At 35.9% G+C, this 72,089-nt stretch overlaps 3 protein-coding genes across 6 annotated transcripts; all 3 read right to left on the reverse strand.

The window, feature by feature from the left end:
• Positions 1–4,740: 4,740 nt before the first annotated feature.
• Positions 4,741–13,070, reverse strand: LOC122047500 (very-long-chain aldehyde decarbonylase GL1-11). 2 transcript variants are annotated; one of them, XM_042608843.1, is made up of 8 exons: positions 12,876–13,011; positions 9,421–9,620; positions 6,657–6,794; positions 6,189–6,334; positions 5,853–5,972; positions 5,575–5,787; positions 5,408–5,488; positions 4,741–5,043 (listed from the first exon to the last, which is right to left on the reverse strand). In XM_042608843.1, the coding sequence occupies exons 4-8, from the start codon at positions 6,251–6,253 to the stop codon at positions 4,977–4,979; spliced, it is 546 nt and encodes a 181-aa protein (XP_042464777.1). In that variant the 5' UTR covers positions 6,254–6,334; positions 6,657–6,794; positions 9,421–9,620; positions 12,876–13,011; the 3' UTR covers positions 4,741–4,976. The 2 variants fall into 2 exon arrangements, with proteins under 2 accessions (XP_042464777.1, XP_042464776.1); XM_042608842.1 differs by lacking the exon at positions 9,421–9,620 and having other exon boundaries at positions 12,876–13,070.
• A 5,259-nt stretch (positions 13,071–18,329) lies between these two features.
• On the reverse strand, positions 18,330–30,704 carry LOC122047501 (transcription initiation factor TFIID subunit 12b-like). The gene is made up of 9 exons (XM_042608844.1): positions 29,904–30,704; positions 27,853–28,053; positions 25,820–26,371; positions 22,854–22,928; positions 21,378–21,456; positions 20,964–21,028; positions 19,120–19,152; positions 18,796–19,032; positions 18,330–18,723 (listed from the first exon to the last, which is right to left on the reverse strand). Exons 1-8 carry the CDS (start codon positions 30,543–30,545, stop codon positions 18,853–18,855), a joined length of 1,827 nt encoding a protein of 608 aa, XP_042464778.1. The 5' UTR covers positions 30,546–30,704; the 3' UTR covers positions 18,330–18,723; positions 18,796–18,852.
• Positions 30,705–32,835: 2,131 nt separating this feature from the next.
• LOC122047502 (transcription factor bHLH115-like) lies at positions 32,836–36,330 on the reverse strand. 3 transcript variants are annotated; one of them, XM_042608847.1, is made up of 6 exons: positions 36,060–36,196; positions 35,466–35,563; positions 35,089–35,157; positions 34,524–34,601; positions 34,272–34,434; positions 32,836–33,393 (listed from the first exon to the last, which is right to left on the reverse strand). In XM_042608847.1, exons 2-6 carry the CDS (start codon positions 35,516–35,518, stop codon positions 33,133–33,135), a joined length of 624 nt encoding a protein of 207 aa, XP_042464781.1. In that variant the 5' UTR covers positions 35,519–35,563; positions 36,060–36,196; the 3' UTR covers positions 32,836–33,132. The 3 variants fall into 3 exon arrangements, with proteins under 3 accessions (XP_042464781.1, XP_042464780.1, XP_042464782.1); XM_042608846.1 differs by lacking the exon at positions 35,466–35,563 and having other exon boundaries at positions 36,060–36,330; XM_042608848.1 differs by lacking the exon at positions 36,060–36,196 and having other exon boundaries at positions 35,486–35,563.
• Positions 36,331–72,089: the final 35,759 nt, after the last annotated feature.

Consider the following 72,089-nt stretch of genomic DNA (forward strand, 5'->3'; position numbering starts at 1 on the left):
ACTTCTGGAATCAAACATTTATCCAAAAAAAAAGTTGTTTCCCGATACTGTCATTTTCTAAAAATTAGCTTATTTTCCAGCTTGTATGAACAACAACTACAAGTACAAAATCCATCAATTTGTGCAAGTGAGATAGCTGAAAAGTTAGAGACGGAATTTGCATTATGGTTTCAAATCTATGTAAGTTAGAGGATAGTTTTAATTTCTTACATCCATATTAAATTATCATAGGCTTATTTTATATTCTACTATTGTTATAGGTGTCTGATCGAAGAATATCAAATGTGCAAGATTCCAGGATAATCAATCTTGCATTAGGACCTCTCCGTAAGATAGTAGTCTACTCTAGCTACTATGTTAATGGTTTTAAATTTCACGTAACACAACAGGATTCATGCAGACTAACTTTCAATTCGGGTGTTTGTGTGAAAGGATCTATCAACAACAATAATTCTGAGTTTGATTATTATGGGAGACTTGAAGAAATCATAGAAGTTGAATATCCTGCTTTACCCATCAAAAGATGTGTGTTATTTAAATGTTCTTGGTATGATCCGACTCCAAGAACAGGTACCAGAATACATCCAAACTACAATTTAGTTGAGGTAAATGCAAACAAAAGCTTCAACAAGTATGAACCTTTCATTTTTGTGATACAAGCGGGGCAGGTTTTCTATCTTGAATATCCCACAAAGAGGAGAAGAGCTAGTGAATGGTTAGCAGTTTACCGAACAAAGCCACGCTCTACTATAGAAATGCCCAACTCTATCGTGTACCAAAACCACGATGCATTTCAAAATGATACAGTAGAGATATATTCAGTAGATTCTCAGATTCAATCAACATCTCAATTACTTGTAGATGTTAATGTACCTTATGAGGAGATAGATGATGGAGAAATATCCAGCAGTGAGGAGCTTATTGAACATACAGAGTCTAGTGAGGAAGATCTCCAAAATGTTAATGATTAAAATTGTTATATATCCAGATTAAGCATTGTTCAGTTAAATTTTAGATCTAAATATTCATAGTTATATCACTTCTCTTACTCTATTAGTCATTATTATTTGTTTGATTAAACCTAGTGTGCATGCGTATGTGTTATAATGTAATTTTGCAGATATAGACATGTCTGATGCTGGTGGCCAGATTGTTCTACGGATTATCGGGGGTTGGTAAGTATTGGTGTTATTAGTCTTATTCGCTGCATCTATTTTTTTAACATATTTGGTTTATTTTATTTGTTAAATGCAGTTTTACCCCAGATGGTCATAGAGTAGCTGCATACATTACCTCGAAATTTAAAGAGCGATTTAGTCCCGCTGGTACTACATGGAAGCGGGTAGACCCAGATATGAAGCAATTTTATTACGATGAGTTTTTGGTAAGCCAATTTAATTATCATGATTTTGTTATGTTTTTTATAATAATTTGTGAATGTATTATTGCAGAAAAGATATACTTGGGAGACAGCACGAGGCAGAATTTTATGCTACCTGGAACGCAGCTTGTGCCAAACTATACAAAGACATGCTATATAAAGCAAGACAAAAGGGAATAAAACCATCCTATGTACCTGAGAACATTTGGGATGCATGGCGAGCCATTTGGGCTGCAGACAGATGGCAGGAAAATGCAATGAAAGCTCGAGCCAATAAAAAGAGTGAGCTGGCTGGCCCTAGTACTGGAGCAACAAAACATATCGCTGGATCCCGATCGATCGTCGAGCATGCCTTAGACTTGGTTAGTTTCCAATTTTAAAATTCTATAAGAGTTTTGTACCTAGACTATATCAATGGAATTATTTACATTCTTTAATATTCAGGAACATGATCTACAGTGACCTCCTACTTGTTGGGAGATATTTACCAAGACACACAAGTCAAAAGATGGCAACTTTATAGATCGTCGATCATCGGCATTAGACGTAAGATTCTACACTTGAATATATATAACTATTAACAATGATTATCTATCATTTTAGTAAATATCTGACAATACTTTTTTTTAATGTAAATAGGAAGAAATTGCTGCTAGGGTTGCACAGGCGTCTCAGCCTAGTTTAGAGGGAGGTGAGGAGCAGACTTTATCCACTGACCAGATAAATGAAATTTATTATGATGTGGTTGGTGGAAGGAAAAAGACCTCCACCCTATATGGTCTTGGGGCTCAGGCGAGAGTTGTATATGATCAAGCGATGGCTCCTAGGGCCAGGGGTCGTCCCAGCACATCATCGAGTGCATCCGAATCATCTGCTAGAGTAGACGTCTTAGAACAGGAAAACGCAGATTTGAAGACTCGACTCTCGACCTTGGAGGCTGAATTTCGAGTAGAGCGGCAATCCCGATTGGATCTTGAGAAAATTGGGCGGGATATGCAGGCCTTCTTGGATCAAATGAGTGCAACGCCGCATCGTTTTGTCTCTCGGGAGACTCAAGACCCTAATAATCCTCCTGATCCATAGATTGTGATAGGTATCTTGATGTTTAACTTTTTAAGTTTTTTTTCACTAATGAAACTATGTCTAACATTGTATTATATCTTTTCAGGAACGTTGATGCCTATACAACACCATCATCATATAACCAAACTAGCTTTCAGGTATGTAAAATAAATTCATAATATTAAATTTAATATGTTACTCATAATTGTGAATTAGTTTATTCTTTGTTTTATTAGTAATCTATCGTATTAACATTTTTGCAGGATTGATTACTACTTGCTAGCTTAGGATTGGATTTTCTTTGCTAGATGATGTTGTATTGTGATTTTCAATTTCAGATGTTGTAGTACTATACAATCAGGTGTTTATGGTTGGAGATGTTTGGATATTTATCTATGTTTTGTGATTGGATGTTTAGTTTAAATTTTGTGCTTGGATTATTGTTTTGTGCTTGGATAAAGTTTTTTGTATGAATGTATTGTTATTTGGTGAGTTTTGTGTTGTTTGTATGTGATGGTTTAGATTATTATAAAATGTAAACAATGATAACTATAGGAACATAAATGTGCTGCTGAAATCTCCAGGTATTAGAGACGGAATTTTAAAATTCCGTCTCTAATTTCACCATGGAAAATACTGTTATAACGATATCTAGCGACGGAACTTTAATTTTCCGTCGCTGATTGTCCTGAAATTGTTTGAAATGTCGATGCCTTGTGACGGAATATTTAAGTTCCGTCTCTAATTAGAGACGGAATATTTACGTTCCGTCTCTAATTAGAGACGGAACATTTAAATTCCGTCTCTAATTAGAGACGGAATTTAAACGTTCCGTCTCTAATTAGAGACATAATTTTAATCAAATCAGAGAGAGGATTTTATTGTTAGCGACTGATGATTAAATTCCCGTCTCTAATATTTTAGAGACGGAATATATATTCCGTCTCTAATTAGATACTGAATTTATATTCCGTCTCTAAATATAGCCAGCGACACAATTTGTATCGACGCAATGATTCCGTCGCTAATCAGTCGCTAAACTAGTTTAGCGACGGAATAGCGACGAAATTTTCCGTCTCTAATGCTGAATTTTTTTGTAGTGGTCTGTGTGTCTATATATATATATATATATATATATATATATATATATATATATATATATATATATATATATATATATATATATTAATCCTTTTATTCTTGTTGAGTCGGATGATGAAAAATTATCATAGGGGATGTATCTATAAGAATTCATAATCCTAATAATAAGAAACTTGATTTGAACATGCTCCAACTATCTTTTATATATATATATATATTTTTTTAATAGTAATCCTGAGTACTATTGACTATGTCTAATTAAACTTGGATTAAGAATAAAAACGTGAAGATGCTCAATTTCACGTAGCAAAACATTCAACAAATTGTCTAAAATAATGGTGAGCGATCAGACAAACTTCTACCATCAATATACTTATTTCTTTTGAATAGGTATTTAATATATTAAATTTTGCATCCTAAGACTTTCGGTCAACATTCGTTCAATCCACGAAATGTAATGAAAATTAACTGTTATGTTATTTTTAATACTAAATAAATGATTCAGTATGTTCTCGTATTTGGAAGAAAATAGAGAACATGACTGTGTTCTACATCATCGTAAAATAATTTTAAAATATAAAGAAAAATTTTAACAAACAGTTAAACCCAGTGTATTATATAGAATTGAACATTAAGTTACTTAAATACTTAAACAAAATATAAGAGTTGTAGAAATAAAAATATTAAGATAAATATATATACATAAAGGATGGCCAAATAAAAACTAAAAACATTAAAGAGAAAATTAAAATTATAAAAAATTATGAGAGATACGATTAAAATGGTACAAATATATACTTAAATAATAAACAAATACTAGATTAATAATAATAAAATAAAATAAAATTTATTTAAATATAAATCATAAAATCATAAAAAATAAAATCATAAAGATTCAAATAACCAAACTCACTTACTTAATAGGACAAGACTTGTTGTTACGGGTATAATTGTATGTTCTAATATTTGAAATAAATGAAAGCGATTTTATTCAATACAAATCAAATGAACAAGATAGTTGTCCTTAACGTTTATCCCAGTTGCAAGTTCATCTTGCCTGTCCTTGTTAAGAATCTGTTGGCTCCCAAACAAACAATTTAAGCATGAGCATATCAAATAGAATTTGTCCACTGCTAATATTCTAAAATGTAACTCGGCGATTTACAGGTAAAAAAAAATGCATCGACAACATTCCAAAGTTCAACAAGCACCAATCCAGTGTAAAGCGTAAAGGTGTCACAACCAATTCTAATCAGCTCAGCAAATTCAAGCGACAAAAAGAAGAATCACTGTAGGCAAGGCATTCAATCTTAAAGATTTGTTTTCGTCAAATACTCTAGTGCTTATTACAATGTGAAGATGTCTGTGTACCTTCCAGATTTCAGGTGATGCCTACCAGACAGACTTGGGTTGTTCGAATATACTACCGTACTCAGTATTTCCTTCCTTCTTCCTCGAGAGCCTTCATCTTCCGATAGTCTCTATCGGTACCAAACAACCTACAAAGGAAAAAAAAATTACAACAAAATGAATATTTTACTAGTGATGCAAGTGCACAAATTATTGCAACAGATAAAAAGATGTTATTTTCACTCAAGTTTCTAAACGATATGTTCATGGTCCTATCCAATTGTGACCACATTAATCAAGGAAAAAAGAAAAGATGATTGCATCAGTTAAGATGCCCCATCAAATCAAAAAAAAAATGGATGAAATCAGTAACCAATATTATACTACTTGATAACAAACAAAGTATGTTAATTTGTTCAGTTATTTTACTAGAGGAAGTTTTGACTGAAGCTGTTTGATTTGCTGCTTTATCCAATTCATCAAACATTGTGTACGAGAGGAAGCTGTACCCACCAGTCCATGTAAACGAAAGTAGACGCATAATTGCCTGACTTTGTATAAAGCACACGGTGATGATAGTCATGGAATTCAGCACTGCAAAAGAACAATCAATAGATACGGATTAGCAAAGCATAGCATCCAAGAATTTCTCACAAGCATGCTGACATCATGCTGCTCACCCTCCATACAAGGGCAAGAAATTTGAAGGGCTCCATGGAAAATCGTATCCACTGTGTGCCTCAACAGTTTCGATGACTCTCACTATCATCCATAACCACAGTGTGAAGAGGTGAGGGCCAGTTAAGGCTGGTCCCAGGATTGTGGCAAAGCCAAGGAATAAGATTTCGGCGGGATGAGCATACTCGGATGTCAGCCCAAAAGGTGTAGCATGCCTGCAAAGACGATACGTGTTAGACAGGCCGCTCAAGCAAATCTTAGCTGAAGACATTTGACTTACTCGTGATGCACACTGTGGACGTGCTTATATAGCCATTTGGTGTGCAGTATTCTGTGCCCCCAGTAGAACACAAAATCCTCCAAGATGAAGTAGAAAATAATTTGAGAGACAATAACACTCCTACAAGGAAATTAAGTATGACGAAAAGCTTTTCAGAATGAAAGCACAGAAGTGAACCGACATATATGGAGTCAATTAAGGGCCCAGTTCAAAAGATTTTTAAGCATAATACATAACAAAATTTCAAGAATATGCTGAGTTTTCATTCACAGTGATATTAAGACTCAATTGTATTTATGTAGCCTTGTAAATTTGTAATGGGAAGATGCAATTTACCAGTGTGGCAATGGAAGACTACTTCTTAGACCCATGAGTCTGAAAGTAGGATAGGAAAGGAGCATAACAGGTAAGTTGACGCATAAATGGTATAAAATTAGGCGCAAAATGCATCTCCTTTGTGCTTCTGGAGTGTTGACCTTTTTCTGAGAAGTAATAGTAGAGCCAATTAATATGTAAAATCAAGCAGGAATATCAGTAATAAATAATAAAAAACAAAGACTAATTTTTTCAAACTCATCTAATAACCTAAATATATTAGTGTCCAGGCAAAGAGTATCTTTATGAACAAAACGTTTGGCAGTTGCATATACCTCAATGCCATTTATATGATACAAATTTTATATCATAAAATAATGTCAGAATAAACAAAAGAATTAAATGAGGCTCATGCTTAAAGGTATCTAACTATCCATTAACATTAAATGAACTCTATGATGCACATTGTAGCAGTTCAAGATGACAAACCTGAATTTTGTATTTGCTGAAAATCCCTGACCTTTCAAAATATATAGATGGAAGACCAGACAAGAAGAAGACGCTTTCATGAATTAAGAAGGATCCAATAGTTGCCAACTGGAACTCACTGAAATGTGTAATAAGATACTGCATACCACCAAGCAAACTTATAAGGTAAAAATTGTACAATTGGAGAATAATAGTTTTCAATACTAGAATGAATCTAATAGAAGCTCTTTTATTTTTATCAGCAAATAAAGGAAATGGGATTTACATTAGAAAGGTAAAACCTTCTTGGTCATAATAAAAAGAGAGCACCCTATTAAGAAAGGTATGTAACTAACAGGTTAAATCAGGAAATGTATCCACCTAGAAATGTCAAGTGACGACATTGAACATGAACCAAACCTAAACCACATGAAGACCGACAATGCAAATTCCAAGTCATATTCTTAAAAGTTGATATGAATCATTTAATAATTAATATTATCTGTTGAATTTAGAAGGTATGCAATCCTATATAAGCATCATAGCAACTACTGAAAACCTGTTGTAGAGATCATTATTGTAGCAAAAAGTGATTACGTTCACCCTAGGTGCTCCTATGAAGGAAGGTAAATCACAAGGTCAGTTTATAGCTGACCACCAAGTTATCTAGGAGGTGGGAGGGGTTTTTTCCCCTAGAGTATGCACCTATATGATGTAGCACATCGGTCAAATGACACATACAAATCTCACAGTTTTTCAAAGTGAATGATCCGTGCTAGAGAGCAAAAGCTTGGACGCATATTGATGGCAAGGAGTGAGTATATAGGCTGGCAAGAGGAGGCACCGGCAGTGAATCTGGCTGGCCAAAGAAGGTGATTGAACAGTGGATGTAGCAGAAGGAGATGGTTGTGGTGAACATGATGCACACAAGAAGCAAGAACGATATTGGGGGAGAGAGGGAATCTAGCTATGGCGAACAAGTATACTAGGAGGAGGTGGTAGGAAGCAGGATGTTGAGGATGAGAAAGGGACAAAACATCAATCGGAGGAGGTATAGAACCAAACTATGTTAAGGTGTTAACACTGATACCACTTGATGTAGCACGGCAAATGAACAACAAACTCTCACAAAGAAAATGCAAATGGAAAATCAATATTGACTAGAAGATGACAATTACAAGGACTCTGAAATTTTTCAATATACTCAACTCTAAACTAAATGGAGAAATAAATAACCCAAATTAGAAAAACACGCTAGACTCTAAAATTAAATTCATAAAATACAACAATCCCTAGATTACCAAATGATAAAATTAAATTTAAAATTTATTTGCAGATATCAGATAGTTCTCCAGTTCATTTCTCCAACTTTATTTCCTTTTTTGGTTATTCATTTTTTTCTGTGTTGTATTAGAGGATGGTTTGTGGTTGAGGCAGTGATAATGATAAGACCTTATTTTAACTAGATTTAGATTATAAGCTTGAAAATCATTCAGTATAACCACTCCTATGATCAAATAATGCTGATACTAAAGTTCTATAGTAACAAAATCAATTAAGCTTAATGAAAAAGTAATGAACAGAAATTTTAAAAATTTCAACTGGAATGCAAATAAAGCACCTCCAGCTAAAATACATGTGACAGCACACGATACCAATAAATCACTTAATCAATAGTCGAACACTACACTGTAAAACATATAACAAATACACAAATCTCACTATATTGCAACAAAATTGATTATATTGCTGTTGATCCAGTATTCCCTTGAGAAAAAACTAGGAAATTTGTTTCAACATAGAGTGTAAAATTAATCTACAATACCATAATGTCATTATGCACCAGTAGGGCTATAATATGCTTGTTGTTAGTTCGATAAAGCTTATTTATGTTCGTTTAATAATAAAAAAACAAGTTTGAATACTGGTGAGCTTGGTTTGTTAACATTCATGAACAAGGTTCATGAACAATTTATGAATAAACTTATTCATTAACTTGTGTAATTTTAATTATAAATTTATTTCTTAATTTTTTCATTCAAATTCATAAAATATAGTATAGAATCTTAAATTATCGATAAGATGTTAAACAAAAGAAAATAATATAAGTTTCATGTATTAGATAAACATTTTACATTACCTTGAGGTCAACAATGCTATTAGTTGAGCTTAATAAAAAGCTTGTGTTCAGCTCGAGCTCAATAAGATTTTTAATAAATAATCTTGAACAAGCTCAATAAAAAAATAACTAAGCTTACACAGATAAGTTTGGTCAGCTCATTAATACCCCTATGCACATGTTTATGAATACAGTAGCATCTCATTATCCTTATACAATGAAGAGGGAAGTCAAAATAGAAAATTAAAATGGGCATCCTAAAACAATCCAGTGATCAATATTGCTCCTACATCTTACATATTTAATCAACACTAGTTCCTGTAAAATTAGCATTATCTCTCGATGGTCTGAATTTTGATCCCTTCATACTAATTTGCATTGAGAATACGAACTAAAAATCTAAATGGCAGATCTAGTGTTTCAAAAGTGACAATCCAAAATAATGTACAAATTACTCATTTTCTTGAGGAATTGCACGAATTCTGGTACCATTTGCATATCAATTTCTAGGATGAGATACTTCACTATCACTGATTGCTAAGAATACAACTCCTTATTTGCACAGGGCCGAAGGAAGAAACATAAATGACATGAAGAAGAAAAGACAAATGAAAACTAGGGGGAAAAAACTGAAAAAAGACAAACAAATATGAGACATTGACAGACTTATGTTGTTCGACCGAACTGTTCCATCCATGGCCATACTGAGAAAATTGCACTTTCTATTTGAAACTGATTTGCCTTCTACAGGAGACTGGGTTGTCCAATGACCAAATCATGCAGCGAGATCAATTTTGTACGGCCACAAACCCCATTCAAATAAGGCTTTTGATGCAACATCAAAATCAAATCATCAAACATTCCACCTACCAGGGAGGAAATTGATGAAGCGAAAGGGATATATATTTTGAAGAGAAAATAAACGTGACCTAGAGGAAAATCTCCCATAAAAAGAATTCTCGCCAAGAGAATTAAAAGAGAAATTGTATTATTTCCAAAAACTTCTTCAAAACTTGAGTAACCCCTCTTTTATAGATTGACAATAAGACATCTTTTATAAAATAATGACTCAATTTATCCCAATCAAGGCTCTAATTGACTTTAAAAAAAAAAAACTAACATCCTTTAAAAATTCTTCTACTATTTTTTTAAAAATATAACAAATTACAAAATATATCAACTAAGTAAAATTTCAACTTGGCAATAATATATTAAATAGGTTTTAAAATGTTATCTATATTATTATAGGCATAACATCAACATCAAACCGTCAAACCACATAGGAACTTGAAACAAAGTTGATTAAGTGAAGACAATAACAACCTCCCAAGAGAAAAAATTCACACAGAGAAGTTAAATTAGAAATTGTACTAATTCGAACATGATTAAAGTATAAGACTATGGGCCTCGTTTATACACTCAACTCGATAGTAAATGTGAAAATAAATATTTTAAATTAAAGAAAATATACTTATCTTAATAAGTATTATAACATTCCCTATTTATTACAAAATAGAAATGCTAATTACCAAATGACAAAAATCACATCTCCAATTTATTATAAACGCGCCAATGATAAATATTTTTCAATTTCTTTTTATCACAAATGTGTCAATCTAGAATCTATCTTTAATTTACTTTCAAAATTTTCTTTTTTGAATTATTTATTTCCTTGTGTGCATTATTCTACCCCACTGAGGAGAGCTCAATATTAAACAAGTTGTTGCTTCTTTTTTATGGATCTCATTTCTAAGCATAGAGAATAATTACTTCACTAACTCTGTTTAGTATCCTTCTTCATTGTTTGTGTTAGTCAGACAACACTTCTAATGAGAAAGAGACCGATATACTTTTTTGTCTTTTTGCATTTCAACTTTATGAAATTTCTTTTTGGTTGTCCTTTCCAACAAATAAAGAAACAAATGAGTTTGGTATACGACAAGAATGATATGCATGCCTTCGGTGAAATCATGTCACATCAAGGCAGTAATGATGAGGATGATTCACAAAACCTATGACAAAATTAATATACATATACGGATGCTCGAATTTCTCCAAAAATTAGATTATCCTCCAATTTAAAAATTGAACTTATATTTCAATAAGTTAGAAAGTTAAATAGCAATCACTAGGCTTAGGCTTAGGCTCTAATATCAATTGACATAGCACCAAAATCAAATCATTGACCCACCTAGGAACTTAGAATGAAATTGATAAAGTGAAGAAGATAACAACATCACTCAAAGAAAATATTATCATACATTAAAGTCAAATTAAAAATTATATCAATTCAAAATATTAATTAGTGGACTTAGACTCCTATAAATTGGACTTGATAACAAATACAAAAATATATTTTTTAAGAAAAAAATATCTATTAATCTTAATATGGATTATAATTGTAGCATATTTATTACTAAAATATAAAATATTAATTGACAGTATATTATCAAATGATAAAAAAAACTGATGCAAACACGCCAAACTCAAATGTTTTGTTTTTAGTTTCTTTCCCTTTCTCATGGATGCACCAAACCTCGAATAAATATTTAATTTATTTTCTTTAATTGTTTTTCTTTCTATTGCATTATTGGGCCACTTGTTAAGGATTCAAGAGCATTGTTTATAGGGTTTAGGGCATCCCAGCAAGGTCACAACCCCATAAACTTGGTGAGTTCATTGACGAGTGGGCTGTAAATGAACTGAATATTCATGAACAAGCTTGGTGTTTGATTTGATAAGAATTTGTTTATGTTCATTTAATACACACAAGATCAATTAAATAAACAAAGCTTGAATTGAGAGTTTGATAATAACTAAACGAATCAAGCTCAAGTCAAGCTTGAACCAAGCTCAAGCTCATAAAAAATAAACTAAACCAAGATTGAACAATAAGTTCAATGGCTTGATTCATTTTAGGCTTGGCTTGGTTTGGTTACCTTATCAAACAAGCTTGAACACTCCAAAGTTTGACTCGGTTTGACTAGTTTATAGTTCTAGACGAGCCCGATCCTCTTGCATGATGCGTTAGTTAGGATTCACTTGATACTATCCCCAATAGGCATATTCAAATAACTCCTTTAAAATATTATCCTTTAGAATAGGCTATTAGATTTGTTATTAATTTCTACTTTTATAATATTAGAATTTAGAATGGATCGATAGATTTATTATTATTTACCCTTTCAAAATATTAAAATAGGGCATTAGATTTATTAGTAATTTTATATTGACAAGGCATTATTGTATAACTTATATAGAGAGACATTATGTAATCTTTTGATAAATAATAAAGTAATGTGATTAATTAATCAAATCAGTTTGATTATCAGAGGTTTATCCTCTCAAAGCGATCATCTCATCCTCTTACATTCATGCTTTTCTTTGTTGCCCTACGAGATAGGAACCCGTGTTATATCTTAGGAAAAACATAGAAAAGAATGGAAGAAAAGGGATGAGATGATCACTTCGAGGGGAACAACCTCCAATAATGATCACTTCGAGGGGATCAACCTCTAGTCATCAAAGTAATTTGATTAATTGATTGAATCAGTTTATTGTTTGTCTCAAAAGACTACATAATATCCCTATATATAAGTATACAATAATGTCTTGTCAATATAAAAATTATTAATAAATCTAATTATCTATTCTAATATTTTGAAATGGTAGATAATAATAAATCTAATGACCTATTTTAAATTATAATATTTAAAAGGGAAAAATAATAATAAGAAATCTAATAGTCTATTTTAAAAAACAATATTTTGAAAGGAAAACAAATTGGGAGATCCAAACATTTTGGACCACAGATCGAAGAAACCCCAAACAAACAACAAAAACGCAATCGGTCATAAAACAAGTACCGCGTACAACTAGCGTATACAAGTCTTCACCGACTCAACCTATGACGCTGGAGAACAAACAATATCGACTCAAAGGGAGCCCTCCATAACATCGAGCGTAGAAACCAAAGAAGAACCGAAGCCATAAACCAACGCTAATGCGAGAAAATTAAACAAACGACCCTTTAGGGCATTTCCAAGGAAACCCTCACCAGCACCGATCTCCATTGTTAAATAACCGATAGATTCAATGCACATCGATAGCGAAATCCATACCAGCCAGCACGATTCGAGGAGAGACGCCATGAAGGATCGGAGCGGAGCGGAGCAGATCACCGACGCGAGAGATCGACGGACCGGGGGATTCCGCTCCGAATCCGATCGGCGGAACGTGCGAAGGCGAAACTCAAAAAGAGAGTCGAGGCAACAGACTAAAAACAAACCCCAGCCTGTCACTCCCGCCTCCTGTTTGGCCCTTTTCCTCTCGTAAGATTCCTCATATAATTCACACAAGATATTCTCACTCCTTTGCCTACCCTTCATATTACTTGCTCATACGTCATACGTCGGGGGCCCAAAGAACCTACGCGACCTATATCCATGACGGCGACGCGGGTGTGGAGACGCGGAACGCGAGTCACATCGCGTAGGTGCGAAACGTGTAGGCTTCTATTACAATGTGCGGTTGAGACTTGAGAGACGCGATTGTTGATAAAACTGTCGAGGTAAGGGGTCGCTATTTGGGCAAAACAAAAGAGCCGAGTGGTAGAAACATGGGTGGTTGTCTATTTTGTGACGATGATGCTTGACAGTGACTAATAAATGAAGCCAGCCAGGCCGCTAAATACATAAAATTGTGATCGTGTGTTGCTAGGCTTTTAGCGGACATGCTTCTTAAGCTTTCTCCATTAACCTTAGAAATTAGAATACTCTTCTTCGGATGGTCAGTAGTTAGTGTATTGTCAATTCCATTAACATTAAAATCAAAGTTTATTATTTTTTTTTTAAATTTATATTATTAATGATTACGCATGAATTTTGAATTTTAGGCGTTAGGTTGAAGTTGAAAATTAAGGGGACGGATTTTGACAAATTGTCCTAAATAATTATTATTATACTATTTTTATTTTTTATTTAATGCGCTAAAAATAAAATAGTAATTTAAGTGATCGAAAATATTTTTAAAATGTGTTAAAAGTAGGGGAAAACCTTCGGTAAAAAATTGAAAGGAAGAAATCAAAACCAAACTAATTAAAATTTTTATCCAAATTGAATCAATATAAAATTAATTAATTCGATTAATTATTTTTTAAAATAATCTATTGATATTAAACATATATTTCACTATCCAATTTAATAATCAACACTTGCAAGAAGTAATAGTTGTCTTATTCATGTAGTTGGCGTGTCATAAGATGATAGATTATAAATTGATTCTATAATTTACTTCCTTTCGTATTAGTTGTTTTATTCATGTAGTTGGGTGTCACGAGGTGATAGATTATAAATTGATTCTATAATTTACTTCCTTTCGTATTAGTTGTCTTATTCATGTAGTTGGCGTGTCATGAGATGATAGATTATAAATTGATTCTATAATTTACTTCCAAAACCTTTTGTATGTACATATAATCTATAATCAATATATTAGTTGACTTAACTATAGTAGTTAATTATTCTTTGTGGCAAAAGACGAATACGCTCGCCCTCAGCGCCCCCGCCAACTCATCCGAGGGGACCAGTAATTAACTATTCATGATGATATAATAGTGATATCGATTTAATTTAATAGATTTAATTGAATTTAAAGTTTTTAAAATTTAAATTGAATCGAATAAACAAAAAATAAGCTAATTTTTTATAATAAAAAACTAAATTTTTTTAATTAACCTAACCCTAATTGGTTCAATAAGTTATTTGGATTTAATTGAAATTTTTACTAATTATAATTTTATTATCTATCAAATAAGGTCTTGAAAATAATATCATTATTTACTTTTAAATGTTAAATTTTTATTTTTGAAGGAGGGTTGTAGAAATTTAACGAATTTATATAAACATTATTTATTACCTCTCCACACTCCTATTAACAATTTTTATTTGAATATTCAATTAATTTTTATTAAAATTTAATTAACAAAATATAATTATATCATTTTGTAAAAAATATTAAAATATATAATATTATTGATTTTTTATACTCAGGGTTATGTTTACTTTAAAAGATGGAAATGAGAAAGAAAGGAATTGAGGGTGGAAAAATAAATTCAAGATAAAAAAAATGATAATCCTAGTAAATCGGAAAGTGCACATGCGGCCAGCCCAAAAGTCCAGCATCCTTTGACTATGCCCTCCATTTGGAGGAAAAAATCCTGTAAATATGTCGTAGTTGGGGTTCAAACCGTGAATGTCTGGAAGACAACCTGAATATCATACCGTGGCACCATAACCATGACCCCGAGAACCAGTATGAGATAAAAAAGAATAAGAGTGAGGGGGACAGAGAAAAAAAAAAAAAAGAGAAGGGTGGGACCAAAGTTACCTCTTATCGTGAGCGACCTCGTTGTCGGGCAAAGGTCACTTGCACTCACGCGGTCGACCGAAGGTCCCTTGCAATCGCCCTCGCGGAGCTACCACCAGCCCAGCAAAGCGACCTCGGAGGTCACTCATGCTCGCCCTCGTGAGGCCGAGTTCACTAGCATAAGCGACCTTCGAGCACGAGCAACCTCTAAATCCACTCGTGCTTGTTGGACCGCCTCCTTCTTGCTGCGTGTAGCGCCCTCACAAGGTTGCCAATAGGAAGAGGACATCGCACGAGGTCATCAATCACGATTACACCAATCGCGACTGCCATGAATACTTGTGCATATTGAAACATTGAATGAAAAAAATTACTTGTCTGATTTAAACATAAATAAAAAAAAACCGTAAATAGATTTATACCTTTGTTTGTCCATCAGGTAAAAAAAACGTAACTCCTATTTTTAGGAGTAAATCATTTCTAAAAATATTATGTCCATGATGAATCAGTCATGATCGATCCTAAATTTAGATAAAGATAGATAATTATATTAGGTTATCAGCCAGTGTTAAAACTATAATAAATGTTCAAGAAATGAATCCATTAAACTATTGTGTTAATGTTAGGTTGTTCCCTATAAGGAACACGTTGCAAGATCTGAATGTAAGGTCTCGGTAAGAATCGCTACATCTCCAGAACTCGAGTATAGTATTAAATATGCAAGAGTTCACGTTGCAAAATTTGACTGTAATGTATCGACAGAACCGCTACATCTCCCTAAGAACTTGGGTGTAGTGTTAAATGGGCAAGAATTCTCACACCATACATTGGATGAGAACAAATATAATAAGAAAACTAATAGTCTACCATTTGAAACATAGAACATAGGAACTCTCAATAATAAATCAATAGAGATAATAAATACGATGATTAGAAGGAGAATTAATATTTTTTTTTGTGTATAAGAGACAAAATGAGTATGCGAGAAGGTAAGATAATAGAGAACTTAGATTTTAAGTTATCGTACACAGAAAAGAATAAAGCAAGAAATGGAGTAAGTATTATTGTAGATAGTTCGTTAAATTATAAAGTTATATAAGTAGTTAGAAAAAGGAATCGAATTATAGCCCTTAAAATAATAGTGGTGAAAGAAACTATGAACATAATTAGCATATATGCATCGCAAATAGGATTAGATGAATCTACCAAATCAAAGTTTTGGAACGACTTAGATAAAATACTACATAATATTCCACTGAATGAAATAATTTTATTAGAAGATGATCTAAATGGGCATGTCGAAGTGAAACATGAGGAATATGAGAAGGTATATAAGGGTTATTGGTTTGGAACAAGAAATGAAAAAGGGAAAATTATATTAGACTTTGTGATAGCATATAACCTTATATTAATTAATAAATTTTTTAAGAAAAGAGAAAACACTTGGTCACATTCAAAAGTGGGAATAATATATTATAAATTAATTTTCTTATGATTAAAAAAAAGATAGAAAGATTTATAAAGATTGCAAGATCATCCCTAGAGCAAGTTTAACTACCTACATAAGTTAGTAATTGAATATACGCTTCAAGTATAATATCAATAGAAAGAAAATATGTACGACTTCTAAAATTAAGTAGTGAAAGTTAAAGGATGAGAAGCAAAATATATTTAAGGAGAATGTTGGAGTACAAATATTAAGTGAAATATATGGTAACTCTAATATGACATGAGATAAAATGATATCCAAATTGAAAATAGTAGCTAAAAGTATACTCGATGAGTCAAAGGGACATGCACCACTAAATAAGGAATCTTTGTGGTTAAATGAAAAAGTATAAGAAAAAGTGAAAGAAAAACGAATAGCTTATAAGAAATTATATATTTGTAAGAACGAGAAATTTTTTTAAAAATATATAATAGCCAAGAAAAAAATTTAAAAAGTAGTGAATGAAGCAAAGAATGAAACTTTGAAATGATTATATCAAAAATTGGATATAAAATAAAGGAAAATAGATATTTATAAAATAACTAAAGTTAGAGAAAGAAAGACGAGTTTTTATCCAAATAAAATGTATTAAAAATGAATGTAATATGGTACTAATAAACGATGGAGAAATAAAATAGCAGTGGAAGAAGTATTTCTATCAACTTTTTAATGAAGGTTTAGGTGACCACCTTAACTTAGGTAATTTGAGTAAGTCAAATGAATGTAGAAATTTAAATTTTTATCATAGAATTCAAACTTTAAAAGTAGAACAAGCTTTAAATGGAATGCACAAAGGAAAAATCGTTAGGCCAGATGATATTCCGATAGATATATGAAAGTGCCTAGGGAAATAAGATATTGAATAACTTACAAAATTATTTAACATGATATTTAAAGTGAAAAAAATATTTGATCAATGTAGGATAAGTACCCTAGTTCCCTTATATACGAATAAAGAAGACGTACAAAATTGTACAAACTATAAGCGTATTAAACTAATGAATTATACCATGAAATTTTAGAAAAAAATAATAAAAAAATTAAAGAAAGAGACCAAGGCGATTGAAAATCAATTTGGATCCATGCCTGAAAGGTCGATAATAGAAGTTATACATTTTCTTAGACAACTAATTAAAAAATATCAAGAAAAAAAATAAGATCTGCACATGATATTCATTAACTTAGAAAAATACTTAATATAATCTTAAAAGAAATTATATGAATAATTCTATAAAAGAAAATTGTTAATGTAGCGTATATAGAACTAATTAAGGATACATGCCAAAATATAACAACCAAAGTAAAGACTTCAAGCGAGAGTAATTAAAGTATTTCCAATAAAAATAAGATTACATCAAAGATCAGCTCTAAGTCTTTATCTTTTTATATTAATTATAAATAAACACACTACACACATTCAAGATACAATACCATAATGCATATTATTTATAGATGATATTATTTTAGTAAATGAAATACGTGAAGAAGTAAATTCTAAATTAGAATTAATAAAAAATAGTAGAAAGGAAAAGTTTTAAGTTTAGTAAAATAAAAATAGAGTATATAGAATTTAATTTTAGAAATATTTGACATAATAAGATAAATTATTAATGTTCCCGTTGATCTTTTATATCACAATTTACAGTGTTCATTGACTGTTTTTGTTTTGATATTTTGAGTAAAAGGAATTACTCAAAGACTTTGTAGATCTGTTTTCAAATCAGAAGGAAAAAAAATGTCACTGAATTGACACCATAAATTTCGATACAAAAGATCAAAACATCAACAGGTACATGTGCTTTCCTTCCTGAAGAATGAAGATCCACTACAATCCCTTAATTTATTTATGAACAAATGTGATTCCACTTAGCAAGCTCAGCCCAAGAATTCCTCCCTGTTCCAAATAATGATTCAATTGCTCCCTAATTAAGCCTACAAATGAAAAGAAAACAAATCCTAGAAGCTAATTATCAGATGCCTCTACTATTTAAGGTCTTGCACTAGTTGCATATTTCTTAGAATTGTGGCTGGCTTCCATTCCATGAATCGCTGGATATTACTCGGTAGAAAATCTTGGCATCACCTTTTCAATTGGAATAAATGTACAATCCAAACTATAAACATGAAAAATCCATGAGTAGAAATGTCGGTTAAATATTGAGGTAAACGGAAGTATAAATACTCACAATCAAGTTAATTGTGGGCGGAGGGAAGACTGTAAGTTTACTGATTCTGATGTGCAACTAAAATCTCTGCTGTTTGTGTACAATTTGTGAGCCAGCCACAGGAAGAGATAACTGCTCTGCGACGGACGAAGGATTTATTGGATGATCACTCCCAGAATTGTTTACCAGTTGCTTATTTGTGACTTTAGAACCACCTACATCTCCTTCCGATAGATGTGTTTCTGCTGACTCTCGTATCTGATGAAATTTTGAGAGTTTTTTAGTGCCTAGTGCATTTTCATGTCACCGCTAGAAATAAATGAAAAACTACACAACAATAATTACCACCCGTCGCCTCTTGTGGATATCCAAAGATAACTACAATTCAAAAGAAATAATATCAGACACCTGAAATCATCAAAGTGGGCTGAAGAAGATTAAACAATCAGATATCAGCAAATATATCACTATGAACTATGTTCCTGCAAGACGTTGTAGGTTTTACAGAAATGAATGGATATAAGAAACTTACAACTGGAACTGCAAGTAGGGTAAATAAAAATAAAAAAAGGCATCAAGCATAAGTGAAAGGAATTTGTATCAGTCTTCGAAGTAGATTTTATGATGATTCTCTATATCCAACTGAACTTAATTTTTCATCATTAGAAAACAATATCAACGACTACAACCATGGCCATTCTCTCTAAATCCGAAATCACACACCAACCAATAAAACATGGTTTAACTTTGTTCACTAAAAAGGTTAAGCTCTAGCCACTAACAGTAACAGTAGGCTTTCAAGCATTATGAAACCACTCCGGATCTTGTGATTTAGGACCATTGAGCATTCACATCAACCAACGCTGTCAAAGTAATAAGTTAAAATCAAAGCACTACGTCGAACATTTGGTCAGCAATTTGCCTATCAACATCAAGAAAACTCATATGCATGAGTTAATGCCCATATATATATATAACCTACCAGCTACATAACTTGCAGAAACTATGACTTAAGCATATGGCTAGATGGCCAACCAAGTGGCCAATCTATAAACCACTACTAATGAGGAAAGGAAAGCTGTACTAAACTAACTAAAAATATATTAGGATTATAGGGCTATACAGATTTAGATCTCGGTAAAACAAATCAAATTGATGTATTATTGAAATGATTTGAATTGTTTCAAAGATCCAAAGGGCATTTTGTCACAATGGGCTTTTCATCAACTGATGTAAGGATCAATTATTCCACCCATGGTTTACAATTTAGAGCATGGGCGTAATTTACCATTCCATCTACTGCCGCAGGAACCTCATGACACAACGGATACCAAAGGTCGTTGCTAATGAGGCTTTCCTGAGCAACATTATTTTTTTTATTATTTTTATTTTTTTTAGGATTCCACAATCTAGGATTTCACTGGAGGATCCCGTGAGATTTACATGAGGACCCCACAATGGTTCTGCAAGAACCTAGCAAGGTTCTGCAAGGCCTCTAAGCTTCCACGAGCTGGAGGTCATCAATAAGGCATTCCTGCAAGCTACGGTTTCCATTGGAGGCTTTGTGATCTCCTTTTCTTCCCACAATTCCTCCTACCAGTCAGAACCATTCGACAACATCTCAGTGCACCATCTTCACCGCCAACACATCTCATTCTGGCTGGGAACTGAAACCCGATATGAAATGAGATTTTGAGCCTTGGTTCTACCATATTTTATCTTTAAGAGGAAAATAATAAGATAACTCTAAGCACTCTGATTCATTGTTCACATTATAATCTAGTAGCATACCAAAGTGTTCCAAAGAAGCATTACATTGACTTACATCTGATTTCGGTCCATTACCGGAACAATCAAATATGGAACTTCATACACCTTAAGTCAAGGGGGTAAAAAGATACATCCTGAGAGAATTGATTTACAGTATATGAACATAAACAGTACTGTATGAAAGTTTAAAAGTGAATATCAATTCAAACATTCCTCCGATAGGTACATGGAATAGCCTTTTGACAACTTCGAAGTCTGTTTGATAAAAATATTAGTTTTCTGATCTTGGAATTTCATTTTACTCATTGGATTGTATTAGATAAAGTAAAGACAGAAACTTACAAAGTATATTCAGTATTTATCGATTGACTTATCACAGATCAAATACCAGAAAATGGATGAGTAAGAGCAACACTTACTGATGTTCTTGGGTATTTCCTTTCCTCCCTTGAATAACCTGGAACACTCAAGTTCCAATTTTTTTCTGCAAAAGAGCTACCATAAGTCATGTCAAACAAATAAAAGCCAGCATTATTGAAATGCAATTCAAATTATGAATGAGAACAGAAGATGCATCTTCACCTTCCCTTTGATTGAATATTAGATTTTATAAATATCCAAGATTGATATTCTTTTCATTGATTATTTCACAGGTCATACTTGCTAAGCACAGAAAATGAAAAAGAGCATTTTAATGACATAGGTATATTTTACGAATAAGCGTCAAAAGGAGCAGTCGGTGGGATATAGAAATTGCAAGTTGGGATTTCTTTAAAATTCATTGTGTAATATGAAAATAATTTTATCTTTGGAGGCCTTGCTAAGTTGCAAACCTAGGTGAAGCAGTACATCCTTAGTGTCCAAGGTGGAAGATTTGCGATGTTTCGCCAGACTGCAAGCAAATGTAGTAACCTGCATTTCAGTAGTCGTTGCATCAATGTGATTGAAGACAAGAACATCACTTGATGACTGACAAAACATTTAATACATATTTACAGGGAAAAAAAAGGTATAACCTTCTAGATACTGAACCACAGAGCTGACAGTCAGTATCAAAATTCAACAAGCATGCAGAATAATCAATAAAGGGAAACAATGGTGTATGCTAATGACTAAGGAGTAGTTTTTTGAGTAATTTATGAATGTGCAACTGATTCAGCTACATAAAAGCTTCAATATTTGTACAGCATAAGCTTCTCCTAGTGATGAAAAACAGAATAAAACCAGAAATGCCTTCTATGACATAGCAAGACAAACTTCAATATGTATACAAGAGGATATCTTGATGGCTACTTTCATCTGTCATTAGAGCCATACCTCCATATTGCAGCCACCAAAACATTTTAGCTTTAGATACTTGGTATAACATGTCTGTCACGTACATCTAACCACAACTATTTGATGATAGGTCATTGATTAGTGATTACTAGTACACATCACATGATGTATACAATATTCTTTATAGTATTCACTATTCACATACCAAGTTTTTCAGGATACAAATAACATATAAACCTTATAGGGGTGTTTAGAATGCCTAGAAGGTGACAGTAAATTCCTTTGAACAAAAATATTTGTAGAAATTGGGCCCTCTTGTTGTCACCTGATTTAACATCCTCACATAAACTAGGGCTTGTCTCAAATTCTTCAAAACTTACACAACTAATACTCAAAATTTATTACATTTTGCATTATATTCCCGTACACCACATGTGCAAAGAAACTTTCACTGGAACGACTTAAATTCTTGGTTCATATGATATTGGCCAAAATAAAACAATCAACCCTTTGTTTAAAATACAAAAACATTTGAAGAGGTTGATTTTTTTAATGCCAAATTTTTAATGCATTTCTTACTAAATACAGAAAAACCTTGGGTTTGACGAGGTAAACATTGTGTATAACAGAAGCTTCTTTAGTAAAACCAGCCAGATATGACATCGTAAATATAAAAAGATACCTTAAAACTGAGTTAACGGATAAATGTTGCCCAAAGAAGACAACTTGTGAATAGTCAAAGTGATTCCACTATTAAATATGCATGATAGATAAAATGCAGTGGTGTTAATTGGAGTCCCAAACCACACATGTTTTAGTTTACAAAAAAATCACAAAATATATATATATATATATATATGCAAGCATCCATTAACTCATCAAATAAAAACATCTAAACCAATCTCACCTTTTAGCCTAGACAAGTTAAAGTATAAGAACGAAGTTACACCCTATACAGAATTCATCACCTCATATGCTACCATCTAGTGTTGGGAAACTTTAACGAAACAAGAACCTTGCATGTTACCTACCGAGTCAATGAAGTCATCAGCTATTTGCAAGAGGAGGTCCTCAACTTCAGGATCCAGTTTACCATGAGGATCTACCTGCACTGTCAACAAATTTAGAACATAGAAACTAAAGGAGAAACAAGGTGTGAAATAAAGAATTTGATCATAACACTAGATGCAATTTTACAAATGCAATTTTAAGGTACAACCCTTAGCAATAAGGATGCAATTTAAAGAAGGTTAAATGCAAAAGAGAAGGACACCAGTTAATGTAATAATTATAACATATTCCATTCAGACACCTCAACAAAGTTTATAGCTGCATGATCATTTAAATTTCTACCAGTAGTGTAAATATGTTCACAAATAAAAGCATATTGTGGCACACTTAAAATTTCATCAGAAAGTACATCAAAAATTCAAAATCTACTCAAATTACAAACATAACAGCATTATGCCTCTGTCTATTTAATTGCTTGCTGCTAGTCTAGTAAATTGCACAATGGAAAAAAAATCAAATTACTGGAATAAACAGAGTGCTTATAATTTTTCCTTGAGAAGTTCGCAACCAGACTCCACACTTCATATTTTAATTAATTCTATGATGGAATCCTCAGCCATCTAACTGTTGTTCCTTTTTTCAAGCGAAGGATACATATATAGAATCATTTCAATATTTTTGTAGTAATTTACATTATCATGGCCATTCTAATAAATTATTGATACCCACTACTAAACAACACAGGTAATCTCTCACATGCCATCCTGCCAAATAGAACCTTAACATGCTAAACTGTAGGCACGCTTTGAAGCATGCCGAGTTGAATTCAAATGAATTCGACTAAAGATGATTGTGAGTCATGATGCTTGTCATAATTGTGTAGCTTGTATCTCAAAAACTTTAATTTGACTATCCAATTGTTATAATCTTATTATAAAAAGTAAATAACTAAAGTGGAAAGAGATTTTAAGAGTAAAAGTTATTTGGATTATGGCATGGTATGGTATAACAAAATTTTAATCCAATTGACTATATAATTTTTCTAGTCGTATTTTAAGAAGTAAAAAAGTTAGGTGGAAGAATAAAATGTGAATGCAATCTTGCCCCAAGTGGTTTGTGCTTGAATTTTATATTTTGATATTTTCAGCAAATGGTTTAACTTAGGTTTTCCTTCATTACTAATGTGTGCATGGGTTTGCAGGGATTTGACAAGATACATACTAATCTCGCAAAGTTTGTAACTTGACGATTTGTTGGCTTGATGCGACTAAGTTGGTTTGGCACAAAAGCTCAAAGCTCCACTAGACTTCAATGAAGGATGGTATGGGATGTCCAAGAGATTGTAATAAAAGGGCATGGAGTCGTTCAACAATTTTGATGGCTACAGCAAGAAGTGAACAACTTAGATGACCTAGCAAAGGTGGCATGTGAAACAAACTGAGGGCTGGTGCATCCGAAGGATTAAGATCCTGACAAGAGGTGTGCTTTTGGGCAACATAAAGATGTGACAAAGTGAAGACCTAAACAAAGTAAGTTGTGAGAGATTGTTTGAATTGTAATCTAGGAATTCATTTTTTTGGTTCAGTTGTCTTGGTGGTCCTAGTCTATATCCAAGCTTGATCCAGAGCTTTGGATGGCTTACAAGGCGTAAGGCAAGCTATTGGGATCCTTGAGCAATTTGGGTCAACTAAAGTCAATTCTTATTGCAATTGAGTCAGCTAAAATCTAAATTCAATCAACTCAAAAGTTCGTTGGAGGGATAAGTTTGCTGAAGCAACCCATCAATAAGATTAGAATAATTTAAGTTGACTAATTTAGATTTGGGTGGATTGAAACGTTGTTGAGTCGACTATGGGTGGCATCCATTGACGTATAAACTTGCATTTTTATTGAGTTGAGACCAGAGGTAGTTGAGTCAACTCAAAAAGATTTACAAGGATTGGATGTAGTTTGAGTTAACTGAAAATTAGTATTAGCCGTTAGCCAATAAGATTTTCTTATTGAGATTCTAGTTGAGTCAACACAAATTGGCTAGAAGTTATCCAAATGAGTTGTCTTATCCTTTATTAAATGCTCCCTTGCTACTATAAATAAAGGGAAGAGGACCTCAAATACACAACACCTACATAACACATATAAAATCCTAAGTGCTTATTCCAAGGCTTCAAATGATCTCTTCTTTCTATATTCACTATTGTATTATTGTAAAGAAGATACTTTCTTTATGAGATTTCTCCGCTATGATAAAAGAGTTTCCTATTAGTGGAATCATGGGTTTGATCCACTTAACAAATCGTTAAGTCGTGGAGTAAGACCTAGGTTCAAACTATGTAAATGTCTTTGTTAGTGTTGTGTCACTTTGAATTTGTTACTGTTAATATTATTCCACTCTGCTTTCTCTAACTTGAACAAATACACAAGTAGGAAAAGAACCACTCACTAATTATTTGGACTTGCACAAGTACAATAGAAAGAGAAAAGGAATTTCAAAATTCACCCTCCCCCTAGCACTTTGATCCACATCATTAATCCTCAACATAAAATTCAACAAACACAATATGGCAGATTAAAATATGACAACAAATGTACACTCATTTGATATATTGAAGTGTGTCAAATGAGTGTAAAATGCTAGCACAATATGGTGCATTAAAATTTTACTTTAATTAATTATCTAATTATTCGAAACTCATTTTTAAAAGCAAATAAAATAAGTAGAAGAGAATTAAATGAATAAATCTCATCTGAACTCATCTTAGCGTGATCAGTTGCATACTGAAGTGTGCCAAGTGTCAGCACTGCATGCATTGAAATTGTGCATTTTGGTTAGGGACAGGACACCAGCCTCAAACATTACTTTAAACCTTGGTAACCATATTTGTAGATCTTAAACCCATAAACATAAGGCTTTAAATACAGATTTCCAAAGCAAAAGATAAAACCAAAATAATATGCCTAGCGAGATAGAGATTGGGAAACTGTGTACCTGCATAACTAGATCATGTATCTTTCGCTTTCCAAGAAGTTGATTAGTTGCTTCTGTTCCTTGACTAGAATTTCCACCTGTCACTCCAGAAGCAGGTGCCTCTTCTTGTGATCCGCTCAAAGATAAAGGATTTTGGACTGCATGACCAGCAAGTCTTGGAGATTGCAATTGCTGTTGTTGCTGTAACTGTTGAATTTGTTGAAGCTGCTGCTGGTGTAGCAAATGCTGTTGCTGACCTCCTAGCTGCGGTTGTGGCTGCTGTTGCATCAGTTGAGAGATCTGCTGTTGTGTCAGGGCCATGGGCTTCTGGTGGTGCTGTGATGAAGCTAGTTGTTGTGGCAAGAATGATTGTTGCTGCCTTTGTTGCTGAAGATGATACGAAGGAGAAACTGGAGAAGGCAATGATGGTTGTAGATGTTTCAACCACTGCTGCTGCTGCTGAGAAAGAGTTGTTTGAACCATTGTTGATTGTCCATTTTGCATCAAACCAGACACCTGGGAGTTGAGTGCAGCAGCTGAAGGTGTCCTAGGTAAGCTTTGACCAGGTAGCTTCTGCTAGATAACTCAAGTGTTACACAGTTTCTCAACTATACTAAGTAGCATGAGAACACAAAACAATTGCCAGTACCTTGTGAAAAATAAACTAACAGAATAATCATGGTGCTACTAAAATGGTAAAAAGAAAAGCAACCCGGTGCACGAAGCTCCCGCCATGCAGGGTCCCGGGGAAAGATCCAATGTACGCAGCCTTACCCTGCTTTTTGCAAGAGGCTGTTTTCAGGATTCGAACCCGTGACCTTTTGGTCACATGGCAACAACTTTACCGTTACGCCAAGGCTCCCCTTCTTAAAAAAAAGGCAGCCCGATGCACGAAGCTCCCATCATGCGGATCTATTGTACACAACCTTACCTTGCTTTTTGCAAGAGGCTGTTTCCAGGATTCGAACCCTTGACCTTTTGATCACAAAACAACAACTTTACCATTGCTCCTAAAATGGTATATGGATAAAAGTAACAAAAGACAGTAGACCTTAATCAAAGATGTTGCAGTTTGTTGTTGTTGTTGTTGTTGCTGAATTATACAAAAAAAAAAAAAGTAGCATCTAAAAATAGAAATGATTATTGGTAATAGCAAATTATTGGGACAAGAAAGTTACAACGTACGCATCACAGAAGGATGAAAGAAACAAAATTGTCTTAAAAAAATCCTATATAATTGTCTTGACCAAATCATCAAAAACAAACAACGAGAAAGAAGAATACAATATCCAGCTAGTTGTAGTACAGTAGCAAATCATATTCTCTGCATCAAATGATTGCTTGTTAACCATATCATCCAGGAAAAGCACTGGTTTCACCAATTAGCCTAATAGTCAAATTTAACTGAAATTGATAGAGAGATTGAAGTCGATGGGAATTGGCTGAATTTGGACAATTTTAATTGTTCTGCTAGGCTTCATGAAAAGGAATAGAAGTAATGGCAACAAGAAATTCATAATAAGATGGTATTATATTATCTTTTTGATACATTTCAATCATCATATTTGTACTAGCTACCTCCTTTTTGTGATAAATGTAATCCAGCACAGCATGAGACAAAAAGGTAGAGAAAAGATAATTCAAAGGAAGAAATTTACCATGACATCGTCATTACACATAAACCTAATATGCTGTCCCATAATTAATGTGTCAAAGATCAATATTATCTTATAATTAATTCCTTCTTGATATTTGACTAGAATGCTTCTCAACAATAGGATGAATTCTTATCATGCATATCAATAGCCAATAATGAGCAATTCATAAAATGCTCAACGATTACATCAAAATACTGTGTTTATTCATGTCATTGTAGCATTTCAAATCCAGCCTCTATCCTTCCGGATTTGATATTAAGCATCTAGGTTTGGAGGCATTTTTGTAATCAGCAAAGGAGCCCATAAAATAAGGCAGAATACACATCCTACATGATTCCTTTACAAAAATAGATGCTACAGGAAAAGTGTGAGAGCACAGAATATATAGATGCAAACCTGAGGTGATGTAAGGGCTATTTGTTGCTGTAGTTGTTGCTGTCTCATCTGCCCATGCGCAATGCGTTGGCCATATGCTCTTAGTTGTGGGTTCATGCTAAGGTTACTGATCATACCCATATTCTGCATTCCTTGCAAGGCTTGGGCAGAAGTATTTCCTGGATTGAACTGACCAGTTTGAAGTAAGCTTTTCTGCCTTGGCTATTAATAGAAAATAAAAAGGGATATATGAGTTAAAAGGAATAACCAGGAAGTGAACAAAACTAAAAGCAAGAACTAGGAAGTTCAAGTTTAGTTCAAATACTCGATTGAACACCGAAAGATTCTTATTTGCCACATAATAAAACTTCTATAGTTCAGGCTCTTATCTTTATGAAACAGGAAAGACAAATTCTCATTTAAAATACAGTTCCACATATTTAATTCAATTATCTTAAAACATGGACTATGAGATAAAATAATTTTACCTTTTTCAGTAGGAAAATTTTATTCAAGATTTTAAATAAAATCACGCTCAAGCAGCTGCATTACTACAGCCTACGCGAATTTGGAAGGAAACAGCATAGCATATTGGAAATGTGGTTTCCTTCAGTTGTAAGCATGAATAAACAGTTATAAAAAATACTTAATTGGTTCATTTGAACTGTTAGACTGGACCAAATTCACTAAAAATCCAAATAAACTATGTGTTAATTTGAAACATTTGCTTTGCAAGTGTAAACACTTTCAATATTAATCATATGCATATTGATTATATATATCATATGTTATACATTGCTAATTATCATTGATTTATATCTTATGCAAGGTTTCAAATCTTGAGTTGTGTCGGAGGTTGATCTCCAACTGAAACAATATAATTTTAGTACCATGCTGTGCTGTGCGGGTACAAAATTTCAATAATTATTTAATTGAATTATTAATAATAACATTATTAAATTTTTATTAAACTTAATTATTTGCTAAATAATCAATTAGATTGCTAATATATGATTATTTTCTATTTATATTTGTTGATTAATTCAATCATCTAATCCTTGCAACGAATTAAGCTTTAGTTTTAGTCACTTGTAGACACTATGCTTCATATATAATTTATATTTATAATGTATTAAGTTTTGCAAGTAAAATGTTAGAATGAGCAACAAGAAAATAAGACCTTCCTTGATCCACTGTAACCTAACGCATGCTTTGCTTTTGAATTCTACAATATTAAAGCAATTTCATATTTGAAGGCCCAATTGTAGATGTAATTTTGTTTTAAATGAACGTATATTTTGTTTGGAGAGGCTTTTCATATGTCAAAGGGCTCTAGGTTCGTTGGGGATCCGACTAACTCAAGCCTAACACGTGATATTAATGACACTTACAAGATTTAAACAAAAGACTTATGACACCCATAAGTTCACCACTTATCTTAAAGCTTGAGCAGTTACGAAAGGACCAATTTAGACAATTATATTTTTAACCAAAAACAAATATTTTCCACATAAGTCTCACATGACTTTAGCCACTACCTATTTCATTGTCAATTTTCAATAGTGTTTGCGAATCATAAGCTTGTGAATACAAAAATGCTAGATTGGCAGGTAAACAAGGAGATAAGCCCGGCCAGATATTGCAAGGCATGACGGCTAATTTCTCTTTGGAGGAATTAAAGTACAGCTAAATACTAGAGCAATTGTGTCTTGGCTAAAGTTAATTTGTACCCTGTAACACAATTGCAATGACAAGGAATTTTGGTGGGACAGAGCATTAAGCTGAACAGAAGTGCTTCTAAACAGATCATAACTGAGAGTTCAAGTTCTAATGTAACAGCCAATAGTGTCCTATGTTGCCCCTGGTAATTCAATAAAATAACTGTTGATTTTAGCTGAATAAAAAAAAAATCAATGATATGATATTAGTCAGAGCATGATGCAGCAAGGTTTCCTTATCTTTATGGAGCAGTAAAAGAATGAATAAGGAGCAAATAATCTAGGACTTATGAATACTTCAATTGTTTCCCAAGAAAACAGGAATGTGAAACAAAGAAAGAGTTGTTGCATAACCTGAGTGAGCATCTGAGACTGCATATTGAAATGCTGAGTAGTCTGCCCAGGTAGCATCGGTAGCTGAGCCGCTTGTGTAATAATCCCTGATCGACCCATCCCTCCAGCAGTAGCGGCGGCAGCCAGCTGCTGCTGCTGGATCTGGGCGCCACCAAGATTCATCTGCCCGCCGTACATCCCTGCATGCTGCCGCATCGCGCCAGCGGCCGCAGAGGCTCCGAACTGCTGCTGGATCTGGCTCAGCCGCGGCATCGATCCGGACCGCTGGAGGCTCTGCTGCATCTGGAAGCTCATATTTGGCTGCTGAGCTTGCTGCTTCTGCTGCTGCTTCTGCTGCTGCTGGCTCTGGATCTGCGCCTGAGACTGGGGTTGCTGCGACGGCGACGATGGCGACGGCTGCTGTTGCTGTGATTGGATGATCTGCTGCTTGGAAGCGTAATCTAGGGCAGCGGCGGGGCTGAGAGCATGGGACTGAGACAATTGGGGGGAGTTGATCTGGGATAGGTCACCGACGCCCATGGATGGGGAAGGGGGAATATGCGGGGACGGCATGTTAGGGTTGCAGTTGGCCGGCGCGATTTCGGCATCGCCGCCGCTAGCCGGAACCTTGCTAGGCGAAGCGGACGCAGAATTCTCCGCCATGCCAATCGCCTGCTCTCTCTCTCTCTCTCTCTCTCCCCAGCGGCGCCGAATCGAGCGATCGAGGACTCGACAAGAAGGAGATCGAGTGTTCGCTGTCAAAGACAATGATTAAAGAAATTTATAAGGTGTTCTTAATAGACCAATCACGCTCGTTCAAGAACAAAATATTGCAAAACAAATTGTAGTAATAAAAAAAATAAAATTGCACTGAAATATTTTTTATTCGATGTAATCATTAAATAATATTAAATATGTTCGATCGGCTTCTGTACTTAAAATCATTTCATACTCAATTTAAACAAAAAACGTATAATTTATAGAACATTTTATCAAAATATAATATAATGTTTATCAAAATATTTTTTAAAAAAAATATTTAAACTCCATCGAAATCATTTTAACTTTGTTAAAATCACTTAAAAAAATTTTATAGCAGTCAATAATTAATTACTACAATGCTATAATAATTAATATAATACTGTAACAATGTTATAGAAATTATCTAGGTAGCTGCTAAAATTATATAGCAGCTAATAAAATGCTGTAACAGCTACTAAATAATTATTATAAAAAAATAAAATAATTTTAATCAAGTTAAAATAATTTTAATAAAATTTAAATATTTTTACTAAATTAGTTAAAAATATTTTGATATAATAGTATGATATATGAATAATAATTTTGATTATAATGAACTATTACTTTTTTTTTTTAGGTTATAGTAATTACAGGATAATTGTTATACATTGTAATAATTAATCGTAAATATTATAAATATATATATATATTTATTTATTTATTTATTTATTTATTTATTTATAATTACAGCGATAAAGGGAGCCCATCAAGTATAAGTTAAAAATGGGAATAACAGCTGATGTGGAGATTAAAGTCAAAGCGATCAAATGAAGGAAACCACCGACTTACCAAAGTCTAACGAGTGGCAACGTGATGAGTGGGCATGAATGATCCAATCACTCGAAGATTTATCTAAGCAGATCCCTCATTCGGGCAGGACGACTATAAAGAGGACATCAGATGTTTACAACTGTGACCAAGTGAATGCTAGTCTGACCTGACAATATGTCCGACCGAGCAAGGGACGACCTACTGAGTCGAACTATCACCGAGAAGAGCAGTCTTGAGCAACCAGGTAGGAAATCCTAGCCGAGCGTCTTCCTCGCTCAGTCAAACAGTGAGACCACTTCTATATCTCATCATATTCTTCTGGGAGTCAGTGCCGCTGACAAGGAGCATGGTTAACAGACAAATTGTACGATAAAAAACTTCTACCATGTACTGTTAAAGAATGGTGTCAGAAACACTTTTTGACATGTCTTTGCATAGAATAGTTAGGAAAATGTGCATGTATCTTGAGAAGCATGCGCGTCTGCTACTGAAGGACTATATAAAAGGGAGTTCATGCACTAGTCGAGCTAGGTATTTTTTGTGTGCTTGAGCTCCTGTTGTTGCTATAGTTCTTTTTACTATTCTGATAAAATATATATATATATATATATATATATATATATATATATATATATATATATTTTGATGATTTTTGGTCAAAAGAATTAAACTTTTGAAATGCTTCTAATAATTTTTTATTGATAGAAATTTAAAAATAACATTTTTTTTAAAAATTTATATCATTAAAAAGAGCACCCTTTTTAACGAATTAAAAAAGTATCTTATTTATAATTTTCTAACTCATAAATTCATGTATATCAGCTTACAATTTCAAGATAAAAGTTGATTTGATCCAATCAGTTGAAGGTAATATATATATATATATATATATATATATTTGGTCAAAAGAATTAAACTTTTGAAATGCTTCTAATAATTTTTTATTGATAGAAATTTAAAAATAACATTTTTTAAAAAATTTATATCATTAAAAAGAGCACCCTTTTTAAAGAATTAAAATAGTATCTTATTTATAAATTTCTAACTCATAAATTCATGTATATCATCTTACAATTTCAAGATAAAAGTTGATTTGATCCAATCAGTTGAAGGTAAAATTATTTTAATTAAAAAGAAAAATTATTGATATGATATTATTTCTTCTGATAACCTGTCAATATTTTTAAAAATTAACAACATTCTGTAGGATACTAACCAGCTACACTAAATGTGTTGGAATGGGGATGTCCAACTTCCTAGAACTATGAGAAAATAAATGGCCAAAAGAAATCACTCACAATATATACTGGAATCTTGCTGATTAACTGATCATACTAATAACACAGACAAAATCACACATACCTATTTTGACTTACAATGGTGGAACAAAATGATGGCGTGTTATCTTAAAATTCAAAAAACAAGGCTGGAATTCTCAACCCTGATAAACATTCTTTGCTACAACATAACAAGGTCACAATCAAAATTCTCGCAGAACAGGTAATTGCTAACAGCTTTAAACAAAAAAAAAAATGTGGAACCGCCACATCAACGGCCCCCCTAGAGCCGGTCCCACGGATATGGAGGGAGGTGCTAACAGCTTTAAACAAGTAGATGTTATCGAATGACACAAGCGATATGAGAAAATTAGAGAATGCAACATTGTTGGAGGAAATGACTATGCAGCAGGTGGCCTTAGCACATGATCTAGAGAAGTATCCATGGCTGCAGTGGGTATCCATTGCCACATTCCCGTCGGTATATGGTTTGGGTATGGGATTGTTTTGCTTAAAGCTGGGGGCGAAGCTGGTTGAAGTGTCGTGGCAGCAGGTTTAGTGAAGAACTGGGTTGTGGTGCTACTGCCTTTAAGCATCTGTTCGATACGCTCCTTCTCAGACTTCAGCCTCATTTTCTCATTCCGAAGTTCTAATTTCTCGCCCTGCACAGCATGCAGACCAAGTGATCTAGTGAATTTTCATTCAATTGATTAAAGCATGATCATGGCAGATGATAGCTAGACAAATTCCACAAACACCTTATACACAATATATTCACAAGCACCTAGAATGTAGAAAATCTTGAATTCTTCAATACCAGTTGTTGAGAGAAAAACCCTTTCTCAAGCCAAAAGTCATGTAAAGAAATCCAAGGCCTTATACAAATTGAGAAAATAATAAGATTCATGTGGTTCACCACGATGTCTGGTTACATCCGTGGGAGGAAGAAGAATCAACTACTAAACAATTCAGAATAGTACAGGTTAGAGGCAAAACTTCCCCAATAACAATGCTTGAAAGAGACCTGAATATAAAAGCATCCAACCCAACAATACTGGAAACCAAAAGGATGGGAACAAGCAAATACCACAACTCCTTCCAGAACCACAAGGAGACGTCAAGAGTAGCCTCCACTCTTCATTCTCTCTTTAAGAACTCTTGCAAATGAGAATGCTAAGTCAAAAGAATCACTAAGAAAGTCTTCTAGACATCTTAGGGAGGGTTGTTTTCTCACCCCTACACACGAGATACATATTTCTGCATGTACTCTCACTTAACATATGAGAAATGGGTTCTATCATATAACCCATGTGATAGATCAACTTTTGACACCAGAAGGCCATCTGTTATTTCTTCAAGGACTCCTAAATGATGAAAAACTTAATTCATGGTGATTTTGGATCACCATCCCAACAAAGGTGATGATAATAGTCATATTACAATTAAGAAAAACACAATAATAACTTTTGCTGGTTTTTACTCATTTGAGTTAGAACAAAATTACTCTAACAGGAGATTAGTGAATCAATTCATTTCTCACCTTAACACTTTTTATAGAATTCTGGAGTGCTTCATTTGACTCCTTAAGCCTCTTTGCTTCATGACGTAATTGTTTTATAAAATGAGCAGCATCACTCAAAATGACAAATTTATCTGTTATAGGAGGCTTTCCTGGATTCATGATAGAGCACAACTCTGTGAACCTGAGCAGATGCATCATTGGTCAGAGTTGGGGTTTCCAACATAAGAATAATCACAATCATAGATGTTTTTAGGTGCGTCTTATACATGCCTATCATTAAGTTTATCTCTTCGTATTTTCTCACGGCGAGCTTTTGATCCTGGTGCAGCACATGACTCCTTATGGTTTCTGTAGAATGACAATAGGAGGAGCCTTTTGATCAGAGTGTGTTGTAGTAGAAGTGAAGAAGCATGGTAATTTGTGTTATTGTTACCTAGAAACAAAAGATTACCACATCAATAGAAATTAGGTTTTCTTTTCAATTGTTACAGTTCATATCAATCACATGTTTCATTTATTACACTATTGCATGTATTAAATATTATAGGCACGGAATAACTAAATGGAAAAAGGAAATAACTGAAGATGCATACATGGGTTTTCATATTCTTTCCATGTACGTGGACCACACTGAAGATTAGTTCATAGAAAGAGCAAGAGAAGTTGGGCAATAACGAGTATAAATTGATATTTTGAATTTTTTTAAGCAACTTTATAGGAGACAGCACAAAAACATTTAACATCATTCCAAAGAATTTTGTCTGAAGTTTGAATTCCAGTGAAACACTAATGTGCTCTTGTGCATAAGAACATAGACACAGAAATCAACTTGTACCGTTTCTTAAGGGAACCAATGTTTGAGCTTTTGTCCTCCTCGAGCATCGCATCAAAATCAATCATTGAACTGAACATTACAAGCTAAATTAGAAATGTTCACCAATTTGAGATATACATGTGCAAGAATTAAGTGCAAATTAATCACAGAGAAAGAGAAGTGGCCTTTCATATCAATTCATTTCCTGCTTCTTCTGAAGATAATTCAATTAATAAATTAAAATCCTAGAAGCCAAGCGAGGTCAAGGTGACAAGCTCATTAAACATTGTAGTCTCCATCTCTCTGTAAGAACCTGATATTCACTATGTTTGATACAAAATAATTGATCTAAATCTGATGCAATTGTTCCTAGGGATAGCAAAAAAATCTGCTCCTACCTGAACCTGCAACGACTCACCCAACTTATCAACGGGGTAGGGCAAAACTTCATAAACAATAAGTCTTAGCTTCTTTCTTTTAATTTTAGCCAAGAGACCTGCAGAGATGCACTTACAAGAATGATCATAATGCATGAGTATCTTTTGGAAATCTGTGGAACATGAAAAATATGGACACAATCCTAATTGTCTCAATACATGTTTTAAAATGCTTGTAAGGAACGAATTAAAAGTGATTGTTTGAAGATATATAAAAAAGTGATTTGGTTGGTCTTGAGGAGTTTGTGTGTGGTTTTGAATGACATTAATCTATTATTCTTGTAAATGAATGTATTGAATCTGTCTATATTTGCTTTAGATTCTGATTATCTTAAAAATAGTAAAGCAAATGTTCTTACTTTTAAATAATCAATATGATGATCAGGCAGAGCGAACAGGGCAGGGCAAGGGTAAACTCAGGTAACAAATGGGTCAACGTAGAGGGAACAATCCAACAAACATAAGCACAATCCAGCATACTCAAGCTACAATCTGGAGGACTTGATCGGACTAAAAAAGTTTAACTAAAGAACACAAAGAGAAAAGAAAAATCACCTCGAAGCAGAGGAATCATCGATGATCCGAGCGCCCCAGACGAAACCAGGCTCACGGACGTCCTCGACAATACCTCCGTAGTCTATAAGCCATCCGCCTCCACTGCTGCGCACCTTCGGCCCAACCATCCCACTCCTTCAAAAATCCCCCCAAAACTCCCAAAATTAGCCAACAATCAGCAGAGGCCTCCTCGCTCTCGATTTCTCCGCCTTCGCCGTCTGCGATTTATCTCAGCCCGCAGTCCGGCGAAGAGAAGACTAGGCTGACAGCTTCACATGCACTTTCGGTCAAGTATACTAATCCTGATCCAGCAGAAAAACACAAGGATTTTAGTTAAGATACGCGCCATTGCGGCGTAAGAAGGGTGGTTTAATTCTACTCCTGCGGCGAATTTGAACCGGTGGATTAGATTAGCACTTAATTAGTTAATGCAATTAAGCAACGTACCAAGACACTTCCTAATTATTATGATTATCTCGTTAAAAGGATTAGATTAAGAAAGATTAGGGCGATTAATTAAATGACGGACTGGTGTGTTATTAATGATAATTAACCTGAATTGGATCAATTAATGGCGAATAGGACAGAGGAGAAGAGAATAAGGAGACTTTTTTTTTAATGAATTAAAATATAGTCATTTCGTGGCCATTAAATGAGATCATTTATTTAATTTGAAGAATCTTTAGTGATGATTTTAATGATTCATTCAGAAGTTTTTTTTAATAGTTAAACCCCTCATCCTACTTTAAAATTTATAAAAGGATATTTTTATTTTCTAAACTATGAATTTGAGTTTATTAGATGTTGATCCATGAGTTTTTAGTTATAAATTATGAATTAGAGTTTGATATTTATATATTTTTATAATTCATGTGTCTAGGCTATTAATTTTTTTTGAGATAGATATTTTCTTCTGATTTACCTATAGGAGAAATCTAAAATATAACTTCTGATCCCCTAATTTATTCTCTTAAATACTTTATCACTGCACAACACTTAGTAGGGGTCTATTTATTATTTTTGAGACTATAGAGCTCAAATCTTACATTCTTTTCAGAAAGTTCAAAGACTGCTTCGAAATTGTGGTTTGAAAGATGATCAGGTAATTGATAAGTCATTTGGTTTTTAATACAGAGATTAAAGTCGAGCCCCTAAGTCGGATGAAAATTAAGAAGGTCGGATAATAGGATAGTCAGAGTCAAAGAAAGGTCAACCTATGAAGCTAGCACAGCTGATTACTTCGGTCGAGATATAGTGGACTAAACCGGCAAGCCAACCGGACTGAGGAGTCAATCGAACGTTGATTCACACGACATTGATGAAGCTTTGAGCCAAGTCAGTACTTCGTAGAGCCAGTCTTTTTCTTGGTTCAAAAATAGCACAATTAGCTAGTCGGCAATGTGATCTAGCCGATCAAACCAGGCATTCGATCGGACCCACTGGATACTCAATCTGTCCGAGCTCTTTGGCCCAATGAAGAGGTCAAGCGAAGGTCGAGTCTCTAGCTATAGTTCTCTAATCCGACCAGGTGGTATTTACGAGTGATGGTCGATCAGGACACTTGGAGGCTTGATCAAATCATCAGCTAAACACATAGTGGACCCCTCGAGCCAACGACCTCATATCACCTTTTTGGCATTTTGTGCCACAGAGGATAAAGTATATTCTGACTGCAACCTGTACATTCGAAGTTTCCTCTCTAACAAATGCAGAGACTGCAGGTCCATTTTTGGAAAAAGATGTTAGAGCATCTTTATGATTTGTACTTTTTTAAAAATGTTTTGAGATTGGTGCATAAATAGTGAGACTATAAAAAGGAGTTTCCATCTACAGGCGAAGGTACACGATGCTACACCATTCTACATATTCATTCACTCAACTTAACTCAACCCGATCACTGACTTGAACATCGGAGGGACAACGCCGAAGACTTCTTCTATGGCCCGACAACTAACAATCTTTTCGAGATGCAGGAGCGCTTTAGAGGCATCTTGCGATAGCGAGGATTCTTCATTTGGTCAATATTAAAGCCACCATTCCTAGCCAGCCATCTTCTCTGCTTTCACACATAATCATATTTAGCGTCGTCTGTGAGAACTTCACCTACATTCAAACTACGAAGATGAATGAGGTTGGACGACTCACCACCACAACCTTATCACAAGAGGATTAGAGTTATTGATAGTCGCCCAAGCGGCTCAAATGGTGCAACGCCAACAAGCGACTGAGTGCCCTTTACCAAACCTTGCTATATCAGCGATTGGCCAGCCGGTCAAACGTGGAGCTCGAGCGAAAGGCCCGACCGTGTGCCAATTAGTTAACCCTCTCCCAACCGCCTTCCCACAAGCACCCGTGCCACCGACCAGCATGTTGCTCATGCCTCCATCGCCTATTGCATATCACCGGGCATTATTCCAAATGGCCCTTGATGACATGGGCTGAGCAGATAGACCTCAGGGATCATCTTCTGAAAACGCACGCATCCGAGACCATCATAAAGGCAAGGCGCCAATGAACAGTAGCTCTCCTGAGCGAGCGAGCATATCGTTCTCCCAAGAGATCTTGAAAGATAAATTGTTGGCCCATTTCCCACCATTGTTGATTGGGGAATATGGAGGGGTGGCCAATCCCGAGGACTACTTACTCAAATTAGAAAACGCGATTATCCTCCACCAGTACATGGGCGGGGTCAAGTGTCGTGTGTTTCTCACCACTCTCTCCGGCTCGGTGCATAGATAGTTAAACCGACTCCTGACCGAGTCCATATGTTGCTTCAATGACTTTCACAAAGCCTTTTCGCATCACTTTGCCATTAGTCGTCGTTATCACGAGACGACAATGAGCGTGTTCTCTCTCAAGCAAGGGCCCAAAGACTCTGAGATCTTACATTAAGAAATTCAATCAATTGGTCATGGGCGTCCCCTCGGTCACTTCGGAGATTTTAGTAAGTGTTTTCTCCCAAGAGCTTGCATATGGTGAATTCTTTTGATCCCTCATTAAGAAGCCTTTGAGAGACTTCGATCATCTACTTGGATGAGCCACCAAGTACATAAACGTAGAAAAAGCTCAATCCACTTGAAAAAAAAAAGAAGAAGTTGCTCCTTTCGCAACTTCTTCTACTCCCGAGCGTCGAGTGCCCGCTCCCCTTTTGCCACCTAAAGGGCCTTGATTGGGCCCCTGTCACAACACTGTGAGTCAAGGTCGCATGCAATCCAACATGTAGAAGCTGAGAGGACATGTTTCCCCGAGTCCCAAAAATGGACTCCTATGTTTTGCACTTACCATCGCTCAAGAACGCGCAATATAGAAGATTGTTACCACTATAATCAAGAGATACATTGACCGTCTAATCATAGGTTTTGACAGTGATCCTCTTTGCCCAACCATCAATGTCATCATTGACTGGACAAACCTTCAAGCCGGAGTCCCACAAGGGCCGAGCGGAATCATCAATGATCCCAACCAAGAAATAATCGAGCATCGACTTAGGCTTTTGCATAATAGGTTCCGCGCCAACCACCCGAGAGGAAGAAAATTATAACAATGCCACTTGGGGCGATATTGGGATGATAGCCGGTGGTTCAACCAATGGTGATTCTAATCGGGCCAGAAAATCATATGCAAGTCGATTGGAGATCCACATGATCAGGTGTAGCCAAGAGAAAGCGCAAGAACCAGAGATCAGTTTTTGTTCCAAAGATTTGGAGGGGGTGGAGATATCCTCTGATGATATATTAATTATTAAAGTTGTAATCACCAATTATAATCTTCATTGTATTTTTGTTGACACGAGCAACTCGGTTAACATCATTTTCAAGAAGCGTTCGAGCAACTATAAATAAATAAAAGTGAGCTCTAATCAATGACTACACCTCTGTACGGGGTTCACTCGCAATGAGGTGTAGCCGATCGGACAAGTCCGCTTAGCTATCTCTCTTGGGGAAGATCCACTCATAAGGCTCCGACGATTGAACTTCCTAGTTGTGGGCGCTCCATCAGCTTATAATGTGATTCTTGATCGATCGACGCTAAGCGAGTTCCAAGCTGTCGTCTCCATGTTCTGCCAGAAGATCAAATTCCCAATGGATGACTCTGTTAGCGAGGTGAAAGGAAATCAATTAGTTGCGCGTAATGCTACGTGGATATCATAAAGACCGAAGCTCATGTCGCTCTAAAAATATAACGAGTGGAAGTTAATGTTATTAAGGAAACTCCTCTAACCTTGGTATATGAAGAAAAAGAAGAAGTGAAGACTCATCTGTGCTGGCTAGAGGCCACCACTTATATTGCAACTGATCTAAGCCCCGCGAACAAAGCAAAGTTAATCGCTTGCTTGAATCACACTAATGACGTCTTCACGTGGACTCCTCACAAGCTCATAGACATCTTGCCTACAATAATGGAGCATGCCCTGTAGCCCGACTGGATGATTGGTCTGTTAAACAAAGAAAAAAAATCAGAACAGAATAGAATCAGATCATCCAAGCGGAGGTGGACAAATTATTCAAGGCTGGACATATTCGTGAAGTGTAGTTTCTGAGTTGGCTAGTGAATGTGGTACTAGTGTCTAAGCCCGAGAAGAAGTGGTGAGTATGTGTTGATTTCAGATATTTGAACAAGGCGTGTCCAAAGGACTACTACCCTCTGCCACACATTGATCATGTGGTAAACTTGACTACTGGTTGTGAGTTAACATGCATGTTGGATGCATATCAAGGTTACCATCAAGTCCCTCGGCAAAGGAATATCAAGAAAATTTTAACTTTATCACTATAGAGGGAACATACTATTATAACATCATGTCATTAGGATTGAAGAATGCAAAAGTTGTTGGTTAGTCCTAGGAAAATCATACCGATTCCACTGTATAAAAATTTTGTACAAGTGTTAAACTTTCCTTAAATAACCTATTGTGTTCTTTAGAAGTTAAATTAGGAATCACAGACGGAACTTAACATCATTGATTCCAAATTTAACTTATCTGTTCTTAATGGTTTAGACTTGGATCGCAAGCGGAACTTAACACTATTGATCCAAATCCACCTACGTTATAAATTCAATTAAATATTAATTTTCAAAATTGACTTCCAGGACTGCATGGCAAGACACATGACCTTCTTGGGTATGGGAACATCCACCACAGCCTAGACAAAGCCTTTTAAGGAAAGCTAATATTTAATTTCCTTATATAACTCTAGGTTTAACAAAAAAAACAATCGAATCACAAATTCAAAAAACAAAGAAAAACACAAACACGAATTACTAATTCGAAAAACTAGATCTAATGTCTCTTGTGTTTGGAATTCATACAAAAAAAATAACTAGCATGATGCGGAAAACAATTGCTAATTATACCTTTTCTTTGCAAGCTAATGACCTCGAGATCTTCTATCGTATTCCTTGTCTCGCCTTGGACGTCGTGTGGACGACGATCCTCCAAGATGAACACCACCCAAAGCCTTCTTCTCCTTCTTCTAATTTTCGGCCACCACCACCACAAAAGAAAAGAGAGCAAAGGGAAAGGGAAAAGAGAGAGGGTGGGCCACACCAAGAGAACCACCAAGTAAGAGAATAAAAGTTGTGTCTCATGAGGCCTCCTCACCCCTTCTTTTATATTACTTGCCCAAGGCAAATAAGGGAAGAATTTTTACAAAAATTAAAATCTTCCTTTTGTTTTTCCTTTTCCTTTTTTATTTTTCCTTTTCTTTCCTCTTGATTGAATCAATCACCAAATATTTGGATGATGATTTTATTTTTATTTTTATTTGGCCGACCCCCTTTCTTGGGCACCAAGCAAAGGTAGCCGGCCCCCTTCAAGAGGAAGGAAATATATTTTTTTATAAAATTTTACAAGAAGAAATACTCTTATAAAATTTTACAAGCTCTCTTTCCTAAAGTGGATGTTAAAAAGAAAAGTTTTAAAAATTAAAATCATGTTTTAAAATTTAAAACTTCTCTTCAAAAATTTCCTTTTTTAACATGAATAGAAAATTTTAATTTTAAAAACTTCTCTTCCTTTTTTCTAAAACCATGAGGATGGTTAAAAAAGGAAAGTTTTAAAACTTTTAAAACTCTCTGTTAAACCATGTTGCCTAATTCAAATAAGGAAAGTTTTTTTAAAATTAAAATATCTCTTTTAAAACTTATAGTTTTCTACAAAGAGAATATTTTAAAAATTCAAAACACCCCTTCTATTTGAATTTATTTTGGCCGACCCCTACTTGCTTGGTCATCAAGCAAGAGGGACGACCCTCTTAAGGAGATGGTGGTTGGCCATTGCTTGGTCACCAAGCAATGGGCCGGCCTCCTTTTTTGGACACCAAGAAGGGCGTTTAATAAGTGGTTTATAAGGCATTAATGAGGCTACGACAGGGACCTAGAGGAGAAATTAGTTTTGGCCTTCCGATGAGCTTGAGTATCCCGTGTTCGCCCCAAACACACAACTCAAGTTCATCAATAATAACTCATTCCACTAGAGAGTTATTGTTGTACTACCGCATCAATCCCAAATTACATTTATAGGCTCCTTCTTATCATGAGTATGTTAGTCTCTCTGTATTTAAGATAACGAATGTCCACTAATTAAGTAAGTTACTGACAACTCACTTAATTAATATCTAGCTCCAAGAGTAGTACCACTCAACTTCATTGTCATGTCGGACTAAGTCCACCTGCAGGGTTTAACATGACAATCCTTATGAGCTCCTCTTGGGGACATTCTCAACCTAGATTATTAGGACACAGTTTCCTTCTATAATCAACAACACGCACTATAAGTAATATCATTTCCCAACTTATCGTGCCTATTGATTTATCAAGCTAAATCTCATCCTTTGATAAGTTAAAGAAATAGATACTAAATATATATGCTTGTTATTATATTAGGATTAAGAGTACACACTTCCATAATAACTAAGGTCTAGTTCTTTTATTAAGTCGGTATAAAAAGAACTTACCTAAAATGAGCATACTCAATACACTTAGAGTGTACTAGTGTAATTTATTAGTCAAGATAAACTACTACCTAATTACACTACGACTATACTAATGGTTTGTTCCTTACCATCTTAGTTGTGAGCAACTATTTATAATTTATAAAGAGCTGATGACATGATCTTTTGTGTGTGACACCACACACCATGTTATCTACTTTATAAATTAATTAAACAACTATATTTAACAAATAAATATAGACATTTGACCAATGTGATTCTTTTATTTCAAAAATAAATGTTTACAAAAGCTAGGCTTTTAGTATACACTTTAACAAGAGTAACATACCGACTACTTATGAACAAGGTATTTTGAGAGCGGATAGACAAAAATATGGAGGTATATGTATATGATATACTAATCAAATCCCTCTGAACTGTTGATTTATGTGCAGATATAAAAGAAATATGTTAGACCCTGAGGAAGTATAGAGTCAAGTTCAATCCCAATAAATGTTTATTCGAAGAGAAAAGTGGACGCTTCCTCGACTACATTGTGACCGAGCAGCGGATTAAAGCCAACCCGAGTAAGGTGAAAGTCCTCCAAGATATGCCCCCGCCAAAAAAATCTGAAGGAAGTATAACACCTGACTAGACGGATCACGGCTCTCTCCTGGTTCATCCTGAGGTCGTCTGATCGGAGTGTACCTTTCTTCAAAGTACTTCATCGAGCTATAAAATTTCAATGGGACGCCGAATGTGATAAAGCACTGGAGGATCTCAAAAGTTAAATATCTTTTTTACTTGTACTTGCAAAACCCATCACTGGTGAACCATTGTGGATATAACCTGTCTTCCAGGGAGAAGGCAGTTGGGTCAATGTTAGTACAACAGAACTACAATGAACAATAACCTATGTATTTTTTAAGTCATTTATTAAAAGACGTTGAATGTCGCTACATTGCTCTCAAGAAGTTGACGTACAGATTGGTTTTAACCGCTTGGAGGTTACGCCATTACTTTCTTTCTCACTCCATAATTATTTTGACTAACAGTACGCTCGGCCGAGCATTTATCAATCTGGAGGTCTTAGGCAGATTGATCAAATAGACCATCGAACTAAGTGAGTATGGTATACAGTACCACCCCAATCTACCATTAAAGCTCAAGTCTTAGCTAATTTTGTTACAGAGATACAAAAGCCCCTGGGCTGGATGAAACTTGGAGAGTATATGTGGATGAATCATCCACCCAACAAGACAGTGGGTTTAGGATACCATGATATCATTGCGTGAAGACTAAATGCAACCGTCCATTTGGCTAGAGTATCGGGTCACCAACAATGAAGCGGAATATGAAAAGCTAATAGTTGGATTGCAGGGCGCCAAACATGTGGGAGCTTCTTGAGTCCTAATTTACTCAGATTCTCAACTTGTAGCTCAACAATTAACGGACAATTTTAAAATAAATAATAATCGGTTGAAGTTACATGCGGAGGTGTTTGATAAGTTAAAGGAGGATTTCAAGACGTGGTGTTGCAGAAAATTCCCTGCTGGGAGAATCAGTACATAGATGAGCTCCAAATTGGCCATTTCATTGAGCCCCCAGACACTGCATTAGATAGTCAAGCATGCACTATTGATAGCTCACATTGAGCGGAAAGCCGAAGAAGAAATATAGATTGATTGGCGAGCGTCGTTGATTTCGTTTCTCCAATAGGGAATTCTGTCAGCCAACTAGGAACAAGCACGTATGATAAAAAAGAGACTGTGTCATTTCATATTAGTAAGAGATCATTTATACAAGTGAGTATTTTCTCGTCTGCTGCTCAAATACGTCGGATTAGACGACATGCAGTACATTCTATAAGAAATGAACCAAGGTTTATGTGAGAGTCATCCAGACGGTCGATCACTCTTTCGAAAGATTCTATTAGTCGGGTATTTTTATCCCACTCTGCAAGCTAACTCGGCTCGACTTGTGGCAACTTGTTTATTATGCCAAAAACATCAAAACATCCCGCATCGACCCATGGACTTATTGAATACCTCGATTGTCTCCTGCCCATTCGACCAATAAAGAATGGATATCGTTGGACATTTTCCAATGGTGTCCGTTTAGAGAAAGTTCCTATTAGTAGTCGTGAATTATTTCTCCAAGTGGGTGGAAGCAGAGTCGCTGGCTAAGATAACCGAGCAGGTGATCATCAAATTCCTATGGCAAAACATTGTGTGTTGGTTCAATATTCGTTATAAGCTTGTCTCAGATAATGGAAGAGGATTCCAATGATAGAAAATTCAAGATTGGTGCCCAAGTTATATCATTCTACAGACTTTCACTTCCGAAGCTTACCCCTAGAGCAACAGCCAGGTAGAGGTCACTAATAGGGAAATTATTTGTGGGTCCAAAACTAAGCTCGATCATATGAGAGGAAGTTGGGTCGATGAATTGTCCAGCGTGTTGTGGCCATATTATACGATGTCTCGAAAAGCCACATGTATAACACCTTTTCATTTAGTTTATGGAGGAGAGATAATTGTACCCATAGAGGTGGGCATAGAGTCTGATCAGAGACAATTATATGACAAAGGTAATTTTGATCGGCATCTTATGGAACTCGATCTCATAGAAGAAATCAGAGATAAAACATCTGCCTACTAATGACTTATCGACATCGAATGAAATATGACTATAATCAAATGGTTATCCCAAGATTTTTTCAAGCCGACAACTTAATGTGGAAGCGGGTTAAACCGGTTGCCAAGGGTAACAAATTGGAGCCACGGTGGAGTGGACCATACAAGGTGGTGCAAAAACTCAGGTTCTTATTAATTGCAAGACGCGAACGAGAAAAACTTGGACTAGCCTTGGAGCGTGAATCATCTGTAGCCCTATCGGGTCTGAGAGTATGTTAGTGCTAAGTTAGTGTAGTTTGTAAAAATGTACACTCAAGGAATGCAAACAAATTCAACTTGAAACGAATAAGTCCCAAACTCTTGAGTTAATCGACCGAGTTATAAGTGAGATTGATCTCGCAACTAAGTCCCAGACTCTCGAACCGGTCAGTCGAGTCATAAGTGAGCTTGCTCTCACGACTAAGTCTTAAACTCTTGTGTCGTTCAACTGAGTTATAAGTCAGCTTACTCTCACGACTAAGTTCCAGACTCTCGCGTCATTCAGCCGAGTTATAAGTGAGCTTGCTCTCATGACTAAGTCCTAAACTCTCGAGCCGTTCGACGAAGTTATAAATGAGCTTGTCCTCACGACGAAGTCTCGCACTCTCGAGTCATTCAACCAAGTTATAAGTGAGTTCGCTCTCACAACTAAATCCTCGACTTCTCAGTTGATCGACCGAATTATAAGTGAGATTGCTCTCACAACCAAGACCCCGACTCTTGAACCGATCTACTAAGTTATAAGTGAATTTGCTCTCATGCATAAATTATGGACGCACATAATAACAAGTGATCATTGATTTTTTCACGGACTCTTAGATCGAGAAGCTATTCGTTCAAAGTCTCTCAAAATAACTAAGTAATTCTTATCCTAGTGGACGGGTGTTCGAATACTATTTATAGAAGTTCCAACAAATAATGTTAAATTAAATAAAGGAAAGGATGAGAGACAAAGAAGGTCCAAGGTAGGAAAGTTCTTTAATTCAAAAACAAAAAATATATACAAGGATATAAAAAAAAAGTTTTTTTAGAGGCTTCGCAAAGCCTAGGTAACTAGACTGTTAAAAGAAAAGGTTTATATACATCAAGCAAAATCAGGGAAGGCGTCTGTTTGAACATCCTCGAAGATCTTTTAGAGCTTGATGAAATTTCTAGGAATATCGGTAGTCAAATAGCCCCCTCCCTTAGCAGCTTTATAACTCCCTTTACACCGTAGCTGAACATCTTGGTAGTCTAATTGGTCATCATTTGATTAAAGTCTCTCAAGCATAAGTACTCTACTCTAAAGGACTCTAGACAACCGGGCTCCTCTTCCTTATATTTTGCAAACTCAGCTTTCAAAGCTTCTAGCTCAGTGTCTTTAGCATCGAGCATTTGTTGTTTTTCTTCAAGTTGAATCGCGCTGATGGCTTGCTCTACCGTTTGGCTGGCTTGTTCGGTAAGAAGATTGGTATCTGTTTCTTCTAGCTTCTTGGTCAAAGCTCGGGCCTCCTTGTTTTTGAGATCCAGATCATTTGTGCCCTTAAGATTTCTTATGTTGGCCGAGTGGAGGCATGACTCGTAATTACGAGAGAAAAATCAGTTAGAACCAACGAAATTAAAAGAAGAAAAATCTCACTGAAGCTGTCGGGTAGTCGGGCTCGGATGGGACTTAAGCCGAACATGTACAACACCCCCTTAGTTAACAACTTGAGAGTATGGCATTTTAGGCCAACTAACTAAATGGAGGCTTCAAGGTAAATCGGCTTCCATTTGTACTTACCTAACTCAGGAGGGTTGGATAACTCCATTTGCCACCCGGTCGGGAAAGTAAAGGGTTGGTCCAGTCGGAGGAGAAAATAATGGGATTTCCAGTATTTGTTGGAGGAGAATATTTTGTCAAAAAATACGGCACCCACTTGAACTTAAAAGATAAAGACTCATGGATCGGACTTCTTAGGATAACAAAAATATTAGAAAATTCGGGGGTGCAAAGGGGCTCAGTACAGTTAGAATAGAACGACTCCACGCATCAGCCTAATGGAGTTAGGTGCTAACTACTGTAAAGAGATGTGGAAATAAGAGCAGGCTTTGGAAAGGAAAGAATGTAAAGGAAAATGTAGACCATCTAGGAACTAGTCCTTAAAGAAAATAGTAAAACCAGTCGGAGGAAGATTGGAGCGGTCATAGTTAGAGGGGATTATAATACTATAGGTGGAAGGAAGTGTTGGTCCCTTGGTGGCCGGCAAGAGGGGAGGGGTGAATTGCTCTACAAAAACAAACCAACCCTTTCTCAACTTATAGCTTGAATAGGAACACTTGAAATTAAAAATAAAGAGACTAATTAAAAGGAAATAAACACAAGAGGAATTACTTGGTTTGCAATCAGAAGATTGCTAATCCAAGGAGAATGAAGCACACTTTTCTGAAGATCTCCTTCGGACGGAGTAGCCTTTTACAACATTAACAGCTCACAAACAAAAGTGGAATAGAAAGAATGAAATTACAAGTTGTTGTTCTAACTATTGAAATCAGCGCTATATTTATAGCACTGTTTCGGGCGCCTGAAAGGGTTCCGGACGCCTGGAGTGGGATAGAATTCTATCTCCGACGTGTCGATCAACGTTCACGTTACTTGTGATAAACTTTGGGTTTCAGGCGCCCGGAAGGATTCCGGGTGCCCGGACTCAAAGGCTCAAAGCGCCCAGAATGACTCCGGGTGCTCGAACCACAAAAGTCAACAAGGTTGACTTTTTGTGGTCCAATTCCTCTACTCCGATTCTGTTCGTCTCGGTTCGGGTCTTCCGCTCCAATTCCACTAGCTTGGGTGATCGCGGCCATCCGGAATAGGGCTCATTCGAACCCAACTTTCAACCTTCTCCTCGAGCAGCCTTCCTCTCCGGTTTCTCGTCCCTCGAATGTTGCATACGTTATTCTCGTCCACCGGTGTACTTTTCTGCGACACCTCGTCCCTTGGACGCACCGAGCCCGTCGGCTCTCTCCCGTGTCGTCCTTCTCGCTAGCCACGTCTTTCACTCGACTTCCTGTACTCCTAAGCTCATGCACATTTACACATAAGGGTTAAACCAAACATGACCTAACTTAACTTGTTTGATCACATCAAAATAATCTTGGGATTCCAACAGGAAGATGGTAATTGAGTCACATCTCTTCCACCTCCCTGTCATTGAAATAAGAGGTGGTGGAGGTGTACTAGAGCCCATGGGTGACGATGGGTGGACTAGAAGCCATAGGAGAGGACGAAAGTGGATAGAAGAGTGGAGGAAAATGAACTTAAGAGGGGAAAAAGAGCTTGAGGTATCATTAGCAAAAGTGAGCAAATCACAAAGAAAAAGAAGATGCTAGAATGAAGATGTGAAAATAATAAAGTGTCAAACCTTGAAAACCCTAACGAGGATCTATGAGAGCCATCTAATCATGGGCATAAAGAGTAGAGATTTAATACAGAGCATTAAATTTAAATCGCCAGTAGTCACATTGAATTCCAACAATCGTCTGTCACATTGGATATTTTGCTGTATATACATATGGCACGTGGCAACAAATCACAGGTACACATTTATGCGAGATGTGAGGCCATAAACAGACTTATGATCAAAAGCCATGCTCATTATGTTTCGCATTAATGATAAGTAATTTACTCAGTTTCCAAGATATCAGGGTGATGGTAGCTTGAGCTAAGCGATAATACAAAAAATGAGTGTTTGGTCGGGAGACAAAAGACGCAGGAAGTAACAGCAACTAAGTTCTCCATCAGCTTAAGCCAAATGGTGATCGTCCGGTCGAGAAATAGAGAATCTCATAAACATTGACAGTTAAGTATAATATTCATTTGAGGCAAATGAATCCCTGATCGGAAGATAAGAAGCATGAATGACGCCAGAGTCCAGTCAGTCGGACTTGTAGTTTCCTTCGGCTAGATTTGATGCAGAGACTTGTGATACGACGATTAAAGTGGAGCCCCTGAGTCGGATCTATTGGAACCCCAAGGTTGTTTTGATATGATCAAACAAGTTACGTTAGGTTTTGTGGTATTTTAACCCTGTGTCTAAGTGTGCAGGAACTTAGGAGCATAGGAAGTCGAGCGGAAGACGTAGTGATGTGCGTAGATCTTATGATCATTTATACATGTTTTGACGCACATTCACTTACTTTATTCACGTATATTCTATGCATGTTCACCTCTCTTAGCATATATTCTGCATAAATACTCTTTTGTTCGAAAATCTGCTCTTTGTATGTTTTCTTATTGATAGGACGTGATTTGGAGCAAAAATGAAGCTTAAGTAGAGTCTAGAGCTTCCAAGGTGTCCGGGACGTGTGAGATTTCCAACACTGCAGACCAAAAGTTAAATGACGATAAATTTCTGCTCAGTTGGAGTTATGAGTCATTCTAGATATCAAAATGTAGAAAACTTCAAGATTTACAACTCTTATGAAGACTTCAACAAGAGAAAACCAAGTCTTGAAGGTCTAAAGTTTGTTTCTAAGAGACACGATCGTGTCAAATCCTACATTGCACACCAAGAGTAAAATAGGTATAACTTTGTGGTACGTTGGAGTTTTGGGCTATTTTTTATACTGAATTGTAGCTAACTTCATGATCTACAACTTTTATGAAGATTCCAACTCAATATTACCATGTTAAGAGGCACTAAAATGTCTTACAAGTATAGGCACTACCTTGATACACGACCGTGTCAATTCTGCACGGTCGTGCCACTTAACTAGTGCAAAAGATAGGCATGGTTGTGTCAACTCGCACGACCGTGCCACTTAACCAGTGCAGAAGATAGGCATGTCCGTGTCAACTCGCACGACCGTGCCACTTAACCAGTGCAGAAGATAGGCATGACCATGTCAACTCGCACGACCGTGCCACTTAACCAGTGCAGAAGATAGGCATGACCGTGTGGATCTCACACGGTCGTGACATGGGCCATGCGACACCTGTACCTTACCCTATAAAAGGGTCAAGAACCCTATTCATTGGAGGATCTTTAGTTCGGGACTTCGCCCCTCTCGTTGGGAAAGGGTTCTCCCCTTCGGGGGAAACCCTAGAGCTTCATCCACCGTCATCTCTTGATGTTCCGTCCATCTCTAGAGCAAGGAGGCATCACCAAGACATCGGAAACCTCGGCAGCATCTCTTCTTCCCCTTCTTCTCACATCAAGGGTTGTAAGTATGTTTTACTTTATGTTTTGGGGTTGATCCTCTCTCACAATGGAGTAGATCTCCTTTTCTACGATCAGGGAGTAGTTGTGGATAGGGTTTGATGTAAGACTCATGTTTGTACCTTTACTCGTTGGATGATTTCTCTTGCTTTATTTTTATTTGATATGCTTGTTGCCTCATCATATTAATTGATTGTGTAGGAATTGTTAATTTCCTAAGGAGAAGATCTTAGATAGTATACCCGAGGGGCCCTAGTGACAGGAGTAACCCGTTCACAGACATCTAGGATATTCCCTTGAAAGGAGAGGCAACTTCTCCACAAGGAAGTAAGAGACCAAACCAAACCCCTATCTCTATCCCTAATAATACCGATTAGATTTGTATTCTTGTGATCTATCGAGGCGCGCTAATGACAGGAATTAATTGTAACATGATTTCACAGGGATCTTCTCTGTTAGTACTTAAGGATAGTAGCTTTAACTTCTGACGAATGTATGTTGATTGACAATTAGGAAAAGATAGAACACGATACATCAGGTTCCACCACAACGAAACCGAAATTCTAGAATCCATCTCCCAAAGCTCAATTCCCTCCAAGATCGATTCTCTCATCCTTATCTTCTTCTTTTCGATCACTCTCGTTAGTTTGCAAGCACCAAAGATGACTTTCGACCGTCTAGACAACTTACTTTATGACATCTCTAGTGCTTAATCAACATTCCCTGTGGTTCGACAATCTTATATATTACTGACGACGAATCCGTGCATTTGCGGTTCATAACAAGTAGCTAGCAAGAATGACAGCACGGGAGAGAGCCGACGGGCTCAGTGCGTCTGAGGGACGAGGTGCTGCGGAAGAGTACACTGCGGATGAGAAGGGAGAGTGCGGTGTTTCTGAGAGACGAGAAGCTGAAGCGGAAGATTGCTCAAGGAGCAAAAGACGCAGCCAGCGAGAAGATCGACACAGGAGAGAGCCGACGGGCTCGGTGTGTCCGAGGGATAAAGAGCTACGGATGAGTACGCTGGTGGACGATAAGAAAGCACACGACGATTCCGAGAGACGAGAAGTCGGAGCGGAAGCCTACTTGAGAAGGTCAGAAGTTGGGTTCAGGTGAGCCATATTCCGGATAGCCGAGATCACCCAAGCGAGCGGAGCCGGAGCGGAAGACCTAGACCAAGGCGAGCTGAACCGGAGCAGAGGGCCCGGACCTAAAAAGTCAACTTTGTTGACTTTAAGGGTCCGGACGTCCGGAACTGAGTTTTCATCCACATCGAAAGTGGATGTTGACCGTTGCGTCAGGGATAAGATTTTATCCCATTCCAGGCGCCTAGAACCCTTCCAGGCGCTCCGACCACTATAAATATAGCCTTGGTCCAAGAAGCTAAATAGAACAAGCAATTAACATTAAAACACTTGTGCGCTCTTCTTTTAGTTTAGCTTCTCATTTTTATGCTTTCACTGCTGTAAGAAGCTTCTCTGCCTGAAGGAGATATTTAGTGCAATTCATTCCTTGGATTAACAACCTCGCCGGTTGTAACCAAGTCAAATCCGTGAGCCTCATCTTTTTAGTTTCTTTCTTTATTTAATTTACGCAAGTGTTATTTTAAAGTCTGAGAAAGGTTTTGTTTTTATTTGTGTAGGGCTATTCAACCTCATTCTAGCCGGCCCGACGGTCCTAACATGATCAAAGCCAAGAAGGTCAGATGACATGGTGGTAAGAGTAAAAGAGAGGTAAACCTATGAAGGTAGTGCAAGGGATTCCTTCGGCTGAGAGATGGCGGACCAAACCATCAAGCCGACAGAACTAAGGGGATGGTCGGACGTTGATCCACATGACATTGATGAAGTTTTAATCTAAGTCAGTATTTCGGAAAGCCAGTCTTATCCTTGGTTCAAAAATAACACAGTTAGCTAGCTCGACATAGTGATCCAGCTGATCGAACTAGGCGTCCGATCGGACCTATTGGATACTCGATCTGTACAAGCTCTCTGGCCCAATGAAGAGGTTGAGTGAAGGCTGAGTCTCCAGCTATAGTTCTCTAATCCGACCGAGTGGTATCTACGAGCGTTGGTCGATCATGACACTTGGGAGGCTCGATTAGATAATCAGCTAAACACATAATGGGCCCCTCAATCCAACAACCTCATATCACCTTTTTGGCATTTTGTGCCACAAATGACAGAGTATATTTTACATGTAAGTTATACATTCGAAGTTTTCTCTTTGACAAATGTAGAGATTACGAGTCCATTTTTGGAAAAGGTGTTAAATCATCTTTATGATATGTCATTTTTTTAGAAATGCTTTGAGATTGGTGTATAAACAGTGACACTATAAAAAAGAGTCTTCATCTACAGGTAGAGGTATACGATGCTATGCCATTCTACATACTACATACTACTGTTCATTCACTCTACTTAACTCAATCCGATTACTGACTTGAGCGTTGGAGGGCTAATGCCGGAGACCCCTTTCCTGGCTCGGAACTAATGTTTTTTTTTATATGCATGAGTGCTTCAAAGGCATCTTGGGATACCGAGGAGTTTTTGTTTGGTCAATATTAGAGTTACCATTCTCAGCCATCTATCTTCTCCGCTTTCGCACAAGATCGATTTTAATATGGTTGTTCAAGAGGCTCGACGGGCAATAAACACTACTTGTGACTCGACGGACGATAAACACTACTTGTGCGGAAGATGAAAGTGTTGACAGTAATGACATTGACCTTGTGAAGCTTATGGGTCACTATAGGGGTAAGTTGTATCCTCCACTTTGACTAGCACAATTGGCTTTAAGCATGTACTCTAGTTCTTGACATTCTGCCAATTTGATAGGGGTTCATCGCAATGTATGCTACTACTCTTGCAATTAGAGATGTGGTATATATCTTGAGTACTCTTCCCTCGCATATCAACATTTTCATATCGTTTTGATCTTAAGCTAAAAGGACTATTTTATTCCTTAGGGACTTCATTGTCAATTGTTGCTCTATTGTATCTTGAATAAGGTTCATAATTCTTCCTGAATCACCATCCCACATGAAAGGGAGAGGGGTGAGCTTGCCCCCGCATGGATAGTCGAATTGTTGGGGTTGCAAGGTTGCAAACATAGTCTCATATTGAAAACACATGGGAAAGATCATTGGTTTATAAGAGAAAAGATATCTCCATTGGCATGAGGCCTTTTGGGGAGAGCCCAAGAGCAAAACCATGAGGGCTTAGGCCCAAAGTGGACAATATCATGTCATTGTGGAGATATTTAAATTCTTTTCAATCCTACAATTGGTATCAGAGCCCGCCAGAAGGTTTAACCGCCGACTGTTGGGTACAATATTGCCCTCGAATAAGGAAAGTGGGGGCTCCTATGTTCGGATCAAGAGGACCAGACACCAGGCAGGAAGTCCTAGTTACGGCTAAGCAAGGAAGTCCTAGTAGGTTGGGTGGACTGAGGGGCAGGAAGACCTGGTGGGTCGAGGATCGGACATGGGAAGCCTGTGGTCCTTTGTTTGAGGGGGGATTGTTGGGGTTGCAAGGATAGTAGGTTGGGTGGACCGAGGGGCAGGAAGACCTAGTGGGTCGAGGATCAGACATGGAAAGTCTGTGGTCCTTTGTTTGAGGGGGGATTGTTGGGGTTGCAAGGTTACAAACATAGTCCCATATTGAAAACACATGGGAAAGATCATGGGTTTATAAGAGAAAAAATATCTCCATTGGCATGAGACATTTTTGGGAGAGCCCAAGAACAAAACCATGAGGGCTTAGGCCCAAAGTGGATAATATCATATCATTGTGGAGATATTTAAATTCTTTTTGATCGTACACGAATTAGTACTTGGAAGAGCCTGTCACTAGAGGTATGATTTGATTTCCAACAAATAAATACAAATTCAGATTATCCAGCGCTCCTTATCTAAAAAGGTCACTCAATCATTGTAGAGGGTGCAAGAGAGGGTTGATGTGATCCATCAACCATAAAGATGCATCTAAGAAATAAGTCACTATTTGACATTGGAATGTAGACATAAGATCAAGGCATAATTAAAATTTTATTCTTAATTGTCCCCAGGTGTTGTGTCTAAAAGAATTCACATATCTGGACAATGATATTACTCATCTTAGACTTAAGCCTTCATGATTTTATTTTTTTTTTCTACCCAAAAGAACTCGTATCAATGGAGATATCTTCATTCTTTTTAAATATATAGTTATTTTCATGTCTTCTCAACGTAAGACTTTGATTGTATTCATAACAATTCTCCCCTCAAACGAAGGACCATTATTACTTTCATGGTCGAGGCTTCCTCGTAAGCATATGATCAATCTTGATATGATTCAGGTGTCTTTGTAAGCATCTGGTCACTCTTGAGCTGCTTGGGGACTCGTCGTAAGTATCCGGTCACTCTTGACTACTTCGAACCTCCCCGTAAGTATTCGATCACTCTTGACTTGCTCTAGGCCTCCCCTCAATTTTGTTCAAGGTCACCCATATGACATTTGATCTAGATCATGACTCTGATACCATTTGTTGTGTCTAAAAAAAATCACATATCTCTACAATGGTATAATATTGTCCACTTTATGCCTAAATTCTCATGATTTTATTTTTGTACTCTATCCAAAAAAATCTCATACCAATAAAGATATTTTCATTATTTTTAAAATCATCATCTTTTCCATATCTTTCTAACGTGAAACTTTGATTGTATTCCCAATATCGGGGTATGATGTAATGGTGAAAAGTAGGACGAGCTCTCATGCAACGATGGTTCGAAACTCATGTAAGGCACCTCATACATTCATGGTGTTCGAACCACTCATGATATTGGATCGTCCATCAGGATACATCCGCTCTTGCCAAATTTATTTAGTGGTTGATAGGAAACTTTCATTGAACTGAATTAGTCATCTCTAGAATTAGTCGGTTCTAAAAGTTGGGATTACATAGTGGCTAATAGGAAACTTTTGTGGGATAGAATCAGTCACCTCTAGAATTAATTGATTCCAATAGTTAGATACCTAGATTAATAAAAATAAAATAAAATGTTGTGCTTCGATATGAGTTAATATATGACTTTTTATAGTAAAAGATGATTACGCTCACCTCAGACTTCCCTTATAATCTGTCCCCGGATTATGTGAAGGGAGGTAAATCATAAGGTCATCTTATAATAGACCTCCAAGTGGCTAGAGGATGAGAGAAATTTTTTCCTGAAAATACAAGTTTTATAGAGCCATAGCAGAGTACACTGATTTTACTATAGGAATTATTTTTGATTTGCCAATAGAGCAAGAATCTTGAGAACACGGGCACTCAGGCCATGTTGGAATACTTAGGAGACAACCAAATCAAGGAGCTCTAAAAATAATTGAGTCAGGATACTCGACTATTGAGTTGAAGTGTGACTATGAGAACCGAACTAGAAGATGACTCGAGAGGCCGAACCAAAATAGTGGGGAAGCTAATGACTCAAAAATTGTACTCGAAGAACAACAAGGTGAAGGAAGAATAGTGGGAGAAGTGTTTGATAATGGATTATAAATGATTAGATTACAACAAATCAAGTTTAATACAATTGGATCTCTAAATTTTCACTCCCTACATCACATTATAAGGAATGAGTTGAACTTTTTTTTAATGACTTCAAATCAAGCAAATGATGAAAGGAATTATTGAAGAAATTAAAGATAGTACAAATACTAAATTTTTACATTAGTGGAGTCGTCAACTTAGCGGTCTTTCAAAATAGCTTCGTACATTCTGAAAGGGAATAAATCATGAGGGATATTTATCCTAACATAACAATTCTTTGTACGGAAAAGATCAGACACCCATAAAGGTATTTAAGAATACTAAATATTGATAACAGTGAAGGTAATTAGTTGATTATAAAGTCTTATTGAAGCATGATAGGTAATTTAGTATGTTTTTTTTTCTATTGTTTTGTGTGCTTTTTTATCTAATTAAAAAAATCTAAGTTGACTACCATCAAAAGCATCTTGAAATATATATTATTAATGTCAATTTATAACATACTAAAACACTTTCGATTTAGTAGATGATGGAGCCCTTCTTGATCCTCCTCTCCCCCTTTCTCCAGAACTATGATTTTATATTGATTCTCCTATGAATCCCCTTTTGATGTCCTATGAATCGAAGTTTGTTAGCTGAGGGCCAACATTGTCATTGTGATCCCTCCACCAGTCAAGTTAAAAATGATTGAGATATGGGGCTCACGAGTGTGCATGAGAGAGTGAAAAAAATCGAAGAAGACGAAGAAAATTAGTTGCTACGTGAGATAAAAAAACACTTACCTTCATGAAACCTTATATAACCGTGGAGGTGGAAGGTCAAGGTAGACCGTTGTACAAGCCCTAGGTGGGTCACGTAAATGACTGCACGAGCGAAGCGTCATCCGTCAACCAACCGCATGAATGGGTCGTTGCCCTAGGGGCAATAGCTATTGGTGCATACACCTGGTGTTACTCGATCGTTTGCTCGTGGGATCCTATTGATATGGAGGGCATCGACCTAATGTACTGGGTCATGATACGATGACGACCTGGTCGGGTTCATCCGAATTGCATTTGTAGGCTATACCAAATTATATAAGTTGTATACTTATCAAGAAAACCATGGGTTCTACTTATATTGAAGAGAAATTAGAAGAATTCTTTAGACTTAACTTCAAATACAATGCAACTGATATGGATATCTTTGTTCAGCATCTACGTGGTTTTTGGATTAATACCTAAGTTAGTTATCGGTAAATGTCAAGATGAGTCAGACTAATTCACTAAGGTAGTCAACTTTGTTGGAGTGTATACTAAAAGCCTAGCTTTTGGTATAAACATTTATCTAGAAATAAGAATCACATTGGTCAAATGTCTACATTTATGATAAATGTAGTTGTTCAATTAATTTATATTGTAGATGACATGGTGTGTGGTGTCACACACAGAAGATCATGTTATCAGTACCTTATAAATTATAAACAGTAGCTCACGACCATGATGGAAAGGAACAAACCATTGGAAGGTCGTAGTGTAATTAGGTATTAGTTTATCTTGACTATATAATTACACTAGTACACTCAGAGTGTATTGAGTAGGACCATTTGAGGCCGTTTCTTTTATACTGACTTTATAAAGAAACAAAGACCTCGGTTATTATGGAAGTGTGTGCTCTTAATCCTAATGTAATAACAAGCACATATATTTGATATTTATTTCTTTAATTTATCAATGGGTGAGATTTAGTTCGTTGAATCAATAAACCCGATAAGTTGGGAAATGGTATCACTTATAGTGTGTGTTGTTCATTATAGAACGAAACCGTGTCCCAGAATTACTAGCTTGACAACCTGCTCCAGAGGAGCTCACAAAGATTGACATGCTAACCCCTCCAGGTGCACTTAGCCCCACATGATAACAAGGTTGAGTGGTACTACTCTTGGACTTAGATATTAATTAAATGAGTTGTCGGTAACTCACTTAATTAGTGGACATTTGATATCTTAAACACAGGAGACTAACACACTCATAATAAGAAGGAGCCCAAAATATAATTTGGGATTGGTGCGGTAGTTCAATGATAGTTCTCTAGTGGAATGAATTATCATTGATAAAATTAAGTTGTGTGTTCGAGGCGAACACGGGATGCTTAATTTTATCGGAGACCAAAACCAATTCCTCCTCTCGGTCCCTATCGTAGCCTCTTATTTATAGAGTTCTATACCCACCTATACCCACCTTCTATACCCACCAATAGGGGCGGCCAAGCTAGCTTGGGATCAAGCTAAGGCTGGCCAATGAGATTGGGTGGCCGGCCCTAGCTTGAACCCAAGCTAGTAGGGCCGGCCAAAATAAATTAAAAAGAAATTTAATTTTAATTTTTATTATTATGTGGAAGATATATTTTAAAGAGAATTAAAATTAAAATATCTCTCTTGTAAAAGATCTACAAAGATTAAAGAAAGAGATTAGATCTCTTTCCTTATTTATAGATTGAGAGATGTTTTATTTTTCTTTAAAATTATTCACATGTTGATAAAATTAAAATTATAGAAATTTCCTTTATCAACCATGAAGAGATTTTAAAGAGAAATTTTATTTTTTCGGAAACAAATTAGGAAGTTTTAATTGTTGATTAAAACTTGTCCTCTTTGTTTTCCAATAATGTGCCGGCCACTTGAAATTAATTGGGAAATTTTATTTTATTTCTCTCAATTAAATCATGTCAAGGAAATTAAGGAAAATTTATTGTAATTAAATTTCCTAATTTGCCTAGGCCAAGGAATATAAAAGAAGGGTGAGGGTGCCTTCACAAGACACAACATCTATTATTCCTCTCCCTCTTTTGTTCCTTGGTGTGGCCGGCCAACCTCTCTCTCTCTTCCTCTTGTGGTGGCCGAACCCTACCCTTCTATTGGAGCTCTTGTGGTGGCCGGATACTACTCGGAGAAGAAGAAGAAGAAGGAGAGAAAGCTAGCATCTCTTGGAGCTTGGTTAGTATTTTGTTTTTCTTCCTTGGTGAAGCTTCCTCTTTGTTGGCCGAACCTAGCTAGGAGGAGAAGAAGGTGATCGGTGGTTCTCGTCTCGGAAGATCGTTGCCCACACAACGTCCGAGGTTAGAAGAGGAATACGGTAGAAGATCAAGAGGTTTTTCTACAAGGTATAACTAGTAATTTCTATTTCCGCATCATGCTAGTTATTTATGGAAATAATACCAAATACAAGAGGCTTACGTTCTAGAATTTCGAATATGTTTTTCGAAGTTGTGTTCTTTTGTTTCTTTCTTTTCCTTGTGATTTGATTGTTCCTTTTGGTTAACCTAAAGTTATTTTAGGAAATTAAATATTAGCTTTCTATTAAAGGTTTTGTCTAGTCGGTGGTGGTTGCTCCCATATCCAAGAAGGCCATGTGCCTCGCCACGTCGATCTGGGAACCTTTTATGGAAATTAATATTTAATGGAATTAATAACTTAAGGAGACTTGGGTCGAACGTGTTAAGTTCCGCAGAGATCCAAGTCAAACCTAAAGAACAAATAGATTAAGTTTTGGATCAAGCGTGTTAAGTTCAGCGATCCAAAATTTAATTTAAAAGAACACATGGTAGCTAGGAAAGGTTCGACCTTTGTACAAAATTTTTATGCAGATGGAACCTATAGGTTTTCCGAGTAGCAACCAACAATTGGTATCAGAGCTAGGGTTTTGCCTCTGTGTATTTGGTATTAGTTTAATTATGCACATGTCATACATAATTTAGGCAGGTTAATAGTAGGATGTGCTAACTTTGTGGATGCAGGATCCAACTATTATGGCTTTTAGTTATTATGTGTGTGATTGGACCCTTGGACATGTCAAGGGCATTTATCTATGTGTGCATGATTGTATTAAAATACAGCAGGAGTCGTATTTAGTTTTATTAGGATTTTATTTTTGATCTAGATACATGTACATTCCTTTTATGGAATATAGGATCAAAATGTAAAATTCTATGTATGTCGCGGATCAAATCTTGCAAAGCGTGGAACCTTCTAAGGACCAGAGGCGCAGCGGAACTAGTAGCAAGATGGATGCGACAGCTCGGTGGCGGTGGACAAATATAGAAGCAGCTTGGGATGACAACACACGGAGGACAACTAGAGATAAAAGCCATAATAGTTGAAAATTAGATTTTCTATTTATTGCTTTTATATTGTGCTGTGTGTGCATGTTAGTATACATGACTAGTAGGCTAGCATAGTTAAAATTCCTTGTTTATAAATAACTAAGTGGGAGAGGGATTTTTAAATAAATCCCATGGTCTCCATTTCTTGGTTTGTAAGTGATGCAAACAAGCTTGCGTTGGCTCTGAGTGCCTTCCTCCATAACGGATGTGCTTGTTTGTGGATCACTAGAGCAGACTTCCATTTTGGATGACTATAGGAAGTTAATTAAGAGCGAGTGATCCCCAACGGAAGGGCATAATCTTATTAATGGACTTAGTGTCAAGTAATGGTATACACTTAGACACATCTAATAGTATCCTCCCATCGAGTCACTGCTATTATTTGTGTGACCAAATGAAACCAACTATTAATTTGTCATAAAACTAGGTTGACAAGATAATAAAATTAAAGGGTTAAAACCCTCTTACAAATGATTGATTTTGTATACGTCCACACTAACGTGGCATACAAAATTAACGGTGTTTGAGATAATTTTATTTGTCATAAAGATACGTTGACAAGATAGTTAATGGGTAAAACCCTCCTTTTACAAATGTTGAATTTGTATACGTCCACACTAACGTGGCATGCAAAATTCACGGTGTTTAAGGTGTTGGTGAATTTAAATAATATTGTTTGAGGAATCAATATTTTATTTTAAATTCAAAGAGTTTTGACCAAATATTTGATCAAAGACAGATCAACTATTAATTTTATTCGTCATAAAGTAAAGTTGACGAGATAATAAAATTAATGAATAAAATCTCCTCTTCGATTTTGTATACACAAAATTCATGGAGATTTTAAGGAGTTGATCTTGACCAAATATTTTTGTGATTCTTAGGATGTTTGTCAATCCCTAGTAGTCATACTATAGAAAAAGACTTATTAGTCCCAATTGTAATGATTGGAAATTGGACTTGGACATTAAGGTAGACTGTCTTCTTAGAACTAAGAACAATTTAGATGTATTTAATTCATTAGTTGAAACATGTCCAGTGGTGTTATCTACTAGAACCTGGAGTGTAGATACAAGATGCCATTAATCATGTCTGCAATTCATTGCAGGGTTCCAGGAAACCCGACAACTAAATGAAAGGTAAATCACCGTCCACATGGGCACTACTGTAAAAGTGGTAGCTGTTGCAGTGGGAGATGTTTATCCTTTGATAAGAATAAAATATGGATTTTAAGTAATTGTCTTTACGTACCAAGTTTAGAAAGAACTTGATTTCAGTTTCTAAACTATTTATAGAAATTGATATTTTTGATAACAAAGTTGTTATCAAGAAAAATAGGAAAGTTATCTATTCTGGTATGATGGTTGACAATTTATAATCCAATAACTCCCACGATGCAACAAATGGAAATTAGTAACACATCTTCTAATTTTAAGAGAAAGCAACATTCGGAAATGAACCAATTATATCTTTGGTATATAAAGCTAGGTTATACTTGAGTAGGATTCATTGGTAGCTGATGAACTTTTGGGTTCATTGGTAGTGGAAATCTTTCCAACCTGCGAGTCTTACTTGGAAGAAAAATAACCAAGAAGCTTTTAAGTCCAAGGGGTATAGAGTCAAAGATATGTTGAAATCGGTTCATTCTGATTTGTGTGATCCTATGACTATCCAGACAAAAGGTAGTATTGAATATTTTGTCTAATTTATAGACAACTATTCAAGATACAAATAAATTTACTTAATGTACCGCAAGACTAAGTACTTTGATTAGTTCAAAGAGTACAAGGTTGATGTGGAGAAATAAAGTAAAAAGTCACTATGGAAAATCGTAGTGGCAAGTACCTCTTGAGAGATTTTAGGAGTCACTTATCAGAAGTTGATCCCAACTAACTGCATCTGGTACACCCCAACAGAATGATGTAGTAGAAAGAAGGTAAAGAACTCTTATGGAATAATTAGATAGATGATGAGTTATTCAGAAAATTACCAAATTTGTTTTAAGGATAAACTCTGAAAATGAAAGTGAACATAGTGCCTTTCAAGTCATAACTCTCTACTCATATAGAATTGCTGAATAGGCGTAAGCCTATTTTGAAGCATATTCGGATTCAGGTAATCCAACATATATGTTAAAGAGAGATAATGATAAGTTGGATAGGAGTTCACTTGTTTGTAAGTTATCCTAGATAAACAAAAGTAGGTTTATAGTCTTAAAAATCAGAAGGTCATTGATAACATCAATGACTGATTTTTAGAAAAGGACTATATAATGAACCACGTGCTCATAAGTAAATTTGTTCTTAAGAAAATAATAAAAGACATGTCTAATCTAGTACCAACTGTACAAGATGAGATACCACAAGAAAACTGCAACACGTATCACAAATGATACACAATTGCAGAAAATGCCTTGTCGTAGTGGGAGGGTTGTTAAGCAACCTTAAAAGATTCATGTTTTGGGAGAGTTTTTGAACTCGATCCCTGAAGGACATGAACCTGATCTCCGGACATATGACGAAGCACTTCAAGATAAATATGAAGCATCTTGGCAAAGAGTAATGAATAATAGAATTAGAATATATGTATTCTAATAAAATCTGGAAGCTTGTAGAACCACCAAGTGGTGTAAAAGCCTTTGGGTGTAAAAGGTCTATAATAGAAAAAGAGGGATAGACAGGAAGGTAGAAACCTTCAAAGCAAGGCTTGATGAAAAAGGAAACCTTTTTCACTGGTAGCCATGCTTAAGTCTATCCAGATTCTTTTATCTATTTGGCAAGTGGATGTCAAGACAGCATTCCTTAATGGAAGTCTTGAAGAAAGCATCCATATAAAGCAACCAGAAGGGTTCATTGCAAAGGGCTAAGAGCATCTTGTGTGCAAGCTCAATCAGTCTATGGACTGAGGTAAAGCTTCAAGGTCTTGGAACATCCTGTTTATCAAAGTAATCCAGATCTATGGATTTAGTAACCGGATAAGTCTTATGTATACAAAAGGTGTGATGGAAGCGTGATGGTATTTCTTGTACTATACGTAGATAACATTTTTGGTAGTTGGAAACAATATCAAAATGTTGTCAGAAGTAAGGGTATGGTTGTCCAAACAAATCGATATAAAGGACTTGGGAGAATGTATATATTCTTGAGATCAAAGTAATAAGGGATCGCAAGAAAAAATATATATATATATATTTTACTTATCCCAAGCTTGATACATCGGAAAAATCCTTGCTCATTATAAGCATGCAAAACTCCTAGAAAGGTTTCTTACTTTTTAAGCATGGAGTGTCTTTATCTAAAGAGATGTCTCCGATGACATTAAAGGAGATTGAGGACATGTAGGCAGTTCTTTATGCTTCGGCAGTTAGACAACCTAATGTATGCTATGCACGAGATCAGAAATCTGTTTTGCCAAGAGCATAGTTAGCAGATATCAAAGTAACCCTAGACAAGGACATTGGACTGCAGTAAAGCATATATTAAAGTACCTTAGAGGCACTAAAGATTATATGCTAGCTTACAAGGCAGTTAATTTGGTTCCTATGGGTTGTATGGATTTTGACCTCCAATCGGATAGGGACAATAATAAGTCAACCTCAGGGTTTTGTGTTTATTTTAGGAGGTAAAGTCATAACTATGGAAGAGTGATAAGCATAGGTGTTTATCTGGACTCCACCATAGAAGCTTAGTATATGGCAAGCCTCTAAGGTAGCCATTAAAAGTTGTATGACTCAATAACCTCAAGATAGACTTAGATATGATTTCTGGTTTGTCCAAAAATTATTACAATTTATTGTAATAATGTTGGTGCAGTAGCAAACTCGAAGAAACCATAAGTCTATAAGGCAAGTAAACACAATAGAGCGCAAGTACCACCCAATACGAGAAATCGTATAAACGAGGAGAAGTTGTTGCCGCCTAGATTGCATCAGGTGATGACCTATTGATCCTTCCACTGAGGTCCTTAAGGCAAGAGCTTTTGATGGGCATGTTGAAGGGTTAGGAATCAGATGTATGGCAGCAGATATAGCAGCTTAGTCTTTTAGTATAAGTGGGAGATTGTTGGAGTGTATACTAAAAGCCTAGCTTTTGGTATAAACATTTATCTAGAAATAAGAATCACATTGGTCAAATGTCTACATTTATGATAAATGTAGTTGTTCAATTAATTTATATTGTAGATGACATGGTGTGTGGTGTCACACACAAAAGATCATGTTATCAGTACCTTATAAATTATAAACAGTAGCTCACGACCATGATGGAAAGGAACAAACCATTGGAAGGTCGTAGTGTAATTAGGTATTAGTTTATCTTGACTATATAATTACACTAGTACACTCAGAGTGTATTGAGTAGGACCATTTGAGGTCGTTTCTTTTATACTGACTTTATAAAGAAACAAAGACCTCGGTTATTATGGAAGTGTGTGCTCTTAATCCTAATGTAATAACAAGCACATATATTTGATATTTATTTCTTTAATTTATCAATGGGTGAGATTTAGTTCGTTGAATCAATAAACCCGATAAGTTGGGAAATGGTATCACTTATAGTGTGTGTTGTTGATTATAGAAGAAGCGTGTCCTAGAGATACTAGGTTGATAATGTCCTCAAGAGGAGCTCATAAAGATTGTCATGTTAAACCCCGGTGGACTTAGTCCGACATGATAATAAGGTTGAGTGGTACTACTCTTGGACTTAGATATTAATTAAATGAGTTGTCAGTAACTCACTTAATTAGTGGACATTTGATATCTTAAACACAGGAGACTAACACACTCATAATAAGAAGGAGCCCAAAATATAATTTGGGATTGGTGCGGTAGTTCAATGATAGTTCTCTAGTGGAATGAATTATCATTGATAAAATTAAGTTGTGTGTTCAAGGATGCTTAATTTTATCGGAGACCAAAACCAATTCCTCCTCTCGGTCCCTATCGTAGCCTCTTATTTATAGAGTTCTATACCCACCTTCTATACCCACAATAGGGGGGCCAAGCTAGCTTGGGATCAAGCTAGGCCGGCCTAGGTGGCCGGCCCTAGCTTGAACCCAAGCTAGTAGGGCCGGCCAAAATAAATTAAAAAGAAATTTAATTTTAATTTTTATTATTATGTGGAAGATATATTTTAAAGAGAATTAAAATTAAAATATCTCTCTTGTAAAAGATCTACAAAAGATTAAAGAAAGAGATTAGATCTCTTTCCTTATTTGTAGATTGGAGAGATGTTTTATTTTTTCTTTAAAAATTATTCACATGTTGATAAAATTAAAATTATAGAAATTTCCTTTTATCAACCATGAAGAGATTTTAAAGAGAAATTTTATTTTTCCGGAAACAAATTAGGAAGTTTTAATTGTTGATTAAAACTTGTCCTCTTTTGTTTTCCAATGATGTGGCCGGCCACTTGAAATTAATTGAGAAATTTTATTTTATTTCTCTCAATTAAATCATGTCAAGGAAATTAAGGAAAATTTATTGTAATTAAATTTCCTAATTTGCCTAGGCCAAGGAATATAAAAGAAGGGGTGAGGGTGCCTTCACAAGACACAACATCTATTATTCCTCTCCCTCTTTTGTTCCTTGGTGTGGCCGGCCAACCTCTCCCTCTCTTCCTCTTGTGGTGGCCGAACCCTACCCTTCTATTGGAGCTCTTGTGGTGGCCGGATACTACTCGGAGAAGAAGAAGAAGAAGGAGAAAGCTAGCATCTCTGGGAGCTTGGTTAGTATTTTGTTTTCTTCCTTGGTGAAGCTTCCTCTTTGTTGGCCGAACCTAGCTAGGAGGAGAAGAAGGTGATTGGTGGTTTCTCGTCTCGGAAGATCGTTGCCCACACAACGTCCGAGGTTAGAAGAGGAATACGGTAGAAGATCAAGAGGTTTTTCTACAAGGTATAACTAGTAATTTCTATTTCCGCATCATGCTAGTTATTTATGGAAATAATACCAAATACAAGAGGCTTACGTTCTAGAATTTCGAATATGTTTTTCGAAGTTGTGTTCTTTTGTTTCTTTCTTTTCCTTGTGATTTGATTGTTCCTTTTGGTTAACCTAAAGTTATTTTAGGAAATTAAATATTAGCTTTCTATTAAAGGTTTTGTCTAGTCGGTGGTGGTTGCTCCCATATCCAAGAAGGCCATGTGCCTCGCCACGTCAGTACTGGGAACCTTTTATGGAAATTAATATTTAATGGAATTAATAACTTAAGGAGACTTGGGTCGAACGTGTTAAGTTCCGCAGGAGATCCAAGTCAAAACCTAAAAGAACAAATAGATTAAGTTTTGGATCAAACGTGTTAAGTTCCGCAGGCGATCCAAAATTTAATTTAAAAGAACACATGGTAGCTAGGAAAAGGTTCAGACCTTTGTACAAAATTTTTGTACAGTGGAACCTATAGGTTTTCCGAGTAGCAACCAACAAACTTAACCTAAGTGAGATCTAGTATGTTCCCCTATGGAGATTAAGTCATCAGACCAGGGAACAAATCCTAAATTCTCTCACTCAATCATAGACTCTCTACTCAAGGTCTCGGTCTCATAATTCATCTCCGTCTCAGATGTCATCTCCATCTCAGAAACCATCTCAGCCTCAGAAGACATCTCGGTCTCATAAATCGCTTTGGTTTCAGAAGATATCTTAGTCTCATAATCCATCTCTGTCTTAAAAGATATATCGGTCTTAGGAACTATCTCCGTCTTAGAAATCATCTCTATCTCAGAAAACTATCTCGGTCTTATAAAACATCTCAATCTCAAAAGTCATCTCAGTCTTAGAATACATTTAGGTCTTAGACGTCATCTGTCTCAAAAACCATCTCTGTCTTATAAGTCATCTCTGTCTTAGAAAACATCTAGGTCTCATAAACCATTTCTCTCTCGGAAATCATCTCAGTCTTGGATGTTGTCTTGGTCTACCCTCATGGCCTTGAGCGACAACTTTATTTTAGCCTTAGTCATTGATACATAGGGATGTAAATGAACCAAACGGTTCGCGAGCTATTCGGAGCTCGATTCGATAAAAAACTCGTTCGAGTTCGTTCGTTTATCTTATCGAGCCGAGCTCGAGCTCGATTTCGAGTTCGACAGTTTTATCGAGCCGAGCTCGAGCTTAAGGATCGTGAGCTCGCGAACATGTTCGTTTATAGGCTCGCGAGCCAAAAAAATGAACCTTAAACCGAGCAAAAAAACGAGCTCTAAAACGAAAAAAAAACGAGCTCTAAAACGAGTCTTAAAATGAGCTTTAAAATTAGCCAAAAACGAGCTCTAAAACGAGCCAAAACAAGCTCTAAACGAGCCTGAAAACGAGCCCGAGCTCGCTTAACGAGTTAGGCTCGTTAACTTTAATAATCGAGCTAATAACGAGCCGAGTTCGAACTGTTCGCGAGCTTGATAATTCTAAAACGAGCCGAGCTCGAACCTTGTGATAAAAGCTCGATTCGAGCTCGAGCCGAACTCGAGGTCGAATATAACTTAAACAAACCGAGCTCGAACCTAATATTATTCAGCTCGATTCAACTCATTTACATCCCTATTGATACACTCCCCTAAAAAAGATATATACATTGTTCTCCTCAAAGCCACTTTATGTTAACGTCACTTTCTCTATCCTTGAAATAGATTTGTACCCTGTATATACTCGCAGACAGTAATTGTAATATTCCTGTACATGTATCAATCAAAGAATATAATGACAAGGTGATTACAAGTTTATTTGTTAGGGCTGGTCTTCTAGATACCTCCCTGTTGACATGCGCGTGATACCAGATGAATGGAAGGAGAACCAATAATTGCGAGATCTGGTCCCCTCCCAGCCTCTATAATTATGACATCCTAATTATCATGAAGATACTTTCAAGAAAAGACATATAAGCACTCATGAAAATGAGGAAAAGGGAAGACAGAGGTTTGCGCACAGAGGTTTGAGCAGGTGAGCTTACTCTGACTTCTTCTTATTTTATATTTATCATTTAAGAAAAATCTTACCTTGAGTGTCAGAGTAACCACATGATCTGTCTGACCAACCTAACCTTCTGTTTTGAATGTGTTCCAATTTCCGTCGAACTGCTGCATCGATGACCTGTGTACAGTCTAGTGTACACCCCAGTAAATTCGTTAATGGACAATTTGACCGTTCATAATAATATTTTAGTCGGAATAATATCCACCAACAAAAAAGTATAGCGTTTTTTTTTTTAAAAAATATATTTTACCGATGTACATTGAAAGGTGTCTACAGTGCATCCAAAGATGACGCTCAGACGAAGGAAGAGTTGATCATGCGCACAAAAAAATAATTTTTTAAAATTTTTTTTATGTAATGGGTATAATGTGATAATGGTAGGCACACAAAGTGGAGGATGGTGGCATAAATATCCAAAACGGAGAGTCAATGGTAAATTATCAAATTATCTAAAGTTTTTGAACTATTTAAATCATGTATTTAAAATTTAAAATTATTAAATCATGTACTCCATAACTATTCTACCTCATTTTTATGATTTCGTATCAATTGAATTTATGTATAAAAAATTATTATTTTAATATAATAGATGAAATTAATATTTAAAAATATGAATATAATAAGAATAATTAGCCAAATACATATAATATAATTTCGATATTGGCCTGAAGATGATCAATGTAGGGCCACTACACAGGGCCCATCTCATGATGGCCCTATTTGTTTATTTTAAAATAAAATTTATATATATTTTTTATAGTATTAACAAATAATTCTGTATCAGTGAAAACAAATTAATTAAAAATATCTAGTTATAAATTACAAATTATTATGGTCTTATTTTTCTAAAAATATCAGACACATTTTCTTTCTCCGCCGTCTTCTATTTCCCTAAATAGCTAAACTTAATCTATCGTCTTTTGCTCTTTGAACCTTTCAGCCACACCGATGTCGACACCGAAGGCTCGATAGGCTTTATTGAGTGCAAACAACGCATCGATCACGTGAAGTCGCGAATCCTAGTGATCTCGAGTGCCATCATCACAAATTCGCAATGGCGTAGCCAGGATCATCACTCGCCCTGGGCTAAATCTTAGTTCAATAGCTCCATCACTAACCTTGGACTAAATCTTAGTTCAATTGCTCCATCATTGATGTTCATATAGGACCTATTCCGGTATTGACATAAAATAATATTGTCAAAAGTGGTTGTTATAAAAAAAATTGGTTGGGCTAAACTGGGCTGGAGCCCAGTGCAGCCCTGAAATAATATTGCAAGGAGTGATGGATACATGGAGATTATCTGGGCTGCACTGGGCTAGAGCCCACTGTAGCCCAGCCTTGGCTACGCCCTTGCTTCTCCTCTGGACTTCATGACCATTATCGCAGCATCAGGTTGATATATCAAGGTTTCTATTTCTACTTATGTATCTATTGTTTTGCTTAAATATGTTTGGTAGGATTATACTTTCTATTGACTATCGGTTCGGCATTAAATTAAAGTGTTTTTTCTTTAAAATCTGTGATTTTTGGATTTCTAGTAATTAAAGGATAGACATTGTGCCATTATAGGGAAAACGGATAAGGATAGAATATCCATGAATATGTGATTTAGGTATTACAAGATATATTTCACAAATACAATAATAGTTAGTTAGTAATCCAACATTTTGGTGAAGTTCATTTTGACCATATATTTTAATTATAGCTCTTGAGAAAATTTATTCATAGCAACTAGCAATCCTTCATGAAGCCTCACTGTTTGACACCTTGTAGATGTGCAGACCTCATAGTGTTTGAGGTTGCAACAAAAAGGATAACTTATGATTAAATCCAAAAAATGTCATCGCTGATGAACCAGATTGTTGCTCCACTTTGAAATGATAGTTCAATGATATTTCTTATATCCTTGTCATTATGCATTCATTGACATTCACACAATCTAAAGTGTTTTTTATCTTTTTTTTCTTGCATCAGACCTTTCAAAGTCTAAGGCTGACCTTGTCTAGTTTTATATCATTTTGAGTTTTTTTTAGATCCATCAACTTATTTCGATCAAATTCGATTCATAAATTTAAATAACTCGAAATAAAATCAAATTTTATAATAATAATAATAATCGATTGCTAACCGTTTATTCAAATTTTATTATGCTGATGGAATACTGTAGAAGGGTAAAATAGGTATGGGCATGCGATTGGTTAATTATAAAATTTAGGTAGCGTTTGGTTTATGAGTTTGGGAATGAAGGAATGAATTCATTCTCAAACTTTGTGTTTGGTTGATGGGAATGAAATCAAAATTTTATAATGAAATAAAAAAATTTGGGTATGGATGAAACTCACCCCCTCCCTTAGATTTGATGGAATAGGAATGTGAATTAGGCTTTAGACAAAAATGCCCTTAATATATTTGTTTAATTTTTTTTAATTTCACTCTCTCTCCTTGTTCTCTCTGATCATATTTTTTTCTCTCCTTTTGTCCCCGGGGCCATGATGCCGCGGTAGGACATCCAGGTTGTCTCTCAGGTACCCGCGGTTCGATCCCTAGCTACGGCGTATTTGCAGGAATGTTTCCTCCAAATGGGGGGGAGCGTAATCAAAGGATGCTGGGCTTCTGGGCTGGCCGCGGCGTGCGCTTCCCGATTTACCCTGGTGGGCGGTGGGGAATTTCCGTGGGACCGGGTCGGTCACCCTCAGAGATAGTCAATGAGGCTAACTGAGATTATTATTTTTTAAATATTTTCTCTCTCCTTTGACCCCATAGGTCATCCGAGTTGGTATGTGGTGGGATGTTTGCCACATGAGGTCGCGAGGTCGAAACTCAGGGTAGTCGGGGCGTAAATCCCCGGTCCCTGTGCAACTTACCCCACCTGCCACATACTCGCTCAAGATGCTGTGATTTACCTCCCTCGTGATGACCAATTGGGTCGGGTGCGGTGGGGGCGCTGAGGGCGAGCGATTTCGCCTTTTGCCACATATTTTCTCTCTCTTTATTTTTATCATCACACTTTATCTCTCAACATACTTTCTCTCTCCTCATTCTCTCTAATCATACATTTTCTACCATTTTCTCTCTATATTCTCTCCCATCATACACTCCCTCTACTCATTTTCTTTCTCTTATCTTCCATCACACTTTCTCTCCCATTACACATTTTCTCCTTATTTTTTCATTATACTTTCTCTCTCAGTGCACTTTCTCTCTCATCAATCTCTCTTACCATACTCTCTCTCCTCGTTTTTTCTCATCATACTTTCTATCTCTTCATTCTCTCTCATCACATACTCTCTCTTTATTTTCTCTAATCACACTTTCTCTCTCATCATATTATTTCTCCCCAATTTCTCATTTTCTCCCATCACACTTTCTCTCTCTTCATTTTTTCCCATAATTTTTTCTCTCTTAACCCACTTTTTCTCTCATCATACTTTCTCTTTCCTCACTTTTTTATTTTCTTTCACAATACTTTCTCTCTCTTCATTTTTTCCATCACTCTTTCTCTCTCTTCATCATCGTATTTTCTCTCTCCTAACTCTTTTAGGGGGCGCTTGGTTCAGGTAAGGGAATGGGAAAGGATATGGGAATGATTGCAAATATTAATGAAATGGGAATGATTC

Source organism: Zingiber officinale, chromosome 2B, assembly GCF_018446385.1.
Source record: "Zingiber officinale cultivar Zhangliang chromosome 2B, Zo_v1.1, whole genome shotgun sequence".
NCBI lineage: Eukaryota > Viridiplantae > Streptophyta > Magnoliopsida > Zingiberales > Zingiberaceae > Zingiber > Zingiber officinale.

Excerpts from the sequence above, each read along its gene's own strand:
- LOC122047500 (XM_042608842.1), bottom strand. The coding sequence starts at position 12,905 with ATGGCGTCTCTCCTCGAATCGTGCTGGCTG. Across the intron at positions 6,795-12,875 it reads TCCTCGAATCGTGCTGGCTG|TATCTTATTACACATTTCAG; the intron begins GTATGGATTTCG and ends GGTGGTATGCAG. Across the intron at positions 5,973-6,188 it reads AGTCTTCCATTGCCACACTG|GAGTGTTATTGTCTCTCAAA; the intron begins GTAAATTGCATC and ends ATTTCCTTGTAG.
- LOC122047501 (XM_042608844.1), bottom strand. The coding sequence starts at position 30,545 with ATGGCGGAGAATTCTGCGTCCGCTTCGCCTAGCAAGGTTCCGGCTAGC. Across the intron at positions 22,929-25,819 it reads TACATGATCTAGTTATGCAG|GTAGATCCTCATGGTAAACT; the intron begins GTACACAGTTTC and ends TTGACAGTGCAG. Across the intron at positions 19,153-20,963 it reads GGAAATACCCAAGAACATCA|TTATCTTTGGATATCCACAA; the intron begins GTAAGTGTTGCT and ends TTTGAATTGTAG.
- LOC122047502 (XM_042608846.1), bottom strand. The coding sequence starts at position 36,187 with ATGGTTGGGCCGAAGGTGCGCAGCAGTGGAGGCGGATGGCTTATAGAC. Across the intron at positions 35,158-36,059 it reads GATGATTCCTCTGCTTCGAG|TTCAATGATTGATTTTGATG; the intron begins GTGATTTTTCTT and ends TGTAATGTTCAG. Across the intron at positions 34,602-35,088 it reads ATTGGTTCCCTTAAGAAACG|AAACCATAAGGAGTCATGTG; the intron begins GTACAAGTTGAT and ends GTCATTCTACAG.